The sequence below is a fragment of the Haemaphysalis longicornis genome, unplaced genomic scaffold, assembly GCF_048455015.1.
Source record: "Haemaphysalis longicornis isolate Haplotype H1 unplaced genomic scaffold, Haemaphysalis longicornis Haplotype H1 scaffold_1, whole genome shotgun sequence".
In the NCBI taxonomy this organism is placed as follows: domain Eukaryota; kingdom Metazoa; phylum Arthropoda; class Arachnida; order Ixodida; family Ixodidae; genus Haemaphysalis; species Haemaphysalis longicornis.
The window spans coordinates 257,414,057-257,486,145 of record NW_027526203.1 but is presented as its reverse complement, the minus strand read 5'-3'; the positions used below and the strand labels follow the sequence as shown (position 1 = coordinate 257,486,145).

Genomic DNA, 72,089 nt, shown 5'->3' with positions numbered 1-72,089 from the left:
GATTCATCCGTGAAGATGCGATGCTTCGCGATGGATGTCCGGCGCACTTTAGACGGCGTATGGGAGGAAACATGTTCTGACGTCCGGCGATGTACTCCTCAATCTCCCGGGGTCGTTCTCCGTATTTTGGGCACGGTGCGTTCGGCGAAAATCCCCGCAATCCAACCCGACGGTATGCACAGGTGCGGTAGACGTGCCCTGCTTCCCCACAGTGGAAGCAGAGAGGCCTGCGGTCGGGGGCACGCCATACGTCACTCTTCCGGGGTGTTACATCCATCTGGTAAGACACGTCGCGGGGTGCCAAATGTACCTTAGGCTGCGGCGAGACGGGGACGATCGCGGGCTGAGAGCAGTAGGCAGGGTTCCTCAAGGTAGCCGCGTACGAAATGCGTGGCTCCTGTCGCGCCATGTCTGCTTGCTCCGATGTCCTCACAGCTTGGCCGATTTCTTCTCTGACAATTTCGGCGATGGACACCGAAGCAGGTGACACGTTTCCCAGTTGAAGGCGGTGGAGCTCCTCTCTGACTATTTGCCTCACGATCTCGCGGAGCCCAGGCATTCCGAGCTGAGCTATGTTTGACACGGTGGCTCCTTCGCGGTGGTATTGTCGGGCCCGTTGCCGAAGCGCCCTCTCGATCGCCGTAGCCTCCTTAATAAATTCGGAAACGGTTAATGGCGGATTCCGTACTAGACCGGCAAAGATTTATTCCTTGACCCCTCGCATGAGGTGCCGCACCTTCTTGTCCTCAGCCATGTCGGGGTCTGCCCGCCTGAACAGACGAGACATGTCTTCGGCGTATGTCGTGACGCTCTCATTAGGACGCTGACTCCTGGCTTGAAACGCAGCCTCCGCCGTTTCTTTGCGGTCACAGGTCACGTACGCCGCAAGTATCCGCCGGCGAAACTCCTCCCAGGACGTCATCTTGGCCTCGTAGTTCTCGAACCACGTTCGTGCGCCTTCCTCCGGAGCGTAGTACACATTATGTAGCTTGCACTCCTCGTTCCATTCGTTGAACGCGGCGACGCGCTCGAACTGGTCCAGGCAGTCTTCTACATCTTCAAAGCTCTCCCCATAGAAGATATTCGGCGTCCGTGGCTGATGAACCACGTACTGAATGGAAGGGGTAGGTGGAGGAGGTGCATCCACGACGCCGGTGTTTCGCCCCGTCATCTTCCGATTCCGCTCAGCCAAGGGCCCGCACTCCGCAGGCAATCCGCGTAGGCGTCGGCTGATCCGCTCGTGAACTGGTGTAATTTCGGTACCTGGCGGCCTTGTAGTCGGCGTCCTGGTAGGACCGGGTATCATGTACCCCGCATCTTCACCACTTGTAACGGTGAAAGTGAGCACTGGGGTTTGTAGCAATAAAGAAAAGCACTTTATTTAGAGGGCGAACTTGTGCCCGTAAGTCTCCTGTCACCGCTAGCTACAGCGTCCACCGAAACTGCTCCTTCGTCTTTCTCTTCGCCGTTTTCTCAGCTGCTGGCTTCAACGTCCTCACTTCGAATACTGGGTTTGGGTCGCTGGGTCTGTCTGGCAATGATGATAATAATGCCGTGACAATATATAACGTATAACCACTTTACACTTTTATTTAGTTTTAGTATTTCAAGCAGCTCAGGTGACTATTTGTTGTAATGCGCTCGTGCAGTAAGCGTCCCCCGAGTTTCCACAATAGCTCACGTCTAGCAATTGCATTTCTTAGATGGAAAAGCGTTCGCAGGTGCGTAGTCGTGCTGCTGACCGCTGTGATTGTTCGCCCAGCGCAAAAACGTGCTTCCCGCACCCTAGTTTACGCTGTACGGTAAAAATATCAGTTGATTTTATTTCCTTAGTACCAATATTGACTTCGCTGACTCTTCTACCCCTTCAAGAGGCCTTATATTTTCCTACTGGCGTACCAGTCAGCGAAGCGTCGCATATGCGCTTGTGCAGCGCTTGTGTGAAGCGACCTTGACTTGGAGCTAGATACAGAGTACAAACTAACGAAGTAAAGAAAGGAACATTCTTCCATTCACAAACGTGTTGTGGCTTAGTTTCAAGTGATCGAGCGAATTGCCATGACCCGTCGGCGGCCGGCGGACTGAACGTTGGGCCGACCATTGGGGCCGACTGACTCGGTCGCGGAAGGTCGACGAGCCGTCAGAGCCGTGCAGTAGCGCAGCCAATTGCCAGCTCCTCTCCTGCTGACGTCACACGAAAATGCCAAAGAAAATGGGCGAGAGTGCAGAGAGGAGGGCAGCATTTTCGAATTGATTTTTCTACTAAATAAATTCGCGTGAACGCGCTCAGAGTGGTCGAAACAGGGCCTAGGTACTCCGGACTACAATTTGCGCTCGTAATCCCGCATTGTTTACAAATCACTTCAGTGTCCCTTTAAGCCCGCGTCTTGGAACGTCTCGTAAAACATGTGGATTGCACATAACGACGCCACCGCACTTTTTGATCGATCGCTGTCAGCTTCATCCGCGCTGCTCGAGATAAGAGCTGCATATTTTCACTGTGCAACCAACCCATCAAAATGGCAATACAGTGACGTCAGTGCAAGCTATCACAGCTCTGAAAAACGCGTCTGCAAACTTTTTTCTCGAGTACACGAAGCACGGCAGAGCAGTTCGACACTGCTGTAACGGCTGCCAAGCACCGGCAGCAACTGGGTGCCCTGCGGCCCTCGACTGCGAGCGATACACCTCTCCACGCCCCCTCCCCCCCTCGGAACACACACACACACTGTTGGGACTGGGCCATTCCAGCTCAGTCACCACTGTTGCGACGTTGCCCTGCTCAGTCCGCAATCGACGCGGCGCAGAGCACAACGATGAAGTTGTCGAGCCGACGGTGATTTTAAGCTGCATTTATATGCAATATATACAAAGGTAGCAAGAGCATTACTTGGCTCGCACAAAGGCGATAGCACTACTAAACTGCGTGCCTCCGATGAAATGCCGCCGCACAGCCGGTGCTTCAGGGCTGGTTTTATACCCCCTGGGTTCCGCCGCAGCCGCGTGCAGTTCGAATCTTTCCAATCAGAACTATCACTGGCCGCAGTTTGAAGGCGAAGTGATTGCGTCAGCCGAGCCACGTCAGGAAAGGGAAGGCGACTCAGCGGCGCCGTCTCCAGGGTCTACTCGCAGCGTGTCTTTTTCGGGCCGGTTGTCCCAGGCATGATTTGGTGCGGCCGTCTCGATGGGAAAAGTAGAGTAGACTCGGCGGCGTCGTGTGCCGCCAAGTTGCGGCACGTCTGCCGCGGGCTGTTTGACCGAGGCGCGAATCGGGCCCACCGTCGGCGCGTCGCCAGGTGCAGCAAATTTGTGTCGGGCGCTCTGGTTAACCGCACACGCCCGCATACAAAAATTAGTGATTAAGGTCAGACCCGTGTGGGTTTTGACGATGCTCTTAACAGAAATAGACACAACGACGCGTAGCGCCCCTGTCCTGTCCCTTTCTAGCGGCGGGACCTCCCTCTTTGGCTTTTCGCGCGGTAGCCGGTTTTCGTCTTTCGGTCTATCTCTTACTTTGCGGGCTGGCGGCGGTTGAGAGGGGTATGGTTGCGCAATGTTCGCCGAATGCGGAACAGTGGCGGCAGCGTCTCTTTCCAGCTGGTTTTAAAGACGATAGCCTTTCTTTGGCCACTTGAGCGAGACAATGTTGGCCTGTCAGTCTGTCTGTCTGTGTCCATCATAAAGATAATTTATTATTGCAACTTAATATCACGCCCCGCTGTATACACGGGAGCTACTGGGGTCGCCGTTAAGTAGCTTTAGGTTAGGCACCTTTCTAACGGTGCCTGGACTGCACGAGATCCGGGCACAGGCAGAATGCACGACGGCACGCACACGAACGAGACGACGTATGCAAAATTGTGATTTCGTGCTCACCGGACCTCTCCCAGGTAATCGCCACGATTACGGAAACGCATCGCAGGTAAGTGCCTTTCTGGCGAGATCACGAACACACGTTTCTCTGCTACATCGCCCAGGAGCTACATCGCCCACGTGCAGGTCATTCCAGCAGCGAGCAACGAGACGCACAACGTACGCAGCGCGCACGAGCCAGAAGGCACCACGTTCCTGGCACCCGCTCTTCCGGTACAGACACACACAAACGGAACGCTGAGAGCACGGAACGCAACGGAGCCAGTACGTACATTTTTCGCACGTCCTGTCCCGGCGCCGGTCCACGCAACCAACGACATCACATCCGGATTGGTGGATATGGCCACGACAAGCGAGCAAGACGCACGGCGGCCGAAATGCACCATACGTGCAAAAGACCGCACACCAATTATAGGGGAGTTTCCGAGACGCACAGCGCACGAAACGCACCAGAGGCGACGAACGACGTCCAACTTGAACCAGTGGAGCTGACCACGGCGAACGAAATGCACAGCGTACGGAACGCCACCAAGCCAGCACACACGGAAAAAACTGCTATTCGCGACACCCTCCGCTCCCACTACTGCTATCCGGACTTGGCCAGCGAATGTTACAACCGCAAAAATCACCTGCACACAGAACACAAATAAGCCGGAATGGGAGTAAATGGCTTGTGTCATAACTCAGTACTAATTCGGAGTTTTCAAAACTCCTTCCAATGGGAGTTTCGCCTTACTCCCATTATTTCGGCAGTTTTTTTAGTAGCATATGGGAGTTTCATTTTACTGCCACTACAATGGGAGTTTCCAGGGGTACCATTGGGAGTGTATTGTTTCCTCCAACTGGGAGTTTTCAGGGGGCGCATTCGGAGCAGTGTTGACCTGCATTCGAGGTTTTTTTGTGTGTGTTTTTGTGCGCTTCATATATATGCGCTGCAGTGGAATTTATTACTGCATTTGCGAGTTCTTAGTAAGGGCACAGGCCGCATTTTTATTTTTCGTTGGGGATCACGTAATTTCTAGTCCGCTTCAAACGTTGAATGGCGAAACGTGAAAAGTTTGTTTTCTGCACAGTCAATTTATTGCATAAAAATTACATGAATACAATATACGTGTGAACACGTTAATAAGACACTAAAAACACTGAATCAACAAAACACCTACATCGAGAACACAAGGTATCTTGGTAAGCACGTTATCTACTACAACACTCCTCAACGAAAAAAATTTAAGCCATTTGCAAACAATGAGGTCAGCATGTCGTCGGTGCGCTGTTTGCTTGCACCTGCCTCCCAAACGCTGACATTGCCGCACCCCCTGGCACGTTCTTCTGGAAGCCACAGCAGCACATTCATTAGAGGGATAGCAAAACGCTTTAAATCTGCGGTAACAAATACATAAGCATATTGGGCATCTGACCTGAAAAAAAAAAAAAGAAACGGCACTGTAAAGACGCTGAACTTGTCACTCTTGTGTCCAACTTTCCGTAATGTCTGAATGTTTGTTTAAAGCTACGCAAAATTGCACTTATGTCCGAGACACCTGCGCTCACTAGTTCGTCAAAACGAAGTGTTCTGCTGTTCAAAAAGGTGCGCGACCCTTGTGGCGACCAACTTCCCAAAATGCTTCCTTTCCCTTGCGTGTGTGTTCTGGGAACGAGCTCCAGGTTTTACCCCCCGCACTGCCCCTCTCTCCCCTCACCGAAAGTTAAGGAAAAATTTCGGTCGGTGTGACGCCTGCGCGTGCCCCCCTTCAAAAAAAAAAATAAAATAAGCAGTCATCTGTCGACTCTACAGAATGCTCCCTCGAATGGCGTTTGCTGGTTATAGTTGCACGCGCCTAGCGTACGGAGAGCTCCCACGGGGCCCCGACCTTCTCCATTTCCAGTGAAAGCAATTAATCGCCGGCGGCACGCGGCAGTCACCCTCCTCGTAGCAGGCGCGGCTGGCACCACACCTACTTCTCAAGAAAAGCGGCCGCACTGCGACGTTTGACCGGCCAACTTCACCCTCGCTTGCCAGTAAGCCACAGACACAGCCTAACAAAAACACCTAACAGCCGTCCAGAGTTCGGACAGTTTTCATTCTGCTTGCGAGTGTGAATGAGTGAGTGTTCTGCTCGAGACCCGCGCAAATACGCATTGCTTTCACACCGTTCGGCCTCCCCAATGACGTTCCGGGCATGGTGCCGTCTTTCACGCACAACGCTCACCTCCAGTGGCGGAGAATCGCCCGTGCAGTGGCGCGGGAAACACGTTGAGTTTATTTGACGCTAGAAGGGGCACAAGTCTCCCAAAATGTTGCGTACAATAAAAACGTGAAAATCTTACCTTCAACTACCTCGCAGAGGCACAACCGCGTTGTTTTTAACGAGCCGCTCTCAGCGATCACTGCATTTAGGCCTCGCGTCGGCTCGCTGGCGTATTCCGTCGGCTCGAAGGTCGGTGACACGGAGGCATGCAGTCCGTCGCACGTCAGTCCAGGCTGGTTCCACAATGTTCGCAACGAGCTTCGGTTGTTGGGAAGCACTTCACATCCGTTCGTCCGGCCGCAAGTTCACACTGGCAATAAATTTTCGGGGACGCTGGAGCTCACACGACACACGACACCAACTGGCAGCCATTTTGTAAGGACGCGTAGAGGAGGAAGGGGTGAAGGAGGAGGAGAAGGAAAGGAAGGTGGCGTGGGAGTTTTTAATACTCCCATTAGGACAAACGCAGTAATCACAGCCAGATACTGCGTTTTGTGAAGAGGTACAACCGTGGTAAATGCGCTTATTTACGACGGCTTGTGGCCCCCGGTGTAAACTGGCAGTTTTTCCACCATCATACTACCACACGTGGGAGCAGGCCGCCTGTCGTGAGGAGTTTAAAAGACGTATTCCAGCCAAGAAACTCCCATTCAGGCTAACTTGTGTTTTGTGTGTGGCCACAAGCAACAAAAGACCCATCGCACGCGGTTCAACCCTACCGGAACGTACGAGCTCTCCGACACCCGCTGCTCTAGCCCGAGAGAGAGAGAGAGAGAGAGAGAGAGAGAGAGAGAGAGAGAGAGAGAGAGAGAGAGAGAGAGAGAGAGAGAGAGAGAGAAAACTTTATTTAGTGGCCCGATAGTGTTCAGAGGGTCAGCGGTTGAGCCCAGCTTGGACCCGACGGTGGCCCCCTGTGGCCGGGCCGTTCATGGAGGTGGTTGCTGTGGCGGATCTCGCTGAAGCACTGGAGGTCCCGCACGGATCGCTAGAGCCACAAGCGCCTTCTGGATGTCCTTACTGGGGCTGAGCAGCGCGGCCTCCCAGTCTGATTCGTTGTGAATAAAATTGTCGGTCTGATGTCTAGCGGACGAACGACATAACACTCGTGGAGGTAGGTCCGTCAACGAGCAACGACACGGCCAGCGCATGCGGCATGTCCGAGCCAGAAGGAACAAGATCCCCGGCACCAGCACTCTGACCGAGACTCACACGACAAACACCATTTCGTACAAGCCGACGCAACCGCGAGCAAGCGGACTCGGGACGAACGGAGCCTGCTTGTATGGGAGAGATGGCGATTATAGCATTCTCGAAACAACGGGCAAAAGACGAGGGCTTGAGCGACGACACGGACACGTCAAGAACGGGAACGAATGAACCCGATCCAGACGAAGGCATCGAATGCCCTAACGATGAAGTCACGCTTGCGACGCCAAGGAATGTGTGACCAAACGGACGGCACGAACCACGCCCGCTTCCCCACCACAAAGGTTTCACTTCCGAAACAACCACTGCGACTGCGAGCACGGAGCCGCAACGACTTTGACCGATCAGCCATGCCACCCTACGAAAACGCCACGCTACCGCACACTAAACGAAAAGCCAAACGGCTCCCGCATCATACGCATACGCAAGCACACGTCAATTCAAGCAACGTCCTCAACGCGCCGAACTATGCCATCCCTACACAGCGCAGTTTGCAACCGGAAAAACCGGACGTCTACGCCCCCACATGCATCAAGCCCGCGACGAGCTACACGAACACAATCGCCGAGGGGAAGCGGCGCGGCTAACTCAACGCCGTAAACACTATCAAGTTCAGGTCTGACGAAGTGAATCCCATGTGCACGGCACACACACAATAAAATCAAGATTTGAAATTCACCGAAACTCAACGAGACGAACACCCTCTTAACGAAGTTTCCAGTATCCGGAACAACAAAAAACAAACGCCAGCATCGAGCATCTGTGAATAAGCGGACAGTGATCTGGATACGAACGGTCGTCAATCTACGCGAACGCTTCATTGTGCCTGCGCGCAGGCACAATTCGGATTTGGAGCACGATTACGAGAGTATTAGCGCGCCCGGAAACGAAAACAGACGATAAAAGCTATGCACAAAACCGCAGTTTACGGCCACGGCCGCACCGACATGCCCCGAGCTCTCCTGAGCCCGACCCGACCTAGACTTCGTTGTTTTATTCCTGAGAACAAGAGGAGACGCCACACGCAACGCGAGTGCTTACGTTCCGTTTCGCTCTCTCGCATGTACGTGCCTTCGCGCAGTAAGTCGCCCTACGACAGTGCACTGCGTCAGACGTTTTCTTCCTCTGTCCTGATATATGTATATGTAACCTGTGTTTTTCAAATCAATTAAACATTTTATTTTTTTCCTATTTATCCTTCCATTCGAGATACGACCTAGCTAACAGTGCAGATAAGTTGATCATTCGTGAGTAATACAAATTGAGTACTCATGAGTACAGATTGAGTACTCATGAGTGCAGAATGAATAGTACTCATGAGTGCAGAACGAGTAGTACGCATGAGTACAGAGTGAGTACTCATGAGTACAGATTCAGTACTCATGAGTACAGATTGAGTACGAATACTCGTGAGGACAAATGAGTTTGAGTACAAGTGAGTATGATTACAAATGAGTATTTGATGAGTGAGTACGAGTGATTTTGTGAACAGACGAGCTTTTTGAGTCTGAGTTTGATTGAGTACAGCTTGAATGAAAAAAATTGTGATTGAGTTTGAGTGAGTTCTTTCTGTTTTGCCGACCTATGGCGGACGGGCATTGTGAGGTCCTGGTACTCCGCACATAAAAGTATTCGCCTGCACGGAGAAGCACCTTCTACCTTCGCGTTATGCATGTTTATTCATGCGAATTAAGCTTGTATTTGCTAAATTGCGGCGCCGGTGGTGGTGTGCGCCGAAACATCTTGCGGCAAAGCCTACTTTGTGCGCGTACTTGCTAAATTGCGGCGCCGGTGGTGGTGTGCGCCGAAACACCTTGCGGCAAAGCCTACTTTGTCCGCGTGCTGCAATGATGATTGTGATGATGATTATGATGCCATTGAAGTGTTTGGCTCGTACTCACTTGGGGGGATTGACCGGCGGTAAAGTGTCTGTGCCCCTTTTGGAGCTTATAGATGGAATCATAGATTGTAATACACCGCGGTGAGTATGCGGAGTACTTGTGAGCATAATCGCAGCGGCGTAAGGATTTTTTGTTTCCCATAAGTCCCAACACTCCCTCAGTGAATGTAACATACCCACCCAGGAGCCCACGCCTGCCTCACTCCGAGGGTGCAACTGTCCCCAGTGAGTCAGGCCATTGGAGCCCTGGGACCACACCTCCTGATCCTTTCCTGATATGAGGGATCACACCAGAAGACCCTGGTGGAGCACTGCCCACACAAGCAAAATATATTTCATATTAAGTGTCGCTCCAGGCTGCTCTGTGGGGTAGTGCGAAACGTACCGACATGAAGCACTGAAGTATCTATATCGCGGGCGCCGGAATGGAATGAGGGGCGGATCCAGAGAGGCTTCCAAGGGGTGGCTCCCACATTATCAAAACAAAAAAAATGGTATGTGTGCGCATGCATGTGTTTGTGTGTGTATGTGTGCGTGGGGCCGCGGGGGGGGGGGGGGGGGGGCAGGCTGGTTGTTAGCTTTTTGGATTAGACCACTCCACACCTCAATGTTTTGGAGTGGTCTCAGTAGAGTGGTCTCAGAGAACGAAAATACACGGGTCAAACAATACACAAAAGCGGCGTAATGTCACTAAACTTTTCAGAATAGCTTTATGCGGTCAGCTCAGTGTGTCAAAAAAGTGTCAATAAAATTGTGGGAGCAAACTAAAGGCAGTGGGGGTATGCCATAGCGGAGAACCGAGAATTAATTTAAACAACCTTCAACACACAACTTTAAACCACCTTCAACATACAAATCCGCTTTGGCTAGTCCTGCGCTTCTCGCTCAGCACAGATAGAGTGTCTCACACGGCGCCCTGGGCCGTCTGAAGATCTATTGAAGTCTTCTGAAATGCTTTGCTTAGTGGGTATACAATGCTTCGTAAACAGCGTCACGCAACCTTTTTTTGGTTTGATTTTAATCAGTTACTGCCTATCTACTTCGTACAGCTATCCACTTCGTCTCTGACATGGATCGAGCGCCTCCAAGACCGGACCCCGTGTTTTTCCAGGAGACTCGGCCCCTCTTGACGAAAAAGGATGCCTTGGCCCAGAGAGGACACCGGGTACGTCCACCGCAGCGCATGAGCTCTGTGGATCGTGCCTACATCCGAACCGAGACGCGTTGTTCCTATCTCCTAAGCTCTAGTAGATATCGGGCCTGATTCAAACGTCCGCACTACAACGCACGCAAGTCGACTTCGGGACTCCAGCAGTGCTTTCACGTGCACCGCCAGCTCGGTGAAGGCCCGTTTCGTGTGGTGTGCGAGGTGCGCTGCTGACTGAACAACTGGCGGCACACCTGTGGAAAGGGCGCACCTATATTCTACGCGGCGAGCGGGACACGCAGCTGCGGCTGCAGGAGCTAGCGGCGCACGAGCTGACCGCGCAGCCGCACTGTGCGTGCTTTGTCAAGGCCTGAGGGGAGGACTACGCAGGATGCTACGGGTGCGGACGCGGTAGAAGAGAAAAACATATTCAGAGCATTTACAAGGGAAGTGGCTGAGCTGCCGCTAGCACACACAGGGAATAATGAAACAACCAATTTTCGTCCCGTTTTTTTTTTTTTAACAGTAACCCCTCGCTTAATTTTTTTGTCTCCACGCTCCTATAAATCCCCCATGAACGCATAGCTTGCTATTTGACCGCTTTGGGTCAAACATACGGGGAAATATATTTCTAAATTTACTTCCTCCCAGGTAACTATTACTCTGTCACGTTCAAGGGGAAACCGTTCTAGGTGCTCTTGGCAATCGGCAAGTCCATGTCTTCGGAAGGTTGGTAAACTAATTTGGTGAATGTAGAGTGCTCTTGTTCCCCTTTTACAAGTCCGCAAGTGGTGTACTGTCGTTGAAGCTAGCTGGCTTAACTCGTGAGCCCGCCTCTCAAAGTGCAAATGTTGTAGCCGCACTTCGTTCATACAGTAGGGCTACCTCATAGCACGCCCATTGAGGTTGCAAGTTGCCCCCTCTTTTTGCGACGACTGCTAATGTAGTGGACGGGTGGGGTTCCAGGGACAAGAATACGGGAATACGAGGTGTGGGAACGTCGCTGCTGCCACCATCCTGACCTTTACGGAAGGCAAGGATTTGGTGGCCACTTCAAGGGTGCCCTCTCATCCCCACACACGGCGGGTTGGCCCAACTGCGCCTTCGGTGGAGCCCGCGCAGCCACCCGTGCGGACCCCTGTAAACACACCGGAAAAAAACCCGTGTGCAGCCCACTACTTCCCTACCTGAGCCCACACCTAAATTTGGGAGCGGTAAGTTTCGCTTGGCCCATCATGCAACCCGTTGTTGTGCATTTCCCAAGCAGTGCATCTACAGTGGCTTCTCTGCCACAGTCAGCACAAGCGGGCTGTTTCTTTTGGCCTGCACTGTATGGAGCATCTGTGTTCCTGCTGTTGAGCTGCACTCTCTTGCGTGGCTGATAAATTAAACCGTGCAGTTCAGCTGTCATTTGAACACGTACAGACCGAAAGCAGCGTGGTACAAACTATGGCTGCGGACGATTTCATGGGCTCCGATAGTGAAACAATCATCAACAATACCTACCGGTTGGAACACGGCAGTGGGTTGCTAATTGTTTAGCACAGTTGACGTCGCAAGCAGGGCGGTCTGTTTTGAAGTGCTTGCGGACAGTTCTATTCTGGGCGTGTCCCCCATTCGGAAATAATCATGTGGAGGAATAATTAGTGATGAATAATTAGTGAAGAAGATGACCATCCGCATTGGTGGTTGGAGCAGAATGAAACACCGTCGCGTCGCCCCTGATATGCGTTATACTGCCCCGACTTTCACTCGTCACTGCGCGCTCTCTTTAACCGTGACTACCCCTTATTTAACTCATTGTGACAGAGAGGAGTAAGGGGGACGTTGGTTTGGGTGGTACGGGCTCATGTGTCCTCTATCATTATTGGTGGGCTCTGGGGAAGTATCTGTATGGAGAGCATGCCACGGAGACGTTAAAGGAAAGGACAAGACCGCGCTGTCCAAGCAGGTTTATTCCGAACGCAGTGGCGTCTCAAGCTGCTAATACCAGAATGAATGAATTTATTGCCAACATGGAAATGAAAGACCACCAGCAGGCGTAGTTTGTCTCACCTATAAGGGTGAACACCGGAACGCCGGCTGGTGAGGGTGGTGTGGGGAATGGGGAACGCATTTGTGCAAGAAAGACAGGAGAGAGAGAAAGGATGGATGCATATATATACATAGTATACAGGACTAACAAGGACATATATGTGCAATATATACAATCTAAACGCTAGAACACGAAGGAAAAAAAGAAAGAGCCCCCCCCCCCCCCCCCGGAACACACACACACACACACAAACACAAAATCGCGCGCACACACACGCGCGTGCGTACGCACACGCACGCACGCACGAAGGATTCACGTGAGTGGAGGTGGTCCGGGATTTTTTTTTTTGTTCGTGTGTCGGCTGCGGGCGAAGGTCGGTGAAGATGAAGTGCAGGGACTTCACGTAGTCCCCGGGGGTCTATGGCAGTACCTCGAAAATGTCGGCAAGCAGGCAAAGCTGAGCGCCGTAAACGAGTTCAGCCACTCGTTGCCGTAGACTGTGTTGTTCATTCCCGTACGTTGCGTTTCCCGCCCTCGTAGCTCTACGTCACGCTGCTGCCGTCGGCACTGTGGCTTGCCGCTGTAAATCTTTTATTTTTTAACCAGCGAGAAGCCAGGTGGGAGGCATACTAATAGGCTCTGCACTATTGACCATATGCAATGCTGTCGTAGAGCTCTCATTTCACCCGCTCCGGTGGCCAAGTGTATGAGACGTTGTGCTTCTGAGCCCAGGGGCGTGGGTTGGATTCCGGCCGCTGTGGCTCGTTTCCAGATGAAGGCGGAAGTGAAAATGTCCGTGTGTCGAGATTTCAGCGCACGTCAAAGATCCCAGGTGCTCCAAATTAACTCATAGCGCAGGTGTAGCTTCGGCATGTTAAAAAAATGGTATTTCGCGTAGGTATCTTTATCCGCTACATGTTTGTTTCTCTCGTGGGCCTAAAAGTACGAACACGCAGCCTTTGTCAAAATTTTCTAGGCCATGCCGTGAGGGCACAGGTCACAAAAAATTTAATTTACAAGCTTACGTCTCGAGTGAGGCTGAAACGTTTTATGCTGGAAAGCTAGAGAAAACACCTTTCTTTCTTACTGTCATAAAATAATTTTGCCGTAATGAGAGGTTAAGCTTATGCCTTGAATTATTTGCGGTCTAGAAGGTATAGGTCTGGCCTAGACAATTTTGACAAATACTACATTTATGGTTGAGAGGCATCGTTCCTAGTGGTCTAAATAGGCAAATGCAGCACTTGAACTTCTGCACTGCAGCTACAGCTTTGTTTTATGAGGGGCACTGTCCGGGACAAATATTCCGCCTTCCAGGTAAAACGCTTGGTTTGCAGTACATAGTTTAAAGCATAACCAGCAATGTGTACCGACACAGAAGATTCCGAACTGGGCATCCGCCTCTGTTCCTTGTGGCTGAAATGGCACCTGTGATGGATGTGCGCAGTTTACAGCTCCGCATTACGTTGCACGGCCAGTAGCGATCACTTCACCCTGGCGAGACAGCGTGAGGTGGTGTGTAACGGAACGGAAAGGTTATAAAAGTGCGCGGGGCAGCATGTACTCCTTGCTCAGTTCTTGAGACTGGCACAGTTACTTTTATTATGGTTAATTAAATGTTCAGTTTTTTTTCTGCCTCCCAGGGCCGACACCGAACACGCCCGTCTGGCAGCGACGCAGGTCTCCCACCGCTACTCCAGCGTGCGGAACCAATTATGCTGGGAAACTTGTGTCCAATCATCACGCGTTCTTTACCAAAAACATGAAGGCCGAGACGTGTGGGACCTGCGGCAAGAAAATCTTCTGGAGGTCTTCCCTGAAGTGTGTGTCCTGCCGCTCTGTCTGCCACCGAAACTTCATCAATATAGGGAGGACATTCAGGAGCTAGGAAACGCATGTGTTTATCCAGAGGAAATGGGATAATCAAGGTGCGAGACGGGGGCTCACCTTTTTGGACGTTCCCCCAAGCATAAGCCGCCGCTGCGGTTTTTCCTGTGTTCCGGGAATCGTGAATGCGGGGTCAATGTGACCGCGTCCCTTTTTGGTTGCATTTCTTTATATTTGAACAATGCCGAATTGCACAGTATTTGTTTTTCATTTCACTGGGAACAACAGAATCTGACAAAGGAATACGCATTTGGCTCTCGATTTTATTCCGTAGCAAAGGGTATCGCAGCAAAGTCTGCAAGCGGTGACGTCCGCGATACCTGAATATTAAAAATGATTGTTCAATATAATTTTTAAGTTGATTACATTGTGCAGCTTCGAAAACGTAATAGCTGGTACTTAAATACTTTCCTCTTGGATCACGCTGCAGCCAAATAAGCTTGTAGCTCCCTAGTTTGGTGTGCTTTCATCCTGAGTCTCTGTGTAGCATGTAGAAACGCACACTTGACTGGAATCAAAGAAAAATATGAGTTCCTCGTGTGTAACTTCAGTAGGCTACTAAACGTTCTGCTGCCAAATCCTGAGTATCACCGGCGATCAGGTTGCAGTTGTTTGAAAACTTTGTTCACATGCGTCACATCTTACCTATTTGTAGCTCTATACACTGAGATACTTATTCCGAAGAGACGCTAAAGCTTTCATGACCCTCTCAGATAATCTTTCTTGCTGTTTTTTTTTCTTTTTGTTTATCTAGAAAGCGAAATATCTGCATATGGCTACAGGGTATTTTTCAAGCTCCTATCGGAAGGCCGTTAGTGACTGTGACATAATAAGTGGCGTCGGAATCGCAACAACCCAGCCTTCTTAACATTATGCCTGAGTGTTTAAGAAACAATCAATTGATTGGATTTACTATGAGGACTGCATGTTGTAAGAAATATAGCATCTTGGTTGTCATTTGATCTTGCGGAGCTCGCCCACGTTATTCTGAACCAGTAGTCATACCACCTCAACTCACATTCTGTGCGAGCGCTGGATTTGAAGATAACGTGGTTCATGGCGACAACGAGGAAGAAGACGGGACTAACATCTCAGACAGCGTGAATTGCACGAGCAAGAGTGCCCCGTAGACCCTAATCGTGGCTCAAACAATAGCTTGATAGCGAGACAGTAAACGGGAAAGCAGGAATTTGGAGATGGCTCGACGTACCTCTGGGATGCCATATACTGCCCCACCGATGCATGCGTGACTGCGAAATGGACGTAAACTCGTGGGGCGTCGGCAAAGAACGCGTACCCTATTCTAGACAGGTGATTTTCTGTCCTTCGACTGTCGCAATCCCTTCCACTGGTAGCCCTGGTGTGAGCATAAGGTGTCGTTTTGCGAAATGGCTGTTCCTTGCCCAAGCAAGCCCATCGAGAACGGGGTGGACGGGACGCGCTTCCGTGCCTGCGCACCAGCATCCATGAGGGTCAGATACTTATTTCAAGTTTCAAGTTTGTTTATTGTCTCTTTTCTATTTTCACCGAATACGTGCATGAATATCTGGAGGCTTAGCCTATTGGCTAGTAATGGATCCATTAAAAACATATCACAAAGTAATCAGGGGTTATGCTACGTACAATCACATGTTTGAAGGAGATGTAGTATGTACGGGTGCCCCAAAAATTGCCAATAAAAAGCATGTGTAGGAATAGGAAAGACGCATTCAAGATTAATTACAGTGCTAAAAACAAACGCTCGGTTTTATACAGACAAATTAAACTATGAATAAGGCAGCTGTGGATAGTTCACATTGCAATAACACACAACAGACCACACGTCAGGAATGAAGTACTTCGTCAGTGGTAAAAAGCTACAGATAGTATCGTTGTCCCCAAGGCAGTAGCAGTCAAAATCATGTACTAGGCATTGTAAGTCGATGCTATTTTCACTTTTTTCTTACTTTTTTTTCTTACTTTTTCTTCTTCGATGTGCTGGATATTGTGTGATGCGAAAAAGAAGTCTATCAAAGCATGGTCTACCCTGGTTGATCGTAAAACGGATGACGGAAGATCATTCCAAACTTTAACCCCGGCGTACTTGAGACGGCGTTGTCCGTATGTGTTATGAGAGAGAAGAATTAAAATTTTGCCCTCGGAGGCAGAGCGGCTACTTGTACCGGGTGTTTGGAAAATAATTCTGGGAAAGGGAAAGTTGTTACAAATTATTTTATATACCAAGAGAGCTATACGATAATCTCGTAGCGTAAGCACAGCCTGCCTATAGGTGGTCCTCATGTTTGCTAGCTCCCACAGCAAGCACATAAATGCAGTGACTGAGAAAGATGGTGGCCAAAGGGAGAAAAGGGGGTGGTTCCTGAACAAACAGCCCTTGATCATCAAAATAGCAGAAAAGAGCGCTGATGACTCCGAGTCCTCGGCTGGGGTGTCAAAATACCTTCTGGCCTACGTGTACAGTGCATTCACAAACTTTTCTTTAAAAAATCTTGCGATTACACACACTCCCTCCATGGAAGGGGTTTGTTTCCGGCAAGGTGGTTGAGTTGAAATTTGTGATTTGTAACATCAACTCGCCATTCGTCCCTTTCATTTAGCATGCTTCCGAGCTTCACTTCAAAAACCCTACTTTTTCTAATTTACGTATAAATGGATTGATTATGGAATATTCTCTTATTTACCTCTGCTCAAATAAAACTGTGTTATACCTGAAACGCTGCTGTGTCCATGCAGGCGTAACATTCTTCAATGATGTTGTGTGGGGTACATTAAGCTCAGTACTAATAAACTTAAAACCAGGGCAAGTGAAGTTTCCCCCATTGTTTCAGGGTATCCAAACTATTTATAAATTTTTGTAAGCATTCTAACTGTCTACCAATACTTTGGGGGTAACTCAACTCAGCTCACCCTTTTTTCCCATGTCTTTATTATTGTTGTGCTCTACAAACACATTCCCAGCTGGAACATGCCTGCTGAATTTAGGGCCCAAACCATTCTTTTGCTATTTCAGACGATTGCAGCTGTATGAAACATTGCTTCAATATATATTTCTAACAGGTCACTTAACTACTGTCAAAACCATATTCAAACATTAATTGCTATTTATAACAAACAGTATTCTAACATTTTACATAAAACATTTGGTGTTACCTCACTTGACGTTTTTGTTACACAGCCAGCCTGGTTCATATTTATCTAGGTATGAAGGGCATGTACACAACAAATGCCTTACTGCAATACATTCACATGCCCGCCTTACAGCAAATCAGCCGTGACAGAAGCCACACGTTTTGGCTTTCCAGCAGAGCTTTGATGTCAACAAAAAAGCAATCTTTCTTGGCTTCTCTGCAGAGCTTTGCACTCAAGCAAAAAGATCACTTGGTTGTTTGGCTTTCCTGCAGGACTGTAGTGTAGTGCTAGAAGGCATCACTTGCTTATTTGGCATTTTTTCTGTGTATTGTGCCAAGAAACCCTTGCGTTTTGTTTGGAAAAGGAACTTCACACCACAGACTGTGCAGAAAAGTAGAGCTACTCACTGACTTTTTTCACAGCCACGGAATTTTGGTAGAATCACTTGTCATTGACAAACACCATGTTTGCTTTCTGTCTGAAGGTGTGAATCTGGTAGAGTTGGTTTATATTTTGGGGAAAAATACAGCGACAATAACAGTACTGAAGTACAAGGAAAGGTGCTGTGATGAACAGTGTCCATGTGTTCGCAGCTTTTTTGTCGTTTCTTTCCTGTGTTTTTTCATGAAGACTTGCTACAGTGCCTGATCAAGCCTGTTTTTGTCTAACAAAAATGTCAACAGCGAAGCACTTATCAATGCTCACATGCTGCCCATTGACACCAAAGCAGAAGTACGTTCACTGGAGTCATTTTATTGTTGAAGCCTTCCAGGATAAGCTTCCTCGAAGCCTTCGAGCTTTCAGCTGTACTGCAATATTCACAAACACCAATAAAGACATTCACGTCCACATAGGTGTCCTCGGCTCCAGTTCCTGCACAAGATATTAAGTACTCTGAAGAGAGGATAATGTCAAGCTGTACAAGAACCATTCCCTCGTAGATGTGCTCCATAACCTGTTTTTTAGGCTTGTTAGCTTAAAAAATAGTCTCAGTGCCGTTTTTTTAAAGCTAATTACCACCACCAGAGAATGTGCTTTCTAGCAGTTGGGCTCTGCTGGGTATGCATCGTTGCAAACAAAATATGGGACACTGCATTATGGCCCTTACGACTAAGCATAGTCACTTAAGCAATTAGCCGAAACAGTTTTTTACACAGCACACAGTTAAAAAGCAAAAGAACATGAGATATCTCCTTGCAATTAAAAACTTTTACTGTTCACCCCCCTCCCCCAAACACAGAGCAGACAATTACAAGCTGTGAACACAAGTATTAACGTCAAGTTGAATTGCACAGGGTGCTCCGGATGGGTCCATTGATGTCACAGTCAATCAGAATTCGTGAATCCTCTGTAAGCCTTCGAGAGAAGCTCTCACCATTACTGGCCATCCAACTGAGTGGGCATGAAAGTATTGTTGTTGGTTATGTTGACTTCCAAGCCAAACACGAGTAAACAGAAAACTAGCGTACCAAAATACATAATCAGAACAGATGCAGGATGAAGTTTGTTGACTAACCGGGTTGAAGAAGGCAGAAGGCAGTGGGGCAAAGATTAGGGAAATAAAATCCATGCTGTAATTGTGAACGAAGTTATGAAACGCTGCCAGACGATCAGCTGGTGAGGAGGGAGGGCTATCCTATCTATCCCTTGCTACCTCTTTACTATAATTGAGCAGATAACAACCTTTCATTAAACTTGCTAGCTGGCTGTTCCACGTACCCTATGTAGAAAATTTCAAGGTAGACAAAACGTTGTTTCCTGTGCATTCAATAATGGCTGCCTATAGATTGCTTAGAATTCGCAGCTCATTTGAAGTCTTGCATATCATGAAAGCACAATAGTATTATTCGAAGCAACAAATTCGAAAAACATATATGAACAACATGAGCCACTTGTTTACCTTGAGCACACCAAACTTGAAAGCACTATGTAACACAAGTGTCAAGCTTGGCACAAATGGCGATCTTATCGGCCTGACTTCTCCCGAACTTGCACATTTGGAGCTTGAGCCTCCTTGCACAGGAATCCAGCCAGTGAGCGGCTGGTTTCAGCGATAGCTGAGTACCTATGCTGCCCATGGACGGGCGGCTGCTGGGCTCTCCCATTCACCAGGCCACCCACGAAAGTGGAGCTGCGCTCCCTGCATGCAGCGTGCACGGATCGTTTCGCGGGGTAGTAACGTTTCTTGCAGTACCCCGCGAGAAAAATTGCAGAACAGGCTACTGCGAGGACGGATTGCGTTCGACGATACCCTGCGCTACCTGACGATACTTGATTCGTGCACACTGACGCCGCTGACACTGCGTTGCTCGCGTTATCAGGCGTTATCACGTCATCAAAGTCAGCTACCTCGCTAGACACGGCGCAAAGCGCTGGAAAACTGATCCGCACGTAACGTTTCACGCCAGCCGATGGCACGCGAACTGCAAGACAATATGAAGCTAGCAACATATTTAACGACAACAAAAGGAGCACGGAAAAAAGCTGGGCGAAGCAGCTTGCCAAAATAGCACAAAATAGGATGCGTTAGGCTTACCAAGACTAGCAGCAGCAAGTTCACGAAAAATACTCAATAAATAACTGCAAACAATCCTCCCAACATGAAAAAAAGCGCCTCGAGGCAGCCGCTGTGCAAGGCGATAAGGATGTAGCGTTGCGCAGGCTTGCGGTTGGAACGAAGGCCGGAATCCCACATGGCGCACACACGCCGTCAACCTACGCCCATGACCTACGCCTTCAAATGTGCAAAAAAAAAAATAGTGACGCCACAGGAAGTCACGTGACTAGTTTAGTTTGACGTCACTTCTGCGGGGCAGGAGCCACCGCGAGGGGGCTAGATCTCGTACCCCGCGCGGGGCACGAGACTTACCCTTAATATTATTGCACAGTTCGCTTCCTTCACTCAACAGAATACCCTGGCTGAAATATGAGCGGCCTGCGACGCGAAGAACATAGTTCAATGGGATCTCACTTATCGCGCCGACGGAGCAGCGCGCGGAGCGGCACTCCGCAAATGGACATCAGCGTGACATCACCCCGTGAAGCTAAAAGAAGTGACGCGACAGCGCTCGTCAAAAACTCGTGACGTCACTTCACGCGCGCGGCCCCACGAGCGGCGAGCGGGCGCAGCACCCTCTCAAGCGGGCGCCGGTGACGTCCGCACTTGGCGGTGAGGTCAGGCCGGAATTCTGTCACATGCGCCGTTCGGGATGAAAGCGCAGGAATTTGAAACAAACAATTTTCAGGCCGTTCAATGTAATTAACTATCGCGCGCTGAAGTATTTGAAGTGCTGTTTCAGGTTCGCCAGACCATTAAGCATCGATAAAAGCAATAAAAGTGTAACAAAATTTTCGTTTCAGTGCTCCTTTAATGTGCGCCGAAATCTCGACACACTGGGGTTTCAGATTCCTGCTCCCATCGGAAAACAGCCGCCGCATCTGGGGATCGATAACGCGTCCTTGGGCTCAGAAGCGCAACGCCTTTCCCACTGAGTCCCCCAGGCGTGTTTTCCACCGGCACGGATGCCGGCACCTTGAAATGAGTCACTGCAATGAGAAGGCCGTGATCATGAGTATAAGCAACTAAAATAAAACCCAGTATGTAGGCTCTTATCCCATGAATTTTCAAACTTCTTTTCAATAAGGCCGTTTACTGCCTAAGCTGCAAGCTCCGTTTGGCAAATGACGGAGGGCACCGCGCGGCCAAGTTAAAAATCACCCTAAACTAGGTCCGGATATCCTCCCTGTTAAGTTTGTGGGTTGCTTCGCGTAATTCCTAAGACTGGCCTGGAATGTTTTTTTTTCTTTCATTTTCGTAGAAGCTTGGACTGTGTGTCAACTAGCCGGCCTAGAAGGGCTGAGGGGAGTGGTGCACCGCAGATGGAAGCACTTTCTTCGAGTGGATTTTTTTGTCGTTCTCTTGGGCCGCCGGACACCGCTTCGGCGGCAACTAGGTATCGGTTGGTCCAAATTCCCGGAAGCATGCGAGGGGCGGGGGCCATGCGATTTCGCACCGGGCGCGTTGAGTGTCCAGGCTGCGGCGCGGGAACGGCAGCGGCCGCGCAGCGGCCGGGTCATTAATAGGTGGGTGGACTCGCCACGAAGACGCGAAATGTCAAAGCGGCGGCAGAGGCGGCGACGGCTTTCTTTGAAACTGTAACACGGTCCGTTTTGTTTGGCAATGGGTAATTCGGGAACGACCGGAAACGGAGCGTCAACTGGAACTAAATTCTCAGAACCGTTGGCCGCGGAAACGGGCATGGTGCGGCGGTGGATACCTTTGGTAAACAAGCGGCGACACGCCGCAGGCGTTTGTTGGCACGTGGGGTTCGGGGAGTGCAGGCCTAGTCGGGCCCTTTGAGGCCACTTCCTAAATCGGTGTAACAACGCGTCAGACTTGGTTAGTTTATTTGTTTTAAATGCGGAGCATTTCTTAGGCTCGCGATGTCACTCGTCGATGTGGTCGGCGCCGTCCACACGCTCACTGCGCATGCGCGTCGCGTCGAGGCGCAGGTGCGCGTCTCTCCCCCGCACCCTCCTCGTTCTCAACAGGTGCGGCGGTGCGGGAGGAGCGCGTGTACCCCGTGCGCTCCGTCGCTCTCAACAACAACTGCGGCGGTGCCGGGGGAGCGCGTCTGTGCGCGCATGCGTCGTAGCTACCCGTGTGCTGCGTCGCGCTCAACAGTAACGGCGGCAGGGCGTGTACACGTGATAATGGCGTGGTGGGTGCGTGGAAAGTTCGGGCGCTTGTGTACGGAAGTGTTAAAAAGGCTATTAAATAAACGAACGAACAACAACAACTCAGCTGTAAATATTGTAATAAATTGTAAATTTCATGGAGTAGACCGTCAGCTGTGTGCCTTCGATCAGCGAGCCATCATCAACATCTTCATCATCATCGATAGATCGATCCACGTATCTCAACTCTCCCGGAGAACAGTAACGTACAACAATGCTCAGCGTGGCTCTACACTCTTAGTCAATTCCTGGTTATCCAACCCGCATGCAGGCGGGCTGCTGCGTGAATTTAAAGCCGCTTGTAAAGCGGTGGTTCAGGCAGCCTCGAACGCAAGCGGCCCGTCAAACACGCGGCCCACCGAACACGCGGTCCGGCGTTTAAGCGGCCCTCCGCCTAACCAGAGGGCCACCTAACGTGTGTTCGGCGGGCCGCTGGCCGTAATTTTTCTACGCGGCCCGTTATGCTAATCCATTCCCGCTTACGAAGCGGCCCCCAAATCATACGGCCCCTCAAATAAGCGGCCTTGTAGCTTTCACACACACAAAAAAAGTGTCGCCCAGAATTGATTTTATCCGGGTTTTTTTCGCTCGCATTGCCAGGCCAACGCCAGCACCCCGTGGCGAATGCCCTAACGTTACATCCTGCAAGACATGTAAGCACATGGACGTAACCCTAAGGAGAATCGAACCTGGGTCCACTACAACACATCAAGAGGCGGATATCATGACCACTGCGCCACGACCCACGGGTCGCTGGGGAGTGCAAACATGGGCTTATAAGTATTCTGCATGCTGTTGCGCGTCAAGCAGGAGTCTTAAATACACATTCCGCGGCGAGTGGTTTTCTTTAGACCACCGCTTTTGAATCGCTCTACCAAAGAGGCATACTACTACGGTTTGCGGGAGTAAATTTAAGTACATTGGTACGAGCGGAAACCTTTTGTCACGCTGTGTGCCCGTTCCAACAGTATGATGCGCCATGCAGGGATTTATTCCATGCATGCAAACGGATTTGATAACAGGTCTTATGCCTTGTTACCAAAAGTACACTCTTAGTCGCGTCCCGGATGGCGTCCTATTTATATGCGGTGGGCAGTCTCAATACCGTGATATAAGAGGCCCTGACAGACTTCTTTTCCGTGACAAAACCTCAGGTAGTTGCATCACGCTTATAAGCTGCGCCAACGGCCCGTGTCACGGCTATAAACTAGCAGACAGCCTGACGCCAGGAATAAAATAAAAAAGGGGGGCAATCGTGAAGCTTCGAGCGATATGTGTGGCTTGCGGCGCATGCGGGTATTCCTGCTCAATAATAGCCCGCGAGCTTCTTTTGCGGTGGCCGACCACGCGCGCCCGACGGCGCGGCGAAAGCCGAAAAACATTCAAAAATATCTCGCGCGCACATGCGCAGTAGTAGTGGAAAAAAGTTCACGCGCGGCGAGTTGTGATACGGCGATCTGTCTCTATCGCGTACGTGCGACAAATTTCACCGCGGAGCAAGTTGGCGGCCCCCGCTTTGACTCTTGCTCTGTGTAGTTCATACTTAGTTCCGAGCGTTCACACTTTCTTGACCACGTTCGCTTCCGCTGACATCAAATGGGTGCTTCGAGGTCAGTGTAACAGTAGAAACAACTGCAAATGCGATGGGTTTATTAGGGCCACCGGTCACACAAGCCAGGCGGCGGCGCCATGTCTAGCCGGCTGGTGTGTCTATTGCGGGCATAGCCCGGTTGAATACGAAAGGATAGGTAAGTCCCTTGATTTCTTGTTTTTTTTTTATCGAGGGGTGGGGGCGCAGACTGTAAGAATTTGTGTTTGCAGACAACTAGTAAAGGCCATGAAATTATGCCTTTTTCGTCGTCGTAAGAAGCCCGTGCCAAAACCGTTCTGCGATACCCGGGGCCGTACGGTAAATTTGACGTGATTTATATATAGAGGATTCGGTTTTCCTGTGCGGCGGCCGTTTTGGGATCCAGGCGAAAAATGAAAACGCTTGCACATGTCAGGTGCTTCCGTTGCCGTAATGAGTACCGTGGTTTCATAAAGAAATTGCATTTTTTCCACGCGTTTAAGTGTACAGGTCAAGGCACATAAAACCCAGTTTGAATTTTGTATTTTCCAATATTCCATGGCCTCTGCTTGTCATTTCCGGTAGGCGTACCAGAAAGTTATGTAACTTTTTTTCGTAACTAGGTTTTCGCGTAGTCGTTTCGGCTGGTGACTTTTCTCGCGCTTTGAGTAGTCTGTATTCTGTGGCGATTTGTAAACTTCATCAGGGTGCGCTTAAGTGGTAAACTTTTCACATGAAGCAGCATTCATGACTAACACCAGCCCACATCTTGCTGTGTACGCCACAGCTGTCGTCTGTCTGGAGTGTCAACTCGCGGTTTGCAGAAACATGATAGCATTGGCAGCGCAAACGCGGCGCGTCGCCGGCGTGAAGGTCGCTCGAAGCGGTGGCTTCTAATGTTGTTACAGATGCGCTGGCTGTTGCTCGGTGCGCGCAGTTTACCTATGCTTTAGCAAAAGATATTGCTAGCAATTTTGTTCCATATTTAACAAAATATTTTGCGCCAGTCTATTGGTGAAACTTGCTTCATAAAAAGAAACTAGGGCACATTACCTTCCGCGTGTGACAGCGAACAGAGTTTCTTTTCGACGGGCAATTGATGTGTCTCCGTCAAATAAAATTATGGCAACGTTTTCTCGCACGCCTTTGCACTGAAAAAGCGCTCAGTCTTTCTATGTATATGAAGAAAACGTCCTTTTGAGAGCGTTTGAATCTACAAGCAGTAAGAAAGAAATAGTTGTCTAAACTACAGCGATACACTTACCTGATTTATATTTTCACATATCTGCTAACGCGTTGGTGATACTTCTGCTGTGCCCCTTCAGGCTATACTGTTTTACTGCCGATAAATAACACCACCATTTTTACCCTGGTGACTTATTCACCTGCCGTTTCTTTTCCTCACGCAGTGCCCACACAACAGATTGCTGCCCGTGACTCAACATTTTTGAAATGTTTACAACGGTGTTTCCAATACAGTGCGACGAAATTCCAGAAGCAGCAGCTGCCGGGTCAAAGATTGCTTGGGGCAATTCTACAAAGGCCATCTACATCATCGGAAGTGGTGTACCTGGACCATAATTGAAGCCCGGAGAATGTACTTTTTCTTTGTTTGGTAATATATTACATTAAGGACACGAGATAACCGTCAGCTTTAAGCCAAACGTTGGGCGTTATACAGTCAGTAGCCAGCAAAAAAGACAAGTTTCCTCCCTGTTTTGTAAGCAGCAAGCTGTTGAAAATTCTATAAATTAAAACAATAATTTTATCTGGACAGGTCATTATTTGCTCTTCCACAAAAAAGATTTTCATTTGTGTGTTCCATAACGGCAATCTGCTAATATTTGTATTTATTATTTCACTAAGTCTTTTGTGTTCACATTTGTATCTTGGATATCAAATAAAAAGAAAACATCGTTCCTTGGACATGGTGTCATTTATGTAATTTTCATCTGACACTTGTGCATGCTCATGAATTCGAGAATGACAAAATACTTAACATTTACATACCCAACTCAGTTCTCTGTTCCTCAGTGGCTAAGGCGTTGAACTGCTGAGCACGAGGTCGCGGGTTCGATTCCCGGCCGCGGCGGCCGCTTTTCTGATGGAGGCGAAAAGCAAAAACGCCCGTGTGTACGAGATTTCGGCGCACGTTAAAGATCCCCAGGTGGTGAAAATTAATCCGGAGCCCTCCACTACGGCGCGCCTCATCGCCTTCGTTGCGTCGGCGCGTTAAAACCCACAATCAATCAATCAATCAATCAGTTCTCTGTTCGTGTCCCCAGCTTGTATGAGTAGACTACCACTTCAAGATCCGGATATGTTTAAGCTATACAGATACTTGCTTTACAGCTTTGCTTGTAACATGGCATTATGAATATAGGGAGTTTTTTTATTTCGTGGTATGAGCATTGAGGCCTGATAAATCAGGTGACAAAACACCGAGATTATGAAGGTAGAACCTCATTGACTGAAAACTGAGGTCATGAAAATGTTCCAGAAGGGCACAAATGAAAAATGTTTTGGGGTAATTGCAGCCATTGTAACCCATTTATTTGTGGCATTGGTTTATATGGTCTAAACTTTCGACACAAGGGTGCGTTCATGCCCAAGTGCTATGGTTTTGGTGAAGTGCCTTGAAAATGTTGAAAATGCTGAACCGCGACCTTGCGCTTCTGCGTACAATAATAACTCGCTAATAACGGAAGCGCGAATGAAACGAGACCACTTAAAAAAATTGCATAAATTCAGAGAAATGTCTATTAAAGCGCAGCATTCTTACAGCGCTCTTCTTGAGTGGGAGTCTTTTAGAGAAAATTTTCTTGGTTTTACTAAGTCCTGTCCGTTCAATTATCTCCATTTACCTTATTATAACGATCACAGGTGTTACTTGCGCCAAATCTGCATTTTTTTGTAAATGAAGGGCGTTACAAGGCTTAACATTTTCTGTAAAGTTATATTTTTCTTGTTCTTTAGTTGTTCAAAATTCTGTTCGACCAATTATCTCCATCTACGCTATGATAACGATTACAAGTGTAATTTCTGCAAAATCTGCATTATTGTGGAAATGCAGGGCATTATACGGTTCGCCATTTTCCGTCATTTTTTTATATTTTTCTTAATTTTTACTTTTTTTAAACGTTGTTTGAACAATGATCTTCATTTACGATATTATAACGATTAAAGGTGGAACTTCCGCGAAACCTGAATTTCCCTGGTAAGGCAGGGCGTTACAAGTTACACGGTCGAGCGCTTATCCGGTCTGCGCGAGAAAACGCTAGAGATTCTTTGTGTGCTAGCGATCCATAAAAGAAAACGCATTATCTGGCCTTCCAACGGCTCTTTATCTCTTTACGCAGCAATTCTGCAGGCGTCGCGACACAATGGTAGGTAGGGTGAGTGATTTATTATTGGTTCATTACATCACCAGATCCGTATTTTACTACCGCCCCCCTATTACAAAAACAAAGGTCAAGGCATGTAACCACACCATCAGAAGAGCTACGACGAGCAGAAAAAATTCCGTAAACCATTTCAGGTTTGGTATACTTGCTACTCGTGACGAGACAGCTCTTATTTTCAGTGCAACAGTGCGCCTTACGTGTTAGTTATTTGCAAGTATTGTCATGGGGGCACTTTCCACCAATGGCCAAGAATACGTTCGGTAACAAGACAGAATAACTGTTATCAATTCCGTTTGCATCGATGGAATAAATCCCCGCACGGCGCATGTTGGAACGGGCACACAGCATGGCAAAAGGTTTCCGCTCGTACCAGTGTACTTAAATTCTCGCAAACCGTAGTATTATGCCTCTTTGGTAGAGTGAATCAAAAACGGTGGTCGTAAAGAAAGCCACTCACCGCCGAATGTGTTATTTAAGATTCCTGCTTGACGCGCAACAGCATGTAGAATACTTATAAGCCCATGTTTGCACTTCCGAGCAGCCCGTGGGTCGTGGCGCAGTGGTTGTGATATCAGGCTTTTGATGTGTTGTAGTAGACCCAGGTTCGATTCTCCGTAGGGTTACGTTTATGTGCTTACATGTCTCGCATGATGTAACATGTTTTAGAGAATTCTTCATGGGGTGATGATGTTGACCCGTCATTGCAAGCGAAAAAAAAAACGTATGACATCAATTCTGTCCACGCGGATTTTTTCTTTTTTTTTTGGTGAAAAGCAAAAAGGCCGCTTATTTGAGGGGCCGTATGATGTTGGAGCCGCTTCGTAAGCGGGAATAGATTAGCATAAGGGGCCGCGTAGAAAAATTACGGCCAGCAGCCCGCCGAACACACGGCCCGGCGTTTAGGTGGCCCTCCGGTTAGGCGGCCCTCAAGAGGGCCGCTTAAACGCCGGGCCACGTGTTCGGTGGGCCACGTGTTTGGCGGGCCGCTTGCGCTCGAGGCCGCCTGAACCACGCTTTATAAGCGGCTTTAAATTGACGCGGCGGCCCGCCTGCATGCGGGTCGTATAACCAGGAATTGACTAAGAGTGTATTCTTGGACATTGGCGGAAAGTGCCCCCTATGACAATGCTTGCAAATAACTAACATGTAAGGCGCACTGTCGTGCTGAAAATAAGAGCTGTCTCGTCACGAGTGGAAAGTATACCAAGCATGAAATGGTGTACTGAGTTTTTTCTGCTCGTCGTAGCTCTTCTGATGGTGTGGTTACATGCCTTGACCTTTGTTTTTGTAATAGGGGGGCCGTAGTAAATTGCGCATCTGTTAATGTAATGAACCAATATTAAATCACTCCCTCTACATAACATTGTGTCGCGACGCCTGCAGAATTGCTGCGTTGACGCCCAGGTAAAGAGCCGTCGGACGGCCCTCTAGATACTGCGTTTTTCTTTTTTTGATGGATCGCGTGCACACAAAGAATATCTTAGCGTTTTCTCGCGCAGACCGCATAAACGCTCGGCCGTGTAACTTGTAACGCCCTGCATTTAGAGAAAAATGCAGGTTTCGCGGAAGTTCCACCTTTAATCGTTGTAATATCGTAAATGAAGATCATTGGTCAAACGAAACTTTGAGAAACTAAAAATTAAAAAAAATATAAAAAATGACTGATAATGGCCAACCGTATAACACCCTGCATTTCCACAATAATGCAGATTTAGCAGAAATTTCACTTTTAATCGTTATCATAGCGGAGATATTTGGTTGAACAAAATTTTGAAAAACTAAAGGACAAGAAAAATAAAAAAATACGGAAAATGCTGAGCCTTGTAACGCCCTTCATTTACAAAAAATGCAGATTTGGCGCAAGTAACACTGGCTGTGATCGTTATAATAGGGTAAATGGAGATAATTGGACGGACAGGACGTAGAAAAACCTAGAAAATTGGCTCTAAAAGACTCACACTCAATAGAAGCGGCATGAGAATGCTGCGCATTAGTATAGACAATTCTCTGAATTCATGCAACTTTTTTTAAGTGGCCTCGTTTCATCCGCGCTTCCGTTATTAACGAGCTATATTATTGTACGCGAAGCGCAAGGTCGAGGTTCAGCATTTTAAACATTTTCAAGGCAGTTCACCAAAACCATACCACCAGAACGCACCCTTGTGCATCGGAAGTTTAGAACATATAAAACAATGCCACAAATAAATGGGCTTGCAACGGCAGCAATTGCACTAACACATTTGTAATTTGTGCACTTCTGGAACATCTTCATGACCTTAGTTTTCATGCAATGAGGTTTTACCTTTATAATCTCAGTGTTTTGCCACCTGATTTATCAGGCCTCAATGCACATACCACGAAAAAAAAACTCCCTATATTCATAATATCATGTTGCAAGTAAAGCTGTAAAGCAAGTATCTGTATACCTTAAACCTATCCGGATCTTGAAGTGATAGTCTACTCATACAAGCTTGTGACACAACCAGAGAACTGAGTTGGGTATGCAAATGTTAAGTATTTTGTCATTCTCGAATTCATGAGCATGCACAAGTGTGAGATGAAAATTACATAAATGACACCATGTCGAAGGAACGATGTTCTTTTTATTTGATATCCAAAATACTAATGTGAACACAAAGGACTTATACTGAAATAACAAATACAAATATTAGAAGATTGCCCTTATGGAACACACAAATGAAAATCTTTTTTTGTGGAAGAGCAAATAACGACCTGTCAAGATAAAATTATTGTTTTCATTCATTTAATTTTCAGCAGCTTGCTGCTCACAAAACAGGGAGGAAACTTGTCTTTTTTGCAGCTACTGACTGTATAACGCCCAACGTTTGGCCTAAAATGTCCTTAATGTAATATATTACAATACTAAGAAAAAGTACATTCTCCAGGCTTAAATTATGGTCTAGGTACACCACTCCCGATGATGTAGATGGCCTTTGTAGAATCTCCCCAAGCAATCTTTGGCCCGGGAGCTGCTGCTTCTGAAATTTCGTCGCACTGGAATAGAAACAGCGTTGTAAACACCTCAAAAACATTGAGTCACGGGTAGCAATCCGTTGTGTTGGCACTGCGTGAAGAAAAGAAACCGCAGGTGAAAAAGTGACCAGGTACAAAATGGTGGCGTTATTTATCGGCGGTATAACAGTATAGCCTGAAGGGGCGCAGCAGAAGTATCACCAACGCGTTAGCAGATATGCGAATATATCATAAATCAGGCAAGTGCATCGCTGTAGTTTAGGCAATTATTTCTTTCTTACTGCTTGTAGATTCAAACGCTCTCCACAAGGACGTTTTCTTCATATACATGTGAAGGCCGAGCACTTTTTTAGTGCAAAGGCGTGCGAGAAAACGTTGCCATAATTTTATTTAACGCCGACACGTCAATTGGACGTTGTAAAGAAACTCTGTTCACTGTTACATGCGGAGGGTAATGTGCCCTAGTTTCTTTTTATGAAACAATTTCCACCAATAGTATGGCGCAAAACATTTTATTAAAGATCGAACAAAATTGCTAGCAATATATTTTGCTAAAGCATAGGTAAACATAGCAACAGCCAGCGCATCTGTAACAACATTAGAAGCCACCGCTTCGAGCGACCTCCACGCCGTCGACGCGCCGCGTTTGCGCTGCCAATGCTATCATGTTTCTGCAAACCGCGAGTAGACACTCCAGACAGAGGACAGCCGTGGCGAACACAAGATGAGTGCTGGTGTTACTCATGAATGTTGCTTCATGTGAAAACTTTGGGTCGCAGGCGGCAGTGACGCATACATCGAGAGTCAACTGCAAGCGGCAGTCACCGCCATCGAGCAGCACCTCGTTGGTACCGGCCTGGTCTGTTCTCCTAGCAAGTCTGAACTACCCGTGCTCGCACCGAAACGCAGGGGCAATACACCGCAGCGCGAAGCCAACCGTATCAAAATAGTCACCGCATCGGGGCAACGCATCCCCGAAGTAACAAGACTCAAGGTTTTGGGCATGATCATTGGCAAGAACAACAGCAACGGCGAAACCCTTGCCAAACTCAGCAGCAAGACGGCCGAGGCAATCCGCCTCATTCACCGCATTTCTTCGAGAAGAACGGGCATGAAGGAAGATAACCTCGTGAGACTCGTCCAGTCCTTCGTCATCAGCCACATTACGTACGTGGCCGCGTACCATAACTGGAGGGTCATGGAACGGGCCAAGATCAATACACTCATACGTAAGGCTTACAAATCGGCACTGGACCTCATGGAAACGATGAGCACGGCGCGCTTACTACAACTAGGAGTGCACAATACCCTGGCAGAAATCATAGAGGCGCAATTGGCGGCACAGCTAGAACGTCTCTCCATGACGAAGACGGGATGCCAAATCCTCGAGAACCTTGGCTACAACCCGCACACGCCCGACAGGCAACAGCGCGACATAAACGAGGAAGCGATGGCGCACATACGCGTTGACCCAGTACCTAGGAACGTGCACCCGTAGCACAAGGAGAGGCGTGCAGCGCGGGCCAAAGCCCTCATCGAGATGTACGCCCAAGACGGGCACGCGCGTTACGTCGACGCAGCAGAGTATCAGCACGAAGGCTACGACGCGGTCGCCGTTAAGGCTTCCACTGGCACTAAGACCACGACTGCGAGTGTACGGTGCGCCGAAGCCACGGACGCCGAGGAGGTCGCCATCGCCTTGGCCATCTCTGAGGTTGAGTGCCGCACAGTGCTCGGTGACTCTAGAATGGCCGTACGCAACTACGCTAAAGGTCGCGTTTGCGCCAAGGCGGCCGCCATCATCGGCAAAGCAAGGCTCCAGGGCAGAGAAGTTCGTGTCAAGTGGTTTCCGGCACACATGGGCGAATGCGCAACTGCACCCAACCACAACGAGATGGCACACTCGGAGGCGCGAGCACTTACCCTAGCTCCGCTCCTCCGAGACCGACCGTCCGTGGTGGTTCGCTAACAAAGATCGCCTCGTGAGCTACAACGAGATCACCAAGGCCTACCGCCTGACTCGACGGGTCATGCCAAGTGAAGGCCATCATAAGGACAGCATGTAAGGTATCACTCCACGTCGCAGTTTTTGCCGTGAGCAAACTGACTACGGGCGGGCTTCCAGGGTAACAGAAGGAACACCGAGATACCGGTCTAAAAGAAAGGGAAGGCCTTCAACCTTAGGTAGGTAGAAAATTCGGAAGCAAAGAACGCACTCTGAAAGCGCAGCACGGGGACAGGTGAAGGTCAGTGGGAGAGACCTTTGTCCTGTAGTGGACCTAAGTAGGAAGATGATGACGAATAGGTCCTCAAAATGTGTCTTCAAAACGCTTTGTAAGAAATCAGAGAAACCGCTCACTTACCCCCCCCCTCTCTCTCTCCCGGAAAAGTATCGATTGCCCGCCATCACGGATATGTTACCGATCCAGCGACTCTGAATGAAAACTAACAAAAACATCGATCCAAACCTGCAGAAGGAGGGGCGATATTCAGGATCAACCTCATTCGAAGCAAGTTCCAGTATCGCAAGAACACAGTGTATACCGACTACTGGACTTACGAAAGTAGGAGGCAGCAATAGCCGTAGATGCCTACTCCAGCAATAGTTGGTACTGCGTGGCCCTCATTTATACAGGAACAAGGAAGAGGAAGTTGGAGCCATCCTCTTGGTTATCCGACCATCGGAAGTATCGAATAGGAGCTAAAGCACCATTACAGACTCTCAAAGGGCGTTAGACTGTTGGTTGCAGGAAGAACACCTAAATGCTTCGGTAAGATACTACCATCCGCAATGTAGAAAGTTAACCACGTCAGCTGAACAACCGTACACAAGGGCCCGGAAGAGAACGAGGCGCCGATGAAGGCGCACTCGAACTCACGTACCGCGCCAATTGCGTCCGCGACCACCGCACTCCCCTCCCGAAAAAAAACGTCACGAATGCCTCCTTATCCTACGCCTAGGAACACGAGCTTTCCCTGTGCTAGATAACGAAGAATTGCCAACTCTGTGGAGGATAGACCAACAGTAGTATCTTCAAATAAATAGGGGTGAATATGGTCGGTGGGAACATCAAAAATAGTCATACATCCACTCTCTTCCGCGAATCCGAGCCATATTCATGCTCATTACATGTTACACTTTTATCGAGACATGAGAGGGTGCTTTACAAGGTCATTACCTCAAGATCAGCACAAGCTGATTGAGAGGGCCAGGAAGCAGCTGCATCTGAGGCTCTAGGTTTCGGGTTCCACATTTGAGATTCCTACCGTCTGTTTACCGTTTAACGCTGTTTACCCCGTTATCTTAAACCTTAATTCACTCTCTGTCTCTCTTTAAACAATGAAGCAAAAATAGTGAGTCCGACGTAGACCGTAAAGAATTGACACTTTGAAAAACTCGCACAGTACCCCTCTCGCTCAAACTGACCAACAACCCGCAGCCGCAACCTTTCCCGTTAACATCTTAAGCCACAGAAGCACAGAGGGCCTCTGTCTCTATTGGTCCACGGGGATTAAGCACCTTCGCCGGTAATCTTTCTTCGCTTACCTTCAGTACTCGTGAACCATAGATTGTAAATGCCCCAATCCCGTTCTACAACTGTCCCTGAGAGTCGATGTAACTTTTCTTCTCCTTGCCTGCTATAGGTTGTACAGTCTAATCTGGTTACTAGGAACGCCACATTAACGAATTTCTCAAATTTACGAAGATTTCAAAAATCCCAGACAGATTGCCTATATTTTCAATGTAGAAATATTTCAGAACTACGAACTTCAATAAAACGCTTATTTCAGAGTAACGCACGTAATTTATTTTCTCCTTGATAATCTAGGAACATCACTATTACGAATTCGGGTAAAAGTAACAGCGCCGCAACTCTCGCATGAAACAAACTACCGTTTCTGTGTGTATTCCCCAAGCGCAGTAGCCATCATCATCACCATGTCGAGTGCCGGCTAGACCCGCGCCATAACATAAGGAACCAACCAACCAACCAACCAACCAACCAACCACAAAGCTGCGGTTTAATGTGCAGTAGCCTAGCAGGCCTAGCTGCATTTGCCACTCGTGCTTTCAATGTGATGGGTTTCGGTGGCTGGTCGATCGTTCTTCATGATATTCACGTGTGCGGGCAGATATTTCTTTGTCATGGGTTGCTGCGAAGTTTGTGCGAAATCCAACCATGAATGCAGCTGGCAATGGAGCCAAGAAGAAGCGAAAGCGACGCAAAGGAAGGCGACTGAGAGTCACCGAACGCAGAAGATGAAATCGTGTCGAATATTAATATTTTGGTGCACATGAACAAAGTCCTCACTTTTATCGCTCCGCGCAATGCCGCACCAGATGACATATTGTGCAAAGTGGACGACATAGAGGCATTCCGAATCAGTTGTGCGTGCTGCACGCGCCAGAAGTAACTGAATAAAGCAGCTTTGGAGTGAGTGCAATATTTTAACGCGATAGCGCTATTAGGCTCATTTTGCGATCTCCCCGCGGCTGCTAGCCGTCCGCTATCATCCGTGCTCAATAAGCGTCCGTGGAAATACGTCATCGCCGCTGCCAACCGGAAGATATGACTGAGGCAGGCAGATGCGAAGCCCGTCTGCACCTGGAATACGGGCAGCACCAACTGCTATGTTAAAAGAAGGACAACGATAGTACCGCCGCGACGAAAGAAAGGCCACGCATTTTTAACAGGGGCCACGCCTGCGCAGTGAAGTTCGTTCAGCGCCCAGTCGATGGTAGTATACTCTACAGATACAGTCGCCAGCCATGCTAACAACTGATCCCATTGCACCCAAACGTCTTTCCCCCGGAAGATGAAAATATACGAATGTCCATTAGTTCGCGTGCCGAAGCAACGCCTGGGCAACAAGGCGTGCCGTAGTGGAAGGCCCCAGAGTATTGTCGGCCACCTGGGGGTCTGTAACGCACGCCGAAATCTCGACGTACGGGCGTTTCAGTTTTCTGCTTCCATAAGGAAAACGGTCACCGTGGCCGGGAATTAAACCCGCGCCTTTGGGCTCGGCAGCGCAATGCCTTACCCATTGAGCCACCCCGGCGTGTTTTCTGTCGGAGCTGATGCCGGCACCAACAACAGGTCACCTAACCAAAACAGGGAGCAAAGGATTATCGCCAGTCTCAGAAATGAGGGAAGGCATTGATTATGAGCAGAGACGAACTCAAATATATCCAAGCATGTAGGGCCTAATCACACGAATTTTCAAACTGCTTTTCAATACTCCCGTGGTTCTGTCTCCGCTGCATCTCTGCTGGGCAAACGACGGAGTGCGCCACACGGCCAAGTTAAAAATCATTCTAAAATATATGTACGGATCGGTGCCCTCCCAGAGAACTGCCACGTAAGAATGCTCGGCATGTCTCTTGAATCAAGCGGCAGAGCCAAACTCACAGTCGCCAAAAAAAAGAGAAGATATTTAACACATTGCGACATTAAAAACGCATAAGCAATAAAAGCGCAAGAAAGAAAGAAGAAACGCTAATACTCTTGAAGCTGCCGTGTATTCTTATTAAAGGCAATAGTCTTTCTTGGGTTACTGAACGCGAAAATTTTGGTCTGTCTGTCTGCTTGTCTCTCTATTCAGCCGCACGGCCAAAAGTAAAAGAAATTCTAGAACGAGGCGTTCATACAGGCAAAACATTTCCAAATTAATAAATCCAGTGGCAATGTTCATACTATCCAACACTGTTGAGCAAAAAAAAAAGTTTTAGGCACATATGATGAGGCAAAACATCAATGCATAGGTGATATTTGCCGTGTTCTTTGAAATAAAGATACATGGCTGCGTGATTCTTGCGATAGAAAATAAGACAACACGTCTTAAAAAATGTTTGACCAAAAATACAAAAAGCACTCGCCCGCCGCACTAGCCCTGCTGGCGGCATTCTGAGAATTCCGACAGTATCCAAAGGTTCCATTATGATTGAAAAAAAATAGAGCGCGATTTAGACAACGACAGTAAAGATGGACGACGGGACGTCCCGTCGTCCTTCTTTACTCACGTTGTCTAAGTCGCTCTCTCTCTCTCTTTTTTTTCAATCAACTTGCCCAATAAATGTGTTTGCCAAAGGTTCCAGAATATGGCGCGCAAGCACTGGAACGCCGTACTAGACTAGCGGTACAATTGAGTTGACTTGAAAAAAGTTGCAGGGGACATCCACGTACGGGTCTTAATGGGGCCCTAAATAGGCTGCCAAATGTTACGATTTTGCGTGCGCAGTCACTGGAGTACTATCCAAGGAACGTCATCCCGCAAAAATTGTTTAAATTCGTTAAGTATTAGCCGAGTTATCGCTCATTAAAAGGGGCCGCCCATAAGGCCTGGGGCTCTCCTCCTCTAGTAGCTCCTCCGAAGCACTGTGGAAGCCGCGACGTCATCGACCCGGCGCAAGACCACCGAGAGAAACAGGGCAATCCATCACCCTCCTTGATGTACGTGCAGTCGTTGGCTGCGCCAAGCCCTGCGCGCGCTTTTTTTTTTTAGCACTCGACGCGCATGCTCCGCCCACCAGATTCCGGTTGCACGGTGAGCGCTGTCGCTGTGGTTCGCGTTCGCGGCGCCGTACTGGGCAGTGTCTCGTGCGTCATAGAGGCGCGTCAGAGCCGGAAAGAACTGCGTCAGAGCGTGCAAGTGTGGCGGCAAGGTATAGTTGGTGAGCCAGGAGAGAAAGTGAAATCTTTTTTTCGTGTTTGTGCGGCCCCTGCTTTACGCAGAGGTGTAATATTTGGTACACGTTGTCGTGAAGGGGTACTCTAGCGATTGCGCGATTGAAATGGCGACCTTCGGAAGCCTATTTAAGGCCCCTTTAAGATGTAAGACGCGATAGGGTCGACTCCGAGGGAGCATTTTCGGACGCCGTTGCTGTATTTACGATCAATGCTTCACGAGCAGTGAAAGTCAGCGAGGAAAGGGAGACTAGCAGCGAAGGTTTTTAATCGCCATGGCACGGAGACACAACGTTTCTCTTTGTTTCTGCTGCTTGAGATGTAAGCGTAAAAGGTTGTTGCTGCGGGTTGATTGTTGGTCCGTTTGAGCGAGGTGTCAGTGTCAGTGTTTCAAAGTGTTTATTCTCTGATGCTTAAAGGAGCCATGAAGAGAAAATGCAAGTTGGTTTTATTCGAAAGATTTCGTGTTTTATAGTGCCCCCAGCGCTTGTCCGGATACAAACGGTGCTTTATTCACTGAGAAATTAAACAATTTAGGTTAAAATTTTGATTTTCCCGCTCAATCGTGCGTTTTCGTGGTCCCAAGTGACATCACGGGAACCGACCGCTCTGCAGCCTAGAGTACCTTCATTCACGCATCCGCCGTACAGGGTAGAGACACGTAACGCTGGCACCGCCATGTTCGGTTGCTCGCTCGCCGCCGAAGCAAGTCATTGTGTCAAAACCGCGCTAAAATTATCGCCGCAACGCGGTTTACTGAAGAAGTTTGAATCATATTGTCTGTTTCGCGTTGCTAGGTCTCGTGGGAAACGAAAAGAATAACGCGTTGAGCCCGTTGGCCCAATTGCGGCGGCACGGGACCGTTCAAAGGTTGTCTCCACCCTGTAGCGGTGTTGGTTTGTTCCCGCGTTTCTTTACGGTCCGTAACCTAGATGGCGCCACCATACCGTGGCAAGCGTTTGGTTTCTTTTTGCCCGCATTTAAACCTGGCTTGTTTTTGTTCTGGGAGAAAATATTCGTTCCCTGAAACAGTGCTCGCTCGACAAATGGGGTCACGTAAGACACCGTTGCTTGCGTCAATCGGCCAGTGTCGTCTGAGACAACCCCAAGCCCCATAGTGCTGTGCAGCTAAACCAAAGCATGCTGTGCGCAGTACGAACAGCAGAACGCATCAGTACTTCTATGTTTACATGTGCTTTCGTAACTTCCACTGTTTGTCCCATCATTCCTATTGCTTTGTAAAGAATGTGCCCTAAATTTAAGCGCAAATCGCTCGTTCGTCTAGTTTGTAAGCTCTACCTAATTTGCGTCTGCTTCTGCCAGCCTCCGCCAATCGCAGAGCTTAGCCCATGTGACATCACAGGTTCTGTTGCGGGAAATGAGCTGGTGGGTCGCATGACCATTCCCGTTTTTCCTAATTATGTAGCTTATTTGAGCGAAGTTTACGTTAAAAGTGGTGTCAGTATGATTCTAACGAGACAATCTTTTGAATGAACCAAACTTGTGTTTTCTCTTCATGGCTCCTTTAAGCCGAACTGAACATATTTGATTTTTGCGAAGAGAGAGAGAGAGAGAGAGAGAGAGAGAGAGAGAGAGAGAGAGAGAGAGAGAGAGTATGAAGATATTTGTTACTGAAGAAATAGTTGAGAAATAGAAAAGGGGGCAAGAGATGGCAGGTAGCTTGAGGGTGGAACCTGAAGTCTAGGGCGCCAGATGTAGCAGCTCCTTCCCTTGCGCCCTCATCAGTTCGCGCTGATCTTGAGGTAAAGAGCTGGTCAAAGCTGCCTCCCATGTCTTAATAAAAGTGGAATATGTAACGTTTGAGTTGTCCTCCCCTTAGCATACCCTTGGACGTAGCTAGGTTGAGTGAAAGAAGATGAACGTTTCTCTGATTTTAGCAGAGTTAAGTTAATGTGTGATGTTCCCATTACACATCTTCGCCCACATAGATTTGTAGATACTTGTGTTGTTTCATCCTGCACAGAGTTTGCGATTCTTCAGCATTGAGACCAGCTTGTAGCAAGGAAAAAATTGTGTTCCTATAGCGTAGGATGAGGAGAAATTCTTGTCGTTTTTCTTGGAGGGGAGCGTGGTATTCGTGGTAGCAAGGTGCGCGCTATGCGAGTTCCCGTGCCTCGTGGTCGGTGCCCCGTTCTCTTCCAGGCCGTTGTGCCTGGGCGTTCAGGTGACGTTACTAATTTTCTGAATTGTGGAAGGGAGTATCTTACAGAAGCGTTTAGGTATTATGCCTGCAGAAAACAGGTAATGTCCTTTGAGAGCCTGTAACAATGTTTACGCCTCTATTCGATACTTCCGCTAGTAGGATTGCCAAGAGGATGTCTCCAACTCCGTTTATTTGTTCCTGTACTTATAAGGGTCATGCAATCACAAAAATTGCCCAAGTAGTCAACTACGACAACTGCTGCCTCATACTTTCGTACGCGCCGGAGTCGATGCATACTGTGGTCTCATGAGTTTGAAACTTTCCTCAAATGAACTTGATCCTGACATATGCCTGTTCTTCTGTAGGTTTGGATCCACGTTTTTGGTAGAGGAGAGATTTTATTCGGAGTCACTGAATCGCTGACCTGTTTGTCAAGGCGCGCAGGGCTTTCTTTACAGAGGGGTAACCTGTGTTTCATGCGATGGCCCGTCCCAATTTTGTTTTACCAGCCGCTCACTTCCTGCTAAGAGAGTGGTTTCTCTGATTTCTTCAAGAGCGTTATGAAGACAGAATGTGAGGGCCTATTCATCGCCATCATCATCAGCATGATCCTATTTAGGTCGAATGCAGAACGAAGGCCTCTCCCATTGACGTTCACCGTCCTTGTCCTGCGCTGCCCGAGTCCATTCTTTGCCTCCGAATGTTGCTATTTCTTCTCTCCTATAATACTCCTGCGACACGGCAAATATAATGTCATTCCCATCGAATATCATTCGTTCAAAATGACATTTGTTTGCTGCCGCACGAGAAAAAATGATGACATTCGATTAAAATGACATTAGGGACCAAATACCCATTCAACTGCGTTCTGCCAGCCAATGTATTATGTCGAAAACAGATTACTAGAAGCGTCAATAGCATTACAATATTTTTACATGCGGACAATTTTAGTCATTTATTTATTCATATGAAACGAGCCGAATAGACTTGTAAGAAATGAAACTGCCAGTCTCGCTACCAGGCCAGCCTCAGCCGGCGCCAGCTTAGAGTGCATTCAAAAACTGCATTCTTCAAGTGCTTAAATTGCATTTAAAAGTGCAGTAAAAGTATTTAACCTGTTTTAGTTCAGTTTTCGCAAATATTGAAGTTCTTATTAAAATATTTTGTCTACGCCAGTTTTTATCATCGCAACTACCATCATTTTCAAATCTGATTAATTTTGGCCGTGTAGCAGCGCGTCAAGAACATGGCATTAATTGTCGAACGAATTACATTTCATGGGAATGGCATTAAATTTGCCGTGGGGCTGGGGTATTATTCTAGACCATCTGTGGCTGCCCATTCTGTTATCCTGCTGAACCACCGGTTGTCAGTTTGTCTCACGCTCATAATTGCGAGGTTGGGGACTACCTTATATGTTGTCCCGATGATGGTCTTTTTTTATTTTCTTCGGCGCGGGAAAATTTGTGGTACGGTAAGCTCTGCAATATCCAGCTCATGATCAGTGGCTGAATGAGGGCTACCACTTCTTCTTTCTTCCTTCCCTGCCTCCTCTTGGTTTGGCATTTTATAATGTGGGTAATTGGCTACAGATTTTCTCTTTTTCGGTGATTGTAAATTAGGCTCTGCCACTTTACTCTAGAGCCACGCCGAGCACCATTACGTGACTGCTCTCTGTGAGGACATGCGTGCGTATTTTAGGGTGATTTTTAACTTGGCCGCGCAGCGCCCTCTGTCGTTTGCCAAACAGAGCTTGCAGCGGAGACAGAACCACGGGAATGTTGTAATGAAGTTTGAAAATTCATGTGATTAGACCCTTGGGTTTTATTTGGGTTCGTGTCATTTCATAATGCCTTCCGTGACCCGCCGCGGTGGCTCAGTGGCTAAGGCGTTGCGCTGCTGAGCACGAGGTCGCGGGTTCGATTCCCGGCCGCGGAGGCCGCTTTTCTGATGGAGGCGAAAAGCAAAAACGCCCGTGTACACGAGATTTCGGCGCACGTTAAAGATCCCCGGGTGGTCAAAATTAATCCGGAGCCCTCCACTACGGCGCACCTGATCGCCTGCGCTGCGTCGGCGCGTTAAACCATACCATCAGATCTGATCGCTTTCCGTGAGTTTTGAGAGACTGGCGTTAATCCTTTGCCCCCCGTTTTAGTTAAGTGACCCAATGGTGATGCCGGCATCAGCCGCGGTGAAAACACTTCGGGGTGGCCCAGTGGGTAAGGTGTCGCGCTGCTGAGCCCAAGGTAGTGGGTTCGATTCCCGGCCCCGGCGGCCGTCTTTCTGATGGAAGCAGAAAACTGAAACGCTGGTGTGTCGGCACTTCGGCGCTCGTTAAATATTGCCAGGTGGTCGAAATTATGCGGGAAACTTCTGCTACGGCGTGCAGCCCCGCTGTAGCTCCGGCTCATGTATTACCGGAATTCTATTTTTATCTTCCGGTGGAAAGAGGCTGTGGTGGCGTCAGTTGCGGGCATGGCTGGTAACCGTGTCTGTGGAGTATGCAACCACCGACTTGACGTTCAACGAACTTCACTGCGCAGGCGCGGCACCTGTTGAAAATGCGTGTCCTTTCTTTCATCTGCGCCACAATATCACTGTCCTCCTTTCCGCACTTCAGCTGCCCCGATCATAGAGTCTCTTACAATATACACTAGAGAGGAATCTGGCGCTAGCGCCTAGGCGGCTCACATCAAGCCGTCTGTGTCGTCATGGACCGCCATTAAAGCATGCGCTCGACTACGTTCAATCATTGGCTTGAATTGAAACGTTTTAGTGACCGCAAATTTAAACAAAGTTCCACAAAACTGCGAAAAATAGTACACAAAAAATGGTAAGTGGGAAATAAAACAGGCTGTTTTAAAACTAAGAAAAAAGGAAGTAAAGCGTATTTTTGCCGGAACGTTTGTGCCTGCTATTTTGCAGGCGAAGGCGGTAATTACGAACAATGTACAGGTCCGCGCAAAAGTAAACGGAGCACGGGAGCGGTGGCCGAACTGCATCGCTGCGCCGCGTATGGGCGCCGATGGGAACCATGGAGCGCCGGTCAAAGAGTGTGTTCGCACTGCCCCCGCCGCCCTATCTGATATGTTTAATCACCGCTCTGCTGGATTGTCATGCTCGGCGAGACGGTCTTCAAAAGGCCGCACGGGGCTATAGAGGGGCGCTGTTTGCATTGCCGCTCGCAGGCATCAGCTGCGACCGAATCCGCTGCTCATGAGCAGGGCGAAGCTGCGCGCGCCCGGAAATGTGCCTTGTTGCGCCCTGTAAAGGGCGGCATAAAATTGTAGGCCGCTGCGGTTGGGCATAGCATGTCATTATATAATTAATAGTCAGCCGGCAACAAAATTGCCGTGTACAATAAGAAAGCACATTCACAGACATTTTCGTTGTTCGGAAAAAAATTCCGCTTACGAGATTTCTTCTTTTATTTTGGGTTTGTCCCATGTTATTGATGCCGGTCAGTCCAGGTCTGTTCTGAAGAAAGGGAAATAAAAAATGTCCATGCGGTGGAAATTCTTTATTAGAGAACACCGTAAAGAATAGGTACAATCGTTGCCTGCTATTCCAGCGGGCCTCATAGGGCGCATATTCTGTTGCGCATTAAAACCAAAGCACCGTCAAGGCCTCAAAATGACCGATGACGAGTATAGTCATCATGACCGATGGCGACCACGGTCTTAATCGGTTAACTTGGTACAAGATCTTATGACGGCTATCCTATTGAACGGGAGCGAAAGGGTTAATGCGACAACAAAATATGCGCCCTATGAGGCCCGCTGTAATAGCAGGCAACGATTGTACCTATTCTTTACGGTGTTCTCTAATACAGAATTTCCACCGCATGGACATTTTTTCATTCCTCTTATTCCAGAACAGACCTGAACTGACCAGCAGCAATAACTTGGGACGAACCCAAAATTAAAGAAATCTCGTAAGCGAGATTTTTTTTTTTTTCGAACAACGAAAATATCTGTGAATGTGCTTTCTATATTGTACACGGCAATTTTGTTGCCGGCTTACTATTAATTATATAGCAATGACATGCTATGCCGAACCGCAGCGGCCTACAATTTTATGCCGCCCTTTCCAGCGCGCAACAAGGCACGTTTCCGGGGGCGCGCAGCTTCGTCCAGCTCATGAGCAGAGGATTCGGTCGCCGCTGATGCCAGCGGCAATGCGAACAGCGCCCCTCTGTAGCCCAGCGCTGCCTTTTGAAGACCGTCCCGCCGAGCATGACACGCCAGCAGAGCGGCGATTAAACATATCAGATAGGGCGGCGGGGGCAGTGCGAACACACTCTTTGACCGGCGCACGGCCGGACTGGAGGAGCGGCGAACGCGCACTTTCATACGGCCTGCGCCTCTTTCACCGCCGCTAGTTCGTGGCGCTGCGGACCAACCCTCACTAGGGTGCCTGGATGTTCCGCCTCGCCGCCCCGGGCGAGGAGGAACATCCAGGCACCCTACCCTCACCGGTTGACCTAAAGCACGGGCGGGGTAGAACGGCGGCGCGCGCGCATTTGCCACTGCCCTACCCTGCCGTGGTTACAGGTGATACCTGTCCGTGTAAATTTACATGCGCGTCATTAAAATAGGCGACTCCTTCCCCCCTTTTGAATTTTCCGTCTAATAGGGTCAAACAGCCTAACATTATCACTCGGAAGCGCCTAATCAAAAATTGAAAGAAACTTTTAACTCGGGGCACATGAAGAAAAAATGCGAGGCCTTCATATCTTATCAGCTACTGTATTATATGAAAATGGTGAGGCAGGCAATAAACGCGGCATTTTCCGTGGCTGAAATATCAGTTCTTATTTTTCCTTTCGGATGATGCCCTGGTTTGCACACGCACAGGGCACGACCAGTGACGCGAATGATTTCCCGCCGAGGGAGATACGGTTATCGCTTAACTAAACGTGTTTCTGCTGCTCACGCTCCGGTCGGGCTGAGCGGACCGCTGGCAGCGAGCGCACTGTCAAAAACATACAACTAAAACTCTTCATCATGCAACTGAAGTGCACAACGAGATATAGCAGCGAAGGCATTCATTGGTACCGGTGATATTCCGCGGCAGATCCAAAACCCGTGCGGCAAGCGTTGTCGGCTCGCTCGGCCAGAGGCGATGCGTCGTCTAAGGAAAAAAGAGGGTTGGGAGGACGGTAGAGGGTTGGTTCGAAGCGCCCTCACTCTGTCAAGAATCTGCTGTATCGTTTCCTTGTTGGGTGCGCAGGCCGTATGAAAGTGCGCGCTCGCCGCTCCTCCAGTCCGGCCGTGACCGGCGCTCCATGGTTCCCATCGGCGCCTATACGCGGCGCAGCGATGCAGTTCGGCCTAAGGTCCCTGAAAGAACTAAGGTAGCGCCAACTGCTCCCTCCTTCTCCGCTGCCCTCCTCTTTTTTCTCTCCCCTCACCCGCGGCGCCGCCGTCCCTTTAACTCCGCGGCGGGGCCGCCATATTTGTTGGCCACTTGAGAGCAGACGCCCTCGCTACGCTTCAGGGCGCTCGCTGCAGTTTGCTCTTGTTTTCGCGCCGAAATCGCTCTTTGGTAGCATTTATAGGATTTCTAGAGCCCCGTTTTACCAACAGACACTGAGTGATAGTGTTTTGTTTTAAATTTTTTTCTACAAGGGGATATTTGCGGGGCGGATGCCGCTGGCGCATACGCACAGCGCGGTTTTTGTTTACGTGTGCGGCATTCTGTAACACCTCAGGATAGCTCGTGAATGCGAAAGGATCGAGCGTGGACATTTCAAACTGCTCTGTTACGGTAGTTCCGTTCTTGCATTCGCGTGACTGTGGTCGTGCAATCACTGCACAGAGGTCTTGCGCACGGTTCGCGGCAGTATGCAGTGCGCTTCATTCGCAAATGCCGTAGTTCGAGCGCTGCGCTGGCGTCCTTGCACTCGCCTTTCTTGCGATAATTGTGTATCCTCACCGGCGTTCACTCTGCGCCCGCTTTTACTAACGACCTACAGCCTACCTTAATTACGCGCAGTTTAGAGTGCTTTGCCGTTTTTGTAGAAATGTTTCCTTCACCTTCATGTCGTTATAGGCTGCTGTGAGTAGACTAAAAACATACACATGCTGTTGTGCGTGTGTGCACGTACAGCGACGTGAAAAGCCCCTGCTTCCCCGACTTCGCAGCCGGATACACTAAACTACACTCGCGGCCGTACGTTCATGTGCGAACCTAGTGAAAAACGCAGACTTGTAATTCTGGGAATACGCGCCAGAGAAGACTGCGATCAATCGATCGGGTAAACTGAAATTACAGTCCCTCTAGGTACAAATTATGTAACTAGTTACTGCAGTTAATTAATCATGAAATACGTTTTTTCACCGGGCGCGGTCGTTTACAGCCGTTATTAATGGAGGCGCCTGGACAGAATTGTTTTGTGCTGGGATATATTCTGGCAGATTTGTACATTGCACTAACACAGGGATACACCCGAAAGAAATTCGAAAGAGGACCAATGTCACGATGATTATCAAGAGAAAACAATAAATCACAAAAATGAATTGGTGCCAGCAAATAGATATTTTATTGGAACAAACGTCCGTAATGACGTCGTGCAGATGGCTTGTGCTGCTGACGTGGCTTCCCGTGAGAAAAAATGTTGGGAGTGGCATTTGGGTTTAGTTTTTTTAACGCCAAGCTTCTCCAATATCGGTTGCTCAAATTGATCCGTGAAATAATCCTATTGAGAAGGGAAAAGAAATGTCGCCACCGAGTTTGAGATGCGCCACAAACACTCCGCAAATATAGGCAATAATGCATTGCAGAAGGGAGTTAGTGACTGTTCTACCGTAGCATGGTCAAATTCGTGTTCGCGCATCTGCTCAGTGCCGCGTCCGCTCAACTCGCTACACTAAACCCGTTTAGCAAGCGCTTTGCTGGACAAAAATACGTCTGCTGAAAATAATATAGTCGCCCAGTGTGTTTTGGTTCAAATCGCAATGACTGGATACGCTGCGCCATTGACTACTAAGATGAAGTAAGCGCGCACACTGCAAATGTACGGCATCACGTGTAATGCAAACGTAAGTCGTAATTAACGTTCCTCTGTGCATACACGGAAGAAAGGGCGTACAGCCGTTACGGTGCGAATATGCATTTGAAGTGCTCATTCAAACGTGCGCGAATTTAATAAAGCGATAACAGAAATTGCGCATCAAACGTACGTCAACGGCGCGGTCACTATTCGCCGCGAGATCGACATGTAGGTGGCGACAGCGTCGCGCTGCTAGTGTGGATGCTCCGCTGAGCGGCCCGTAAGAATGCACACTGTGGGCGCGCTTCGTGCCTTTTTCCCGCCGTATGTGCGCACGAAAGGTGCATACAAGACTGGTATGCTGTAGCTCGGTTCCTCAACGTTCAATGTATAACATGGAAGCGGCAGTCAGTTTTCATTACTAAGCCAAGAAAAGCGACGACTCATCGGGAATATCAGAATGGCCGTAATTGTGACAATGAACTTGTACGCTGTGGCTCGTAGCAAGCTCGATCTTTCCAGACTATGGATTTGAGCCTTCAATAGAAACAAATCAGGAAGAAACAAATAATAATAAATAAATAGAAACAAATCTGGAAGCCTCGATCTCTGAAATTCAGTTTACAACGGCAATCTCAATCGCTTTCACTGGTAGCATGACGCATTCTTGCATTTGTGGGATGCCCTGAAATGGTAATACTACTTAACTGCTCCAAAATTCTTTCTAAGAGCTTACGATATTTTTTGTGTGTTCAAAAGGCAACATGAAATTACTGAATTTTGATCAGCGCAGAGATATAAATGTAACCGCTCTAACGGGTCTTTTAAATGAAATTTTAGTGACTCTGAAGGATGGTTTGATGAATAACGGTTTTGGATCACTTATTTACAGCTTTCGTCGCAAGTGAACTTGCGAATTGAATTGTCAACGCACGCAGTACAATCAACATCTCATGTTTAGCTAGGTTTTCGCAAAGTGACAAGCAGGTTTACAGTGTGCAAACCAAGCTTTTGGGACCTCACAGTGAGCACAAATTTTCTGTTACGGCTGCTCTGTTGACCATTTGCGTTCCTTTTAAAATCTAACAGGTGCCTGCAACAGCGAGATGTGTTTGCATTCTTGCGTATTAGGTCGCTTACGAACCCAAAGATGGCAGTAAATGAAGTTGCGCTGTTGCAGATGTAATAAAACATTTCCTTTTTATTTCTCGTTGCGAATCAGCGCAACGGGTTCCCGGTAACTACTTTGTTTTGTAAACTGAATATCGTTTTTGTCTTGGCATTTAATTCTCGAGGATTGGTTAAAAAACGAAATTCTGTGCATTTTTTTCTTCGGGAAGTGGGGGGGGGGGGGGGGGTCCTCCCAACGTTGCAAGAGCAGCGAGAAGAGAACGCATGTAACGCGAAAAGCCAAACTATGGTTATCAGTATTACTTACAAACGAAACTACACAGGCGTCGTGTTCTGTAGCGGCGAAAAAGCAGTACGTATTTTCAAAACTGATTAACCCCCCTTTGGTCAGTGATTGTCTAGAAATTGTGGCTCGCCTTTTTCAAAATTGTATTGAATGTAAGCATTGTATAAAAAAAACAGCGAGTCATGGCACACACCCCTCACACATGTGGACAACAACGTGCATTATATTACTCGTTTTCTCCTCTTTCTTTAAACTTAGGTCCACCTTACGAGGTTAAGACGTGACCATATTAGGCATTTGGTTATGCTGAGTGAGACACGTTTCTGGACAAGGTGATTCATGTAGGATTTGAAAGTGATATATATGAAAATGACACACGAAATGCCACATGGCAGACGCAAACTCACAACTGCTTAATTTTACCTAAAAATCCCCCCTAAATACTCTTGCGCATTCATAGAAACATATTTTAAATAATACGTAAAATTAGCAACTCGATACAGTTGAATAAATGTTTATTCCTCCTCCTCAGTGTAAACAACGACTGTCCAAAAATGGTATTTATTTCAGAAAAGGTACGGGAAGGACACGATCACACAGGCGCTTGCGGGTGTAAAAACGTGTCCGGTAATGTATGGGCGATAGCGCACGGGTCGTGTGCAGTGTAAATGTTTTTGTTTCTTTCTTATTTCTATAAGGACACAGCGCAATTTTACAAGGGTGTGGGATTTGCACGCGTTTGCACAGGTCTTGTCGCTTCTTACCCGTTTCGCGAACTACCTTTAAATAATCTCCACGCCACCTTAAAAAAGCACACCTCGACGTTTCCGATACGGCAGCCGACTGCACTCAACAATAAGAAAAGTGCAATGTGTGGAAGCAATGTTTATAACACGTTTCACACTCAAGCGGTGACTCGGGCAAAGATGTTTCGTGGAATTAAACCAGCGCATTAACCCGCAACGGCCGCTGATTATTGCGTTTCTAGAGGAAATGCGCAAGCAGAGGTAACTATGTCATTGCTTGCTGCCAAACGAGCACACATATTGGTTGTTTTGTCGTGTGCAGCACGCGTATTGCGCCGCACGCAACGTGAAAAAGCAGACGACGCGAGAGCGCCATCCACACTAGGAGCGGTTCGTCCCGCCGCCGCCAGGGGCCGACTGTGTTCCCGCTCGGGGCGAATATTAGCTGACCTTAAATTGTTTTACCTAGCCGCAATTTTTTTTTTTCTCGCAACAGCCTCAATTTGCGCCGCACCGACCAAGCCCATATTACGCAGCAAATCACTCCGATGTCATAACAACGGGATTATAATACCACCCGGGTAGCTAACACACAAAACATGACTTCACGCCAAAAAGAGCGTACACGCACTCGGAACGCACACGATACATGGTCAGACGCAAGCTGCCGTCGGCCAAAACAAGCATGAATTCAGGTGAACAATTCTCGCGTCACGAAACCCTTACGACAACTGACTGAACATGCTACGCCGCTGATATTGATGCTGGAAGTTAAGCGCGCACATGACAAATACACGGCCTCTTATCCAAACCAAAGCTTACGACGGGACGAACTCGGCGCTGCGCGCAATGCCTACTCAGAACAAAGCGTGGACGACGGTCGCGAAGGGAATACGCATTTCTTCGTAAGTGACCGCTCAAGCTCGCGCAGAATTTAACAGAGCAAGAACAAGCATTCAGAAACTTACCTCGCAAAAGAGTGATGGTAGCGTCGGCCTGAAGTATGCCCGTTCAAATCTATGCAACCAAACTTTTCTCCTTTCTGCGTCGCGTTTCCCGGACGGAATAACGAAGTCTTGTGCCCTGCCTGACGATATTCGCGCTGCCTAAGGCACAACACATCGACACCGAGAAGCAACCTAAAACGACACCGGTGCGACATTTTTTCGAAGCGAGCAGCTAATTCCGGTACTGAAGCACGGTGGCGACGGTGGCTCGGAAGCCAGCAATGGCGTCGCAGCGGCGGCGTTGCGCAATGTCCCAGCCGGCGAGGCACCGGCGAGGCGACCCGGCGGCGGAGCAAAAAAAACAAAACCCCGTGATTTTTCCCTTGGCCAATGGCGCGCGGCGTTCGCCGGCGAAAAAGAAAATGGCAAAAAACGAAGTAAGAGAGGAGCGCGGGCGAGGGCGAAAGGCGGCGAGATCTAAAGATGGCGCTACCTTAGTAATTTTAGGGACCTTAGTTCGGCCACCGCTCCCGTGCTCCGTTTACTTCTGCGCGGACCTGTACAATGTTATCATTTGGTGGGGAAACTCAAAAGAGACTCTTATTTTATTAACTTTACCATTATTTCAAATAATAAGTTGTTTGAAGAGTTTGGAAACTTTTTGAGCGTGCCTATGAAAACGTCACCTTCGTGGTGAACCGGTGCACCGACCGTCAGCTGCAGTTTAACAGGAAAAAAGAAAACGTGGAGTTAAGCAGTTGTGGACGATGACAAGAAAGGACGGATTCAGGCGCCCGCATCTGTCGTATCTTGTCTTCGTCGAAGTACTTTAATTTGTTTCTTCTTTTCGTCGTCTAGAAATTTCGCGGCGGCATATGACCCGCTCAGTCATACGTCCTTCGACTGCGGCATGACCGACGTCAGGTGCGATCACGCACCATGCCTGCTGTTTCACCGAACACGGCTACCACAGAACAGGAAGGATTTAGGCTTCCTCGTAGCTCGTAGACGTACGTAGTGAAGAAAGCAAGGGCCCTATTCTCGACTGCACAAATTGCCGGCATTTCGCCCATGTTTTTTTGCGTAAGCACGACGTAAGCAATCAGTGACGTGCTGCACCTATAGCTATGACGACATGCAGTGTAATTTGACGAGTCACTCATAACGATCGCTACCAAGGTATCAAATATTGTGCAAGAAAGATATAAAAACACTTGGCATGTACTATAAAAATTAAGACGGTAGCTGAGGCTGACAAGAAAAACACATTTCTGGAGGTCAGACTTGGCGCCAACACCACAAGGCGATCGAGTAACGTTGATACAAAAGCGAGCGAAAGGCGGATGTCGAGCTAAAGAACATCACACAATTTTTTTACCGTATCTATTTATTTCTTTCAATCGCTTTTATTAACATAGCTGGGCTCTCTGCTTCAATGCAAGCTTTGTTGCGTTATCACCTTCTCTGCCGCCACCGCCGCCACGCCATCGTCTGCTGCTATGTTACAAGTTTATGGCGTGATCACAGAAAAAGACGGCCGCGACTATCGCTTCTATGACACATAAGAGCAGCGAAGCGCTACGCCTGATAACCGCGGAGCACACCGATGTCACCGATTCACTCATTCGTCAAGCTCGACTGCAATCAGCGCTGTAATGAACTAAATAGTCACTTTTCATTGTTATTTTTCTCTTGAGTTCGATCATGTGACCCAACAGCTTACTAAGACAAGTATGGACAAATGCCATGCATTGGGTTCTCTTTGTCATGGAGAGGCTTGTACTGCCCTCTTATGTTGCGGTTACGCCAAACAAATATTTTTTATTTCATTGCCAAACATAAAAGCAAAATACTGCATGTTATTTGTATGTCGCATGATCGCTGACTTGGAAGCAGTTGAAACTATAATTTGTTTCGGTAGGAAACATGCTTTAAACAGCGCGCATGCGAAACTGCGCCTGCTGCAAATTGCCGCACATTTCGCGGCGCCGTAAGCCGGGGCAATATTGTGCCCTATTTTGCTTGTATTTTGCGACAAAAACAACCGCCATTTTCATGCTGTTACGTAGCATTACGTCACTTTTACGCAGGCTGAAGTTGCCAATGCAGGACGTAATCGTTCCCGCCAACTGTTTAAATTACGTCACGCCTTCTCAGCCAATCACAGAGGGGGTGTGTATTACAAGCAGTATTGTTGTTGAATAGCAAAGACAGGCTTACGTTGTCATGTCCGCCGCATTTTGTCTGGTTTTTCATTGCCGGCCAAGAATTATGCGCCTTTAGTAACGAGAAATAAGGCAAACTTTAGAACTGGTGTCCGTTGACGACATGAAACGTCAAAATGACGACACCACACACAACCGCTTTGTCAGCCGGAAGCACGTGACCAAAATTGAAAGCCAATCAGAAAAGACTTCCGGAAAATTGCCTAAATTGCCGGCAATTTGTGCAGTCGAGAATAGGGCCCCAAGTCCCCAAAACCGCTTCAGAATCCAATTGTCATGCCAAGCCCAAGCCAAAAAGGGGGTCTTCCCATAAACCCCCACGACGACGTGGATTACCAGGCGCAGTTTCCTCTCTAGTATACTTACTAAAAAACTCTATGGCCCCGATTCAGGCCAGCCCTCGAATCTTGGTGCTTCAGACGTAGCTTCCGGCTGGCAGCGCTGACGTATTTCCGTGGGCACTTGATGAGCACGGCTGATTGCGGACGGCTAGCAGGCGCGGGGAATTCGAAAAATGAGCCTAATAACGCTATCGCGTTAAAACCTTCACCTTGTTTATCGTGGGAGGAGCGAGACGGCAGGGGAAGAGCGTGATAGGTGAGCGGAAAAAAGACAAAATACATTTACGTGGCAGGGGCGGCACACGACTATCGTCTTTCGACGACATTTGCAGCGAAGTAGGGCAGCCATTGAAGAGCGCAAACGTTCGCCATAATCGCAGAAAAAAGATCTGCAATTACGCAAACAAAACATTTACGTTCGGGTGGAAGCCAGCGAAATGAAAGTGTTTCAAAGCGGTCGGTTGATGGTTTTTGCGTTTTCCTTTTGCGGTCATTACGTTTTGATTCTGGTCGCTTCTGTTTTCGCTGAGGTCAAGCTTCGCGCGCACCCCTGTTTCGGGAATGAAGGGGTTATAATTTTTTCCCATAAATTGGGGTTTCACGCGTCTAGGCTACAGCTCCGGCTTGAGGCATGGGTTTTTCAGCGCTAAATTGCAGCGCGACAATGTTGGGATTCCGATACCGTTTTTCGCCTTCACGAGAAAAACAGCCATTGTAGCCACGATTGATATCACAGCCATAGCTCAGTACCACTACCTTTCCGGCACTGAGCCAGCGCAGCTGGATTTCGCTTTTGTTTTGTTCTGTTTAAGCTCTTCCTCTCAACGGTAACGCGTTGCCTAAACATTTATCACAGTGCCGCAAGCTCCCGACAACGCATACCTGCAGCAGCTTTTTTAAATCGCGAGCTTCACCGAGTACATAAGTTTGAGTGCAGGGTCGGAATATATCCAGTTTCCGCAGAAAGTAGACGCCTAGTTATTCAAAAAAAAAAAAAGGGCTTGCACACACTACCGTATAGGTAAGTACTTGCCTCAGTTTTATGTGTCTTCATTTCGGCGTACTTGAATCATCCTTTGTGGTTTCAACCAAGCCGCAGGTATTGGATACACCCCGCGTCCTAACCTGTGTGCCGCTTCGGTTCGTAAAAGCCAATTTTACCTTTTACTTTTCCCCTACATCAGAAAAGCGGCCACCGAGGCCGGTAATAGAACTCTCGTCGTTGGACTTAGCCGCACAACACCTTAGCCACTTAGCCACTGTGGCGCGCAGCGGATTTTGAAAACCAAGCTATGTGTGCGCAAATAATATGATATACAGTCGAACACGGATATATCGAATCATTGTCTATATCGAACTCATAAATTATCCCCTTGAAAATTCTGTGTAAAAGTATAGGAATTCGTACGTTTATATCGAACCGTATTTTTCCCGACATTGGGTATATCGAACGGCGCGCGAGCTGGAAGGGGCTCTTCGGCGGTCGCTGCACTCCCGATTGAGGTTGAGGAGGATGTAGAGGAATGTGCGGGCATGGCGAAGACAGGCTCGCGGAACTAATCCCCCCTACCGGAACGATTTTACGATTTTGCGCTTGCCCAGTCGGGCCCCGCTACCGGCCGCCGTAGCGTTAGCGGACGGAGCCCGGTATGCTAAATCTCTCTAGGCACACAAGCCCGAACACTCGGAAAATGTGACAGTGCGAGGTAGGGATGCCCCGACTGCGCATGTCCTTTTTTTTTCGGCTGCGTACGTTCCCCGGCTTGCCGAAAAAGAGTTTTTTTTTTTTTCTCTCTCTCTCTGGGTCTGTCTTCCCCCGATGTCGTCTCGAGAAAGGGAAGAGGGAACGAAGGCGCTGGCGGCCTCCTCCTTCTTTTGCATTTTGCTGCAGTTGCTGCTGTTTGGCGAGTTGTCCCGCACCTTTCGGAGATCACTATTTCTCTCGGAGATGACCATCGCGAGCGCTTTGTTGGAGTCCGTTCAGACAGCCTTGGAATTGTTACCTTCAAAGTTCTTGCGGCACGTACGCGCTGTTCTTCTTTTGCGTGCGTGTTGTGCACGGTGTGCGAAGGCGCAGCGTGCTGCTGGAATTTTCTAGTTGTGCAGCCTCGAGAAGATCGAGACCAGCGCCTTTAATTTCATTTCCAGGACGAAGAAGCAGGCCAAGATCAGCGATTTTTTTTTTCACGGAAATAAAGTGTCCTGTTGCGTCGTGAGTGCGGAATTAGTTGTCATTCTTTAATGCGACGATCGGTAAGTGATCCTCCGCCATAGGTGAGGTCTCAGAGCCCATATTTTTTATATCGAATTTTTCATATATCGAACTAATTCGTGATCCCCTTGGAGTTCGAAATATCCGTGTTCGACTGTATTACGTTTGAGCAAACACATGTGACGCAAATCGGATAGAAGCCGTTATCCGAGTCATTTCTGAGTGCGGAAATGATTTTACCTACACTCCAATCTGGGGGATCGCAACTGGTTGAGAGGAATTGCTGGAAAATATAAGGGTGATGCTTGAGAGGCGCTAGGTATTGAAGGGAATTTTTCGTATTGATATGTCGTCAATTTCTGAATACAAGGTGAGCTTTAAAGTATCAGTGATGTTTGAGATGTCATGTATTATGACTGCATGATGGGCATGTTGATGTACAGTTGGGTAGAAAAGGATGCAAAGCCTTCATTTGTTTTGCGGGTGAATACTCGGCAAAAAGAAGAGTTTAGTATCTCGACAACGTGAAAGTCAGGAATAGCAGTTCCAGATAATTAATGCAGCTAGGAACACGGTTGGGTTCGTGCTTTTGGGACAATGATTTCTGCTTGGGGTTAGCGTGGATGAGGGCTGGTAACGTCGAGGGAAAAAAGATATGTTCGCTTTTCGACGGCAGTAAGTCAAACTTTTTCGGATTTACTCCACACTTTTCCATGAGCGTTTGGTGGTAATGGATTTTGTCACTATACATTGCCCATTCTTTTTGTATTTGCAGTAGGTATGTTGGTACGTATGAATTTTGCAATCAAGCGTTGTATTTCATGCAAAAAGGAGCCAATTAGTTTCAGCATACCGGGTTATCTAGAAAGATTGACTGGGAAAACACATGATTAAGGATAAACGGGGAGTACTTGAGCCGTCTAAGGTTTGCGGGTGGCATAGCCTTGCCGAGTGAGAATGCAGAACACATGCGAACAATGCTTGAGGAACTACAATCAGAAAGCACGGCCGTGGGGCTAAAAATAAGTATGAATATATCTGAAGTAATGGGGAATACGCATGCCAAAAGCTTCCGCTTCAGCATAGGAAATGAAACGGTAGAGGAAGTAAAAAAAAATACAACTACCTCGGACAGATGGTTAGTGTTGACCCCAACCACGAGAGAGAAATCCGGCGCAGTATAGGCATGGGCTGGGGAGAACTCGGCAAGCACTCCCAAATAGTGAAAAGTAAGCTACCTCTGTCACTCAAAAGAAAAATCTACAACCAGTGCATACTGCAGGTTATGACATATGCAGCTGAAACTTGGCGCCTTACTAAACAACTAGAAAGCAAAGTTAGGTCGGCTCAATGGGCCATGGAACGAATAATGTTAGGTGTAACACTCAGGGACAGGAAACGAGCTATATACTGGATCAGAGAGCAAACTAGAGTAGAAGATATCACAATTCAAATAAAGAAAAACAAATGCACTTTGGCTGGCCATGTAGTGAGACGAACCAACAACCGGTGGACAATTGGTGTAACAGATTGGATACCAAAAGGTGGATCTAGAAGAAGGGGAAGGACATTAATCCGATGAAGAGATGAAATAAAGGTATTCGGGAATAAACTGTGGACTCGAGCAGCGCAGGACAGGAGCAGTTGGAGGTCAATGGGAGAGGCCTTCGTCCTGCAGTGGAACTGAGTATGAGTATGATGATGATGATGGCCGAGTTTCAAAATCCAACAGACTGGATATAGTTTCCCTTACAGTAGAATGTTTGTTTTCGACGCTTCGTGCGGGAGTTTGTGTTGGTACTGAAACGTAGCCTGAATACCTGCAGGGTCAACTATTCCGCCCGTCCGTCCGTCCGTCCCGTCCGTCCCGTCTGTCTGTCTGTCTGTCTGTCGGTCTGTCTGTCATTTTATTTAAGTTTAAGCGCTTGCGTCGGACCGCAGCCTTGGAATAACACTTTTCGTGAGAATATGCCATATGCTGCCACGTTCTCTACTCACTACAGCAGCCAAGATAATCGACAGAAGCACGATAGGCTGTAGCGGCTCATTTTCGCCATAGTCATTATCATATATAATTTTGCCATTTCAGAACAACACAGTAAAGCTTCCTTGATCGTCCTCTTTTGCAGAGTGGTTCTTTTTCTTAAAGTTGATTTTCCGTTCTTAAAATTTTGTTCGACGCTTATTTACCAATACCTCATGATGAGTTCCGTCCCTAAAAGCTTGGAATAAATATAAATAAAACAAAATATATTTTTAAGCAAATAGAAAGTATGGAATATTGTTCTTTACAGGTCGATATTGAAATTGCTTCGTTTTCATAAAAACATACACGGGAATTTATGGCGGGTTTTTCGGGAAAAACTGCTGCAGGCAGCTTTCCCTAAACTCCATAAACAGAGGCAGCAGCAGGGTGGAGCGAAGAAAAGAAAAAACAAAGAAAATAAACCTTTTTGTTAAAAAAAGACAACGAAATAGGGGAAAACTCCCCTCAAAATAAGAGAGAGAGAGAAAAAAAGAAAAAACTGTCATCTAGGTTCAATATAACAAAATAGAAATTTGCCAGGCTTCTGCTGAAAATTTCTCGTCCTGTGGTTTAATAAAAAATTCTTGGCATCTGTTTATATTTGAAAAATTGCTCCCGAACAAAGTTCAATTGTTAGCTTACTTTTCTGGACTTCGAATCTACAGCCTGTTCGTTGGCAGGACTGAAAGCTTAATGCACTTTTTTTAACTTACCTATTGTTCTTTTGTATGTTGTGCGACATCATCAAATTATCACAAACTTCTGCAAACACAGCCTTGCGTGGTAGTCAGGACTTATGAGGCGCGCTGGAAAACCTGCATAATTACCAGTGTTTGTTCAGCACCGCATATTTCTCCAGTACCCAACGCCGTAAACAAGTTTCTCATTACATATCTTTCTATCTGAGAATACATTAGGAAAAACATAAAACTACGTTTGGTATAAAAATAAATTCAAGTGTAAAAATATAGTTTGCAGTTTAGTTATGTAATTATTTTCTCGCTCTCTGTGTCGCACACACGTACTGTGGTCGAACTTTTGTGTCCGTTTTATTTACCCAGTCATGTATACACGTTCTTGTAACTGTACAAATATTAGTTTGTGTTCCTGCATATTATCTTGATGTTTTTTTCAAGATTTACTGCCCGCACTATAGCGTTTCATTGATAAGTTTCTCGCCGCTTCTAGGGCGCACCGTCTGGGGCGTTTGAATTATTACCGCCAACCGTATGTTAGTACCGAGGCCTCTTCAGGATTTCCCGCGTTCCGTGTCGGTCTCTTCTTTACTGTGAAGAGAACAATAAACTTCACATAACGTCACTCAGACAAATTTGCCTGTTGGTAAAAATATTTGTGTCTCCGGATACTCCAAATATATCTCCTTGCTTTCAGCGAAAAATACTGTTGTTGTTAACAGTAATGGAGTGGCACACCAACAAAACGCAAGACCAACGAAACGAACAAGCCAGCGCGAGTATCGTGAGTAGCTCCTAAAAACCCCCTGCAAAAACTACGAAACTGTCATGGTGCAATATATAGGAGTACAGTTCACATTGCGCAGCGTGCTTACTTGTAACAACGAGCACCAGTTCAACCAGCCGCATATGAAAATGCACGGGGGAAACTCTTGACATCGCAGTAACGGGCTGAACACCCGATGCATTTACTCCAAGCTTTGCAGCAGTTTTATAAAAAAAAATTGCTTTTTATGAGGCTACACACTCGCGGTGTCGACAAGTGTGGCTCTCTGTATAAGCCTTACAGCAACGGCATACCTCTTTTAGCACATTCTTATGTGACGTGCAACACTTTTGCTACAGTTTTTCTTATAATGATTAGTCCTCGTAATGTATGAGTACGCACAACATCGCCTTAATGCAGTCACTGTACTTAGCACGACCGGCTTTAGAAGGTACATACTTACAAGCTACATTCCTAGGCTTACAATTTCTTTGTCGTAACGTAACCATATATCCGCGCGCATGCACATGAACATTTTGTTTCCGGGAAATTTTCATCCAAAGTAAAAGAGAGATGTTTTTGAAACCAAACACTTTTTTTGCAAAAGACATGAAAAGTGCTCAAATTTCGGCCCAACACAAGCCCTTTTACATTGCGGTATGAGGCAAGGGAATGAAGAGCGGTAAAACCCTTGGGGCTTCTTTATCATTTTTGATAGCACCAATTTTCGATACCGCAGTCGAGACCGGTACGGATAGCTGGTGGCAAAGTTACTCGGTGCCAGTTTCGCTTTATGCGAACTTATTTTGTTATTGCTTCAGTAGACATCTGAAGGATTGGATATTGACCCCCAATAATCATCCCCACAAAAACAGAAAGCATTTTATGTTCACGCCTAATGCTTTTTATACTGAAAGCATTGCGGCGCTGCTCCTCACAGACACGAGTTTGTGTATTCGCAGCTGAGGATATTCCGCCGAAAAAACTACAATGACCAGGATTCAATTCTTACATTCGTTAATACTGGCAAGAAAGATTCAGAAGAAACGCCGCAGTTGAGATAATATGTTCTGCATCGCATTAGTATGCTGCGTAAAAGAAATGTCGTCCGCCCTATTAAACTTCATAATCATCATCGAGGTCTACTCCCGTGATTCTCACTATGAAAAAGGCTACGCATAAATGGCCAAGCCCAAGCATGGCAAATCATCAGTGGCCAATGTGTCCGAGCTTGGCAAAACCTCGGCCGCCATTATTGGTTGGTGCCTGGGAAAGGTGACAAGTCAACAATTGGCCAAGCTATGGAAGGCCAATATTGGACAACGCTTGGCAAAGTATGTTGCCACGATAATGCCTATGGGTGGACCCCACGCTATTTCCATGCACATTTTTGGCTTTATGGCCAGTCGTTATGGCCAATGCATATTTGATGAGTTGCCTCCCGGCCCAATTTCTGCTTTATACATGCCATTATACAGGAAATTATTTAACAAGTGCGCATTATTTAATACGCACTCGGTGAATATTTTCCTGTACAATGGCATATATAAAACAGAACTCGGACCGCGAGGCACAATAAACTGCAACAACTTTGCGAAGCAATGCGTGACTTGCCAAAAATAATTTAGCAACACAACACATCACGTCTCTTTGCTTACTTTTTTTATTATGCACACCAAATTTACGAGAAACCTGTCTTAACAGTTGCAAGAATACGAAATAACCTTGTTCAAAACACAAACACGAAAGCACACAAACACAATAGTCGAGAAAAATAAAAAAGCGCTGCTCGTAAAGCGCAAACCAATCAATGCTTTGTTTAACTGTTTCAGATGCCTACAAAACAAGCATTCAGGTAAATGAAAACAAATACCCTCCTCCCCAGTAATTCGCCGACCTGCCAAGATCACAATAAAGTTCAACAGCACTATTATAGAATAGTCCAGCTTGGAAGGGTTGTTCTCTCTGCTGCATCCGCCACTTGTCCACGGGAAACATAGCGCCTGTAATAAGTAAAAAAAAGCGTTCACTACAATGGTAAAAACACGCTGTTTACTAAATACAGCACCTAGGCCCATCCTTAACGCATACACGTGCGAAAATATTCAGCCTGAACTTTTAGCTTGTTAGCACTCTCTATGAAACATGAAACGTACTGCACTATCTATTTTTCAAAACTGCGTTTTACGGTAGCATGTTAATTGGCTCGTTCTTGAGAAAACAGCCCGGAATTTCACTGAAAATGGGCCTCACACTTATCGCAGTCGCGCAAGGTAATATGAAAAAACGTCCAATAGACAAAGCAATACGCCAGTGGTTCCGTGAAATTTTGTTGAGGCTACGGTAGTCACGTAATTAATTAATCGCGACTGGAATGTCGTGCCGTAAACGTTTCACTAGCGTAAGTTTTGTTTTCTAACAACGCGGGATCAGACTACAAGGCAACGCACTGGGTTCGGAACGCACAAACATTCTCCCCCTTTTTTTGCAAGACATCTATGCCAACTTGGAGGTAGATGAAAAGACTTGTGACTTTTTAATGCGCTAAATTTTTAAGCGGTAACCAAATAAAGCGACCATTAAAGCGACACTACACACCTAACTGATTGTGTATTAAACTGGTTACAGCGTTGCTGTCGCCTTCGCTGTCGGACGCGCCAGATGCGAGCGCAACCTACGAAGCCCAGCGGCAGTGTAATTACTTTGTCGCTCGACAATATCATTCTTTACGTTGATCAAAAGAATAACGAAAAATTATTACTAGAGTGTATTGAAGCCAGCTTAATCCGTAACTGTTATACTGCACACGAGTCTTGCTTCAACGCATGCTGAACGTCGTGAACCTGCAGTGGGTGCACGGCCGCTTGTTCGGAAAAGACAAAGCCGGAAAGAGGATAGCTAGAAGTGGCGTCCCACAAATGGAAGCACATGTACAGGTCCGCGTAGAAGTAAACGGAGCACGGGAGCGGTGGCCGAACTAAGGTTCCTACAATTACTAAGGTAGCGCCAACTGCTGCCAACTGCGGGCCTCGAAGGCCGCATATTTTGTTGTCGCTTAACCCTTTCGTTGCCGCACTGCTCGGGGCAACGGCTCGCGCAGCGGCTCGCTCGCGAGCACTGAACTTGGGACAAACCCAAAATCAAAAAAGAAATCCCGGAAGCGAGATTTTTTTCTGAACAACAAAAATGTCTGTGAATGTGCTTTCTATGTTGTCCAGGGCAATTTCTTTGCCGGCTTACAATAAATTATATCGCAATGACATGCTATGCCAAACCGCAGAGGCCTACAATTTTACGCCGCCCTTTACAGCGTGTTGAAGACCAGGAAGCAGACGTATGTTAGAGGACAGCGGTTTAATGCGACCTTCGAGGGGGTAATTCGGTCGAGGAAGAAGATGATGGCACGAGCCTCGCTGCCTGTGAGGTGGCTTCGATGTCTTCGTCTTCTCAACCAGATCACATTTTCCAACATACTCCGGCCGGCCAAATATTATGGATCTGGTTGGATTCAGATGGCTAAGTTCTAAAAATGGCAGTACGCTGTGCAGTTACGTCTGTAGCTTTAAGGCGCTGAAGTTACTGAATGAATTGTCCGTCTCAAAGTCTGCGGTAAATGCAAGCACCACGCATTAGCGAACGTGTACATCCACACTTTCATTGCCCGAATCAATCTTTTCCAAGAGCCTCCCCACCAGGGAACCTGCGCAGCTAAGAAGTTTAAGCTTCCGGAGTTGTTTAGAAAACAACCATGCATTTTGTGCGTCCATGCGATCCAATTCCCTTCAAATATTCGTGATGCTTTTGTTTTGAGATAACTATCGCGTTTAGGCTTCGGTTTCTTGCAGCAATCAGTTAACGTCTTCTGCCAAGCGGTAAATCGTGTGAGAGGGATGTGTGATCTGCAAAAGTCGATTTCAGCACTACCGCAACAAAGGTTTGCGTTTTCTGATTTAGAGGCGCTTTTCCCGCCTGAGTTGCCAATATCTTCGTCATGCTGGAAAGCTTTGAAGTTTTCTGTATTTTCTTCGGAAGGTTCTCGCTCGGCCGTAACTCCTAGGTGGTCAAGCTCCGAAATTGTTTTCTTCTGCTCATTTGCAGGCACTTTAGTTGCCACGTGCATGCTTCTAATTTATTTGAAGTGGACGATCGGAGAGATTGATGTCACACCTCCGTGCACCGTCCACCCGAAGACTGTTTTCACGGCGGTGAGATTTTCACTAAGGCGCCGGATGTCCCCAGTCACAAGTTTCCAGTAAAAGTCCGTTCCGATAAGTAGGCTAATGCCTGGTTCGGGCTGAGCTTCAAAGGAGAAGTCGGCGAATGGCATCGCTTTGGCATCGAGTTCCTGAAGAATCGTCTGTTCCGTTAACCGAGGGAGGTCCTTGCTTATCTCAGGTACTTCAAGTGCCTCGACTTCAAATTCACGACGGTCGTACTGGCTGTAGAGGGTGAGTTGTACTCTTTTGTATCGCCTGCGTTGAAAGGACGAATTTCTAAAACCGGACATCGTCATCTCCTCCTCTGCAAGTACATTCGATCGTAGCTTCCTCGACAGCCTTTCGGTTATAAATCTACGTTGGCTACCTCCGTCGAATAAGAGTCTCACCAGATGTTTGCGTGAAGTGCCCGTAATCCAGACATGTGCTGTCTGAAGCAGAACCATTCTGTCGAAGGTCTTTGATTCCGTTGACGAGCTGGACGCCGGCAATCTTTCCGGCGATCGGCGTTTCCACGCTGGGTCACACAAGGAAGTGATATGGCGTCCATTGCAATTTTTACATGAAAGCCTTCTCGCACTCCTGCACTCCTTGGCGCAGTGAAAACGCCTAGCGCAGCGAAAGCAACATCCATGTTGTTTCAACTTGGCTTTCTTTTCGTCTAGTGTACGTTGAGCCTGGCAGTTCTCTGTGATGTGGTCGTGCGATTCACAGAAAAGGCAACAGTTGTGGGACAACCTAACGGTTAACGTCGAAGCAGAACCTTGAGTGTTGTCCTTCACTTGCATCCGTGGTGTGTCGATTGCAGATCCAGTCATAACGGAAGTAATCTCCCGACTCCTTACTTCTAGGTTCAAGAGGTCAAGTAACGTCGATAATTCATCGGGCCTTTCACATCTCGGTTCTCGTGCTGATGTTTCCGTCAACGTTAACTTGTTAAAGTTGAGCACGAGCTCTTACGGTAAACTCTGCAATAGCGCAGCCTTTAACATCACTCCGTAGGAATCAATGTGAACATCGAGATGCTTTAGCGATCTGACGTGGCTCTGCACACGTTCATGGAGCGTCTGAAGGCCACTCAAGTCGTCGCAGGAGGCTACTTTTGGCAGGTTTAGAAGTTTTCTCATGTGGTCGTTGATTATCAGGGTCTTGTCTCCAAATCGTTGCTGCAGCAGTTCGATGGCTATGGGGTAGCTGTCGTTAGTTGTTGGTAATCCCCAGACGACGCCTTGCGCATTCCCCTTCAGATAACTGTGCAGATACTTGAGTTTGTCAACGTTGGCTAGCGATGTGTTTTTATGGATCGTAGATTCAAACTGGTCCCAAAATGCAGGCCACTGAGCAAATTCTCCGTGAAAAGGTTGTATCTCAAGTTTGGGCAATCGAACTTGAACTCGTTCTGGAGGTGAGCTGGCAGCCTGTATTACATTACCCGCCGTTAAAGGGCACGCGTCTACAAGAAGCCTTTCAGCGCGGAAAATCATGCATGCGATGGAATCACGGTAGTGTTCTACGGCTGTCAACTCGTCGTCTAATTCCTCACCGGGGACGCGGCCCTCGATTTCTTTGTCCATATCGTTTAAAGAAGTCTCTTTCAATTTGAGCATATTTAGCTGTTCCGCCAGCTCACCCATCGGTAGCGGGGTACTCTCCATTGTGGCCTTCATGTCGTTGATGATCCGTGTAGTTGAGGCGCGTAGAGCAGCACGTTTTCGTTTGAGCAGGTCCATGATGACACGCGGTACGCCGAGGTGCCGCTCTAGCAGGAGCTGGGGTGATGCGTCGTTCTTGGCAGCCGCGTCCTCTTCAATGGGCCTGCTTCATCGGTAGGGGTCTTCAACGGTGTAATCCTTCCATCCTGGTCACGGCACCAAATTGTTGAAGACCAGGAAGCAGACGTATGTTAGAGGACAGCGGTTTAATGCGACCTTCGAGGGGGTAATTCGGTCGAGGAAGAATATGATGTCACGAGCCTCGCTGCCTGTGAGGTGGCTTCGATGTCTTCGTCTTTTCAACCAGATCACATTTTCCAACACAGCGCGCAACAAAACAAGGCACGTTTCCGGGTGCGCGCCCCTTCGTCCAGCTCATGAGCAGCGGATGCGGTCGCAGCTGATGCCTGCGAGCGGCAATGCAACCAGCGCCCCTCTATAGCCCAGCGCTGCCTTTTGAAGACCGTCTCGCCCAGCATGACACGCCAGCAGAGCGGCGAATAAACATATCAGATAGGGGGAGCACACTCTTTGACCGGCGCTCCACGGTTCCCGTCGGCGCCTATACGCGGCGCAGCGATGCAGTTCGGCCACCGCTCCCGTGCTCCGTTTACTTCTGCGCGGACCTGTATGTGACCACTTAATTCTTCGCAAGAACCAACATTAAGGAGCACTCACACGCGCCAATTGTTATAAACGACAGCTGAAGTTTTGGCGGGAACGAGCGCGAGCTCTCGTACCGCGCAAGGAAAAATGAAATGGTGACTCACGTTTTCAGCGGCCGGCCGCAGCAGGCGAACGATCTTATTCCAGCAGTCAGGTATACTTCGAACACCGCCACCGACACCAAAACGCACATCACAGACACGTACAGGAGTACTACGGTGGTTTCAACGCCACAAAAGAGACGCAGACGTCGGAGCGACGCGACCGCCCGCCAGCCGAGCCGCCGAGAAAAAGAACGCGCAAAGGCACAACGCTCAAGTAGTCCGAGGGACACCGTTGCGTTAGGACACACAAATGACCCATTCCTAGAGAACGTGTACCACTATCTCGCACGCTATTTTGAATACGCTGTACTTTAATTTGAGTACGCTTTGTTTCGTGACGCGGAGCTGTGGCTCTTTAGGTAACTAATTTTTGCTGCGTTGTGGCCTGTACACCGCTCCAACCGTCGCCGCCACTGGCTCGGCAAGCGCAAGGCCAAAATGCGCTTTTATCCCTATGCTGAAGCTCGGCCTCCGATGCGCTTTCCGTGTGACGTTACTTCCGGTCGCCGTTTGCTTGGCGCTCAATCATTCTTTCAGCGGAGTTACCGATGAGTGGCCGATAGCAGGGAAGCCAATGGGGTCGCATGGGTTTTCCTGTCATTGGCAATCGGCCTCTGCTGCTTGGGAGGCTCATTACTGGCGTAATAGAAATGCTGCTGATCATCCTAGTCTTCCCATGCGTGAAAAACAGGACGACAGGGTTTGCTTTTCCCAAATAGTATGCTCAGTACCACACCATTCATTAACGTTCACATGAAAGTGACGAATTGGCTGACATGCCCTTTATTACAACCGCGTTATCACGAATGACGTGTGCAATGTTTCCAGCACTGTGTCGCCGTATCGTTAAGCTGAATGTAAACCGTTGCCCGTTTTTTAACCGCAGGTTCGAGACGAAGAAGGTCCGGAAAAATCCATTCAAGATGCCGTCGAAAGACTTAAACTTGGTCGTGGTTTCACCGAGCGGTACATGCAGTTCGCGCCGTTCTACCAGCCCCTGGTAGGCGACGTCTTCCTTGTGAGCTACCCCAAGTGTGGCAGCATGTGGATGCAGCACATCCTATATGGCATTCTCAGCTTTGGTTCCGCCGAGGTTCTTACAATGGAAGAACGACAAAGAGCAATACCTGCTATGGAATTCGCTATCGCCGAGGGGGCTAGAACCTGGACACGACCATTGGCGATTAAGACCCACCTGCCGTTCCACTTGCAACCGTTCTCCCCGAAAGCAAAATACATCGTCATTACCAGGAACCCGTACGACTGCTGCGTGTCGTATTACTATTTCGCCAAATCTCGGCCATTCGGCAACCTACAGGAGGCTACGTTTGACCAATTCGTGAACATGTTTGTGAGGGGCAACGTTCCTTTCAGTGACTACTTTTACCACCTGCTTTCCTGGTACAAGCACCACGACGATTGCAACGTGTTCTTCATCACTTACGAGTCGCTTAAGAGCGACACGTCTGACTCAGTACTAAAAATTGCTGACTTCCTGAACGAGAAACGCTATGGTGACCACTTTCGTCAAAACCCCCAAGCGTTGGAGGCCGTACTAGGCTTAAGTAGCCTCGAGAAAATGAAAAGTCACAATGCTGAATATAAGAGTTTTTCGAGCAAGTCGCAGAAGCTGTACGAAGCAGCAGACCACGAAGCCGTCCATGAAACTCGAGAAGCCAACGGGGACGTAATGAACAAGCCGCTTACGGGAGACCGCGTCCGCAAGGGTATTGTTGGGGACTGGAAGAACCATTTTTCCCCGCAGCAGATCACCCAGATGAAAGAGCGCATTGCCTTCAAAACGCATGGAACAGATGTCATGAATCTGTGGAAAGACTTCCCCCCTTACGCGAGTCTTGCTCGAGTAATGTAATGCTTACGTTTTTCACTCCATAATTCTTGAGGATTTGGGCTTTAGTACGACTGTGGACATATTCTCTCCTGAATAAAAATATTCAGTGGAGTCCCGTATTATTCACTTGTAAACATTTTCGATCAATCGTTAGGTTTTATCCGATACATATATTATGTTAGCTTGCAACAAAATATGTATTCATAGCATTTAAAAGGTACATATTCTGCAACAACACCATGATAAAATGCTCGGCTGGGTCTGAGCATTATTTATCGCTTCATAAACAGACTGCTCACAAGCATCTAAATATCTTGACAGTCCTGCGGATTTGCCTCTGCACGTCGATGTGTGCGATGACAGGCGTCTCTCATGCATACCCATCTCTCTTTTTTTCAGAGCAACCAATTATCGTTGTGTCCAGCGCACGCGAACTAAGAGAGTTTCCTCTGTGGATTTCAGTCTTCAGCCTGTAGGTTCCGTGGGAGAAACCTTCGTCCTTTGAAGCAGTGAACAGAAATTGCATACATGCTTTGTGTATGAAAAAAATGTTCCAATTCTTCAGGTGCTCCGGACTTCATATAGCAGTCCAGGTGAAACACATCCTCCACGATGCTCCTGCTGCTGCTTTAGTAGCACGGTTCTTCCAACAAAGAAGTTCAACATGAGGTCATGCTTCAGCTCACCGAAGTAGACCATACTTCCAGAGCAAATCGGTACCTATGTAGACCTCGACGACGGCATTAGTTTTAAATAGAAAAAGAATTAAGTGCTTAGAAGCGAAAAGCGGCGTCCGGCGTCAGTGTGAACTAAAGAAGGCTTGAAAAATGGCTGACAGCGAAAACGGAATAATAACGAAGAATTAAAACGAAGTGGTTCAAGGAATTGAACCCGTTTCCCACAGAAAGCGAATGCAATACGCATCCCCTGCACACTCGCCACACCTCGTCTTTGGCGAAAAAAAAAAAAGATTGACCCAATGAATGCAGTGAATCTATGGTTTGACTAAACCTGGTTTAGTGAAATGAAATATTCATAGGTAAAAAGAACGCATCGCATGTTAACGACATACAGGGTGTTACAACGATAAATGAGCGTCTTTAAAGAAAATTCCTGAGCAAACCGCTGCTCCGCTCGCGCCCATTCTTTACGCGATGGTCACAGTTTGTGGACTATTTTGTTTGACAGTAAGAGGGATGACGGTATTTGCCTGCTTACGTAGAAAATAAATAAAAACGATTTTCGTTTTGGGAAATAGCCGCCGATTTGGAGGTTCATGCCCAACTTGGAAAGGCGGTGCCGCCTGCCGTATGAAGGACAAAACGGAGCGAAAGATAAAAACCTCTCTTTGTGACTAGTTCACGATGATCACAAATAGTTAATTAAGTTTATGCGAATCAAAAAATTTACACCATCTTCCCGCGAGGGGAACCATGGGGTAGATGCCGCGCATCGGGGGTTGCCGTTGCGTTTCCGTTATGTTAGTGTGTGGATTGCTGTTGTTGTGTGTCCTATTTACGCAGCATGTTCACCCCCGATGCGTCGCATCTACCCCATGGTTCCCCTCGCGGGAAGATGGTGTAAATTTTACGGTTGCGCCGACCATCGCGATATCAGGCCTGTTAGTCTCCATTTCAAATCATCGGCGGTCACCGGAGGATGTCATCGGAGGAGCGCCGGCGGAACGAGAGGGGAATGAGAGAGAGCAGCGCAGAGCAGCGCATGCGCATGTGTTAACCCGCACCCACGCACAGCTGGTACGGCGACGGAGCGAGCGCAGCCGAGCGCTAACACGCAGATGGCGCTGCGGTGAGAGCGGCGCTAGCGCGCAGCTGGCTCGGCGAGGAGAATGGGGGAGGGATGCGGACTACACCGGACTACGCCGGAGGGACAAGGCGGGTGAAAGAGATGCGTTGCATCTAATATTCGCGCGGTTCATCGTTACCAATACCAATAAACATTTTTTCACCTGCTTTCGGATCTTCTGTCGCCAGCTATTACCCAGCTTTCCGAAATCAGGCTCACGATTCTGTGTTGACGTTTGTTACCCGCCGCGGTGGCTCAGTGGCTAAGGCGTTGTGCTGCTGAGCACAAGGTCGCGGGTTCCATTCCCGGCCACGGCGGCCACTTTTCTCATGCAGTCGAAAGGCAAAAACGCCCGTGCGTACGAGATTTCGCCACACGATAAAGATCACCAGGAGGTCAAAATTAATCCGGAGCTCTCCACTACGGTGCGCCTCATCGCCTGCGTTGCGTCGGCGCGTTAAACCCTACAATCAATCAATGTTCACGTTTGTTGCTTTGTTCTCGTTTTACTGTTATTGGAGAGTTTGATCATTGCTGCTAGCGTACGCTACGCCAGGGCCGGCGGGTAGCGGGACTTGACTGCGCATGCGCGTTCGGGCACGGCAAAGTGGGTCACCCTCCCACCGGAACGAATGCGCTGGCTCGGCGAGGCGGGTGGCACGTCATCGCGGAACTAATGTGCACATGCCCACTCGTTTTTTCTTTTTTCTTTTAATGCCGGTCTTATACACAACACAGAAACACAAAACAAACGTATTTACATGATCAACTCGAGCGACAAGCCACCAAGCTATGAAGGCTGATGTCTCTCTAAAATGGCCTAAGCGTAGTCAAGGGTTCTATCCTTGACCGCCACTCGGGAGCGCGTGCCTTGCGCTTCTGCACTTCTACGTACTGTGATATGGACTCACGAAAACATTGCCGCGTAGGGTGGGCGTCCACATCACCGTGGAGCCAGGCCATGCGCGAGCGCCATATGCTATGCAAGGCCACCAACATAACGAGGTCCAAAGGTGCCCCCTCCTAGTTTTCTACAGCTAGAAAGCGTATGCCATGGGGGCTCAGCGGGAAGTCTTTATGAAGGGTCCTCTGGAGAACATCCCACAATAATACCACAGCCCAACAATGCAGAAAAACGTGCTGTATCGTTTCTGGCCGTTTACAAATTGAACACTGAGTTCCCCATGACACAAATATCCCTCTATCCTGCATCCAGGTTCCAACAGACAAAGTGCCTGTGTGTAATTTGAAGAAAAAGGTTTTCACTCCAGGGTGAACCTCCATTCTTTTGACACGCTTTAGCACATTTTGGTCTGGCTCACCCCAGTAATTATATCTATACATAGGGACGGGGAAAACAACATCGCAAATGTCCTTATACAGTTTTTTGCGTGTCACAGAGGACAGGTACCCGCCAGAAAAACGTGCGAATAGAAAACGGTCCGCATAACTATTAGATGCGACTGCATCTCATTCAGTCGCCTTGTCCCTGCATCCGGCGTCGGCGTTGTTGTCAGCGTCCGCCCCTCCCCCATTCTCCTCGCCGCGTGAGCTGCGCTCTCCGCCGCTCACCCCCTCTCCTCTCCGATAGCGAACACCCTCTCGCGAGGGGCAATGGATTGTATTCGAATGGATTGGCTTGTCTTGGCTTGGCTTGGATTGCATTTGGATTGGATTGGATTAAAGTGGGTTGTGTTGGATTGTGTTGCGTCATAGCCGCGGCAGACGCACTGGCGCCGGCGCGTCCCCTCACCGTTGTGCGCGCGCTATAAAACGCGGTGCCTGCGCCGCTCCGCTCCATCGTTCCAGCGCCGTTCCTGCGCTGTCCAACGCTGCAACGTGAACCCCCTTTGCGTCGCATCTACACACGGGTTCCCGCGAGGAAAGGTGGGATATTTTTTCCTTCAAACACCCATACACGCCACCTGGCATGCACCATGTTTATACTACATAGTCCGGCATAGCGCGCGCCAGCCGTACTTGCATGAAACTCTGCAAGAACGGGTCGCTAACATCTCGCCAAAACAAAAACCGGTTTACCAGCTGTCGCACATACAGGTGCGGCAGCCCCAAGCCACCATCTCGGACTCTCCGAAAAAGGTTAGTTCTGCTACACCTCTCCCATGTTGAACCCCAAACGAACACCGCAAATACCCGGTGAAGCCTTTGGACGTTGATTCGCGAACAATGCAGGTACTACCTGCATAATATACCAGATCTTCGTCACAAAGAATAAGTTACCCGCCGTGGCCCTTGCAAAAATTGACAACCTTGCCCCCTTCCATTTCTCGGCCTTCTCCCTCAACGCCTGTGTCTGGCTACGCCAGTATGGTTCGCTATCCCTGTAATATTCCAGTTCGACGCCAAGTACTTCACTGGAGTGGTCCTGGTATCTGCCACCCCTAGCGTCGCGTACGCTGGCCGCTATGCTAAAACTGTCTATTCAAGACGATCTTTCTTTGGCTACTTCAACCCAGAAATTTTGGTCTGTATGTCTGTCTGTCTGTCTGTGACTCGATTTAGCCATCCGGCAAAAGTAATATGCATACTGCGCAATAGTCTTATATACTCACAGCCAAATGTGAGCGTCCTTGTTCATACTTGTTAACTTTGTTGAACATGAACAAGACATTACGCAAATATAAGACCGAAAATTATACACAAGGGATATTTACAGTGTTCCTTTATTTAAAAAAATCATGGATGCATGGTTTTTCGATACCAAATAATATTCTACATCTACTGCAGAAAACCGCCGCCTTCTGTTGCCCGCGCCATCTCCTGGCGGCATATGAGAAATCACGCGGCAACAGCAACGAAAGGTTCCACTAGCTACGTTCCACGTTCTGCTTGGAACGCACATGGAACACGGCAACGCGGTTCTATAAATCTTGAAGTCGGCCGCCTCGATTCACGCGCGTCTCCGCCGTACTGTAGCGCTGGCATCGAGGAACCCGGCCTGTAGCAGTGGAACGCGGTAAATTCAAATCGCCTTGGGCAAACCTTTAGTGTGTTTACCTTGGGATGAGCGCGACGGAACAGGAACCGCGTGAGAGGTGAGCAGGAAAGCAAAGGGGGAGGGGGGGCATTTCCTTGGTAAGTGTCTACAAATACGGTCGTCTTTTGACGACATTTGCAACGAAAGGAGCAGATACGCGGCCCGTTTTTGTAATGCGCGTCAGTGTCTGTGCTTGTGATATGTTATTATGGGATCATTCACTGCATACGAACGGGCTGCCTTTTCGTCTGCAGTGAACGATCTCAAACGCCGAGACACAAGCGCGGACAGAATGTCCACAATAAAAGTAGAACAAGAGCAAACTATGAAGAAGGAGTCGCGAGGCTGATTTCGGAAAGCTGGGTGATCTGGCAAAGCAGACGACGAACGATCCGAAAGCAGCTGAAAAAAAAAACATTTATTGGTGTTGGTCACGCTGAACCGTGGAAAAATTTTATTACTATTCGTATCCACTCTTGGGTACTATTTGTGACCAACATAAACTATCGACGAAGGAGGGTTTCTGATGTTCTTCCGCCTCATTTCGCTCCTCCCTACTGTTAGTGTTCTAGAAATAAGGGGAAGCCCATACTTATAGAATAATGGGAAGTACTTCTAGAAGAATGGGAAGAACACTGCACTACCGTGAACCGCCGTCGCCGGCTTGGCCTGCCAACGGCAGGTGGCGCCGGCGTTCCAAGTTGGGCCGCACGTACCAATTGTCTGCTATTTTCCCATAGGCGAAAATCGTTTTTGTAGCGCAAGCTACACTACGCTACCTCGGGTAGTCTTCGCGGGGTGACCAGTTTTGCCCTTGAGCGCTAGAGGTCAAACCACATCCCCCTTCCGCGAGTGCCCGTCACGGAGCAGCGGCCCGATAACGGGGAGAGATAGGCGAGGAGGGAAAGGAGTCGTGCGCGGGACCCGTACGCGGGACGTGGCGGAGGAAGGTGAGGAGGCCGCCGCCGCAACGATAAGACCACGTGGCCTCAATGCCACGCGGTTACGTGCGGCGCAGAACCGTGTGCGATAGAGGAAGACGAACATCCAGCTGTGGTCCCTCGTACAACGGCGAGGCTTAAACAACACCGTGAGGCGAAAAAGAGGGAAAATGCTACTGTTGCGTACGGCTTCGCTACCTTCAAGTCTTACGCATTAGTGTGAGCTTCCTTCATTTTATTTATTTTCTGAATGGGCAGGCAAGTGCTGTCCTTGTTCTTGGTGGTAAACAAAATAGACAACAAAATGCGACCTTCGTGTAAAGTTGGGGCGCGAACAGAGCATCTTCCAGTGAAGAAAATGGCAGCCGCTCTAAAGCGTTAAAAAATGGCGCAGCTGGAACTAGTGCTGCATGGCTGGAAAAACAGCTGAGCTGGCGGCCCCT

At 48.1% G+C, this 72,089-nt stretch overlaps 1 protein-coding gene across 1 annotated transcript; it reads left to right on the top strand.

Moving 5' to 3' along the window:
* The first annotated feature begins 31,671 nt into the window (after positions 1-31,671).
* LOC144158682 (sulfotransferase 6B1-like) lies at positions 31,672-65,922 on the top strand. The gene is made up of 2 exons (XM_077689722.1): positions 31,672-31,884; positions 64,936-65,922. Exons 1-2 carry the CDS (start codon positions 31,672-31,674, stop codon positions 65,920-65,922), a joined length of 1,200 nt encoding a protein of 399 aa, XP_077545848.1.
* Positions 65,923-72,089: the final 6,167 nt, after the last annotated feature.

Bases quoted from the DNA above. Each gene is read 5' to 3' on its own strand.
- LOC144158682 (XM_077689722.1), top strand. From the start codon at position 31,672: ATGTACGCCCAAGACGGGCACGCGCGTTACGTCGACGCAGCAGAGTAT. The intron at 31,885-64,935 runs GTACGCAACTAC...TTTTAACCGCAG, and splicing joins TCGGTGACTCTAGAATGGCC to GTTCGAGACGAAGAAGGTCC.